The 72,089-nt window shown below is 32.0% G+C and overlaps 2 protein-coding genes across 2 annotated transcripts; one reads left to right on the plus strand and one right to left on the minus strand.

Annotated features, from left to right (window-relative positions):
• The first annotated feature begins 2,148 nt into the window (after nt 1-2,148).
• LOC108915679 (transmembrane protein 135-like) lies at nt 2,149-36,085 on the plus strand. Its single transcript, XM_018721777.2, has 8 exons — nt 2,149-2,500; nt 21,939-22,069; nt 24,664-24,960; nt 27,011-27,278; nt 27,367-27,534; nt 27,587-27,727; nt 32,905-33,071; nt 34,971-36,085. Exons 1-8 carry the CDS (start codon nt 2,339-2,341, stop codon nt 35,077-35,079), a joined length of 1,443 nt encoding a protein of 480 aa, XP_018577293.1. The 5' UTR covers nt 2,149-2,338; the 3' UTR covers nt 35,080-36,085.
• A 3,859-nt stretch (nt 36,086-39,944) lies between these two features.
• LOC108915678 lies at nt 39,945-47,346 on the minus strand. Its single transcript, XM_018721776.2, has 7 exons — nt 47,195-47,346; nt 46,928-47,140; nt 46,239-46,768; nt 45,704-45,930; nt 43,339-43,520; nt 43,029-43,270; nt 39,945-40,057 (listed from the first exon to the last, which is right to left on the minus strand). Exons 1-7 carry the CDS (start codon nt 47,245-47,247, stop codon nt 39,978-39,980), a joined length of 1,527 nt encoding a protein of 508 aa, XP_018577292.1. The 5' UTR covers nt 47,248-47,346; the 3' UTR covers nt 39,945-39,977.
• Nucleotides 47,347-72,089: the final 24,743 nt, after the last annotated feature.

A 72,089-nucleotide genomic window follows, 5' to 3' on the forward strand; every position in this document is an offset into this window, starting at 1 on the left:
AATCACACGCGAGCTGTTAGTTTGTACCAGCACAAAATCAAAAAGGTTTTAATTCGCTCCGCCAGTCGTTTTATTGACTCGATTCTACAAAAAACTACTCTATCAATGTGATTGGTCGGTTGAACACACCAAGAACTGCAAGTCATTCCAGACGAGCAGTTCGCCTTCCAACCCAATCACTCCACTGAACTCCAAATCCTTCGCCTTACCGAGCACTTCACGGTGGCCTTCAACAGGGGACAGTACACTGGTGCTGTCTTCCTGGACGTCGCAAAGGCCTTCGATACGGTTTTGCATGAAAGCCTACTGATGAAAATGCTCACCAACCAATATCCCATATCCTTTACCAAACTCATAAAATCCTACATACACCACCGAAAATTCCGCATCCAAATCCAAGATTCCCTTTCCACCACCCTTCCTATGGAGGCCGGTGTCCCCCAGGGCACCGTCCTGTCCCCACACCTATACACCATTTACAACTCCGACATCCCACATCCCCCCAACACCAACATATACTTATACGCCGACGACCTGACAATCACATCCCAATCCGTAGATCCTAGATATTCCGTCTCCCTCCTCCAAAACTCCTTAGACCAACTTGAAACCTGGTGCAACAGGTGGAAAGTCAAAATTAATCCCAACAAAAGTTCGGCTATCCTTTTTACCAAACGAAAAATCCCACAAAACCTCGACAGACTGACACTATCCCAGGAACCCATCTCCTGGAATCGACAAACACGATACCTGGGCGTGACGATGGACCAGCGTCTCACGTGGAAACCGCACATCGTGGAGACGGTGGCGCGAGCGAAGACCACCAGGGCTAGGCTCTATCCCTTACTCAAAGGTGGAAACACCCTCAGTTTAAGGAATAAGCGAACGCTTATCAAGGTGGTACTTCAACCGCAGCTAACCTACGCCTCCACGGCGTGGGGTCACGCGGCAAAAAGCCACTTAAAGTCATTACAGGCTGTGGAAAACATAGCCCTCCGCACGGCCACCGACGCGCCCTGGTACGTAAGAAACACTGACATATTACGAGACTTACAATACACAAACGCTACACAGACAATAAGACAAAACGCGGAGAAACGATTTGACGTAGCCGCTAGACATGACAATCCCCTCCTCAGGCAAGCCGTTGACTACGTACCCGACGTGACCGACAAACACAAAAGACCTAGACACCAACTTTTTGACCCTGGGTGACCACCCCAATGACCCCCCCCCTGCCCGCTAACCTTTTCTGTTTCAGAGACAGCCAGGATCAAGAAACGAAGACAACGACACACACACACACACACACACACCCCCCATACCCTCCTTAACCCTCCCCTCCCGCGCTAGCCTAAGGGCCACCTTAGCAAAGCGCATCCCAGGCTGCATAGCCGCACTACCCTACCCAACCATACCACACATAAACATGACACTACCCCCGGGGTTTACACAGACGAGCCGGCGAAGCAAGAAGAGCGCCAGAAGAAAGGGCCCTAGCCGGCGGGGCCCAGCCAGGACAAAAGGAGGTCCCACAAAGCGCCTACACCGGCCGCATTTGCGGTCGGGGTAGACGACGGATGGGGCCCACCTACGAAGGCTGTCCAGGCCTACACGAGATGAGGCAGGATAAAGAGGGATAATCCCCCTCGATCCCAAATCATTGAGGCCAATTTCTAGCCATAGAATAATGGCGCGGTTCCGAACCGTTTGAAATGTTTGGCCAACTAAGTTCTAGATGTGTCTTCGGTGATTATATCGCAAGAATTAGTTGGATGCACATTTCGAACGGTTCGGAACCAATTCCTGACTCCTGTTGGATCAGACCTTATGTATGTTTAAAAGAAAACTGGCCGGCACGCCTCTGTCGCTGGCGCTAGTAAATTGCAGTAAACGCTCCAAAAAAATACCTCTTCTTTTGTCGCTGAGGAACAGTTAGCTCCAGTGACAACTGCGTAAAAGCGCAATAACAAACAATACACACCAATCAAAACTGACTTTGTTTTCGTTACAATGAATATTGTAAAACTAAAAAGGTTATTTTGATTTCTCTATGATTTCATGACATACAGCGCCACCTCTTGATTTCATTTTCAATTGAATCCGTTGAAAAATGAAAACGGCTTTTAATCAGGCCAGCTGATTGTTACCAGTCTGTCAGTTGTTTTAACAGAAGTTTATTTTTATCAACAAAAACTTTAGTTTGTGAAAGTCGACTGTTCTTTAAACCTTCACTTTAAAAACTAGTTTCACATAACGTTTTAGTTATAACCAACATGTGTATTTTTTAAGTAATCTATTAATTGTGCGGGTTATATTTATATAAATTTTTGTGAAAATGTCTCAAACTTTTAGTAAAATAATTCCAGTTACTTCAAGTATTCCCACTAGTTGTATGGATTATGTTCATCCTTGGACAGATAGTTGTCTGCAAGCAATTTGTGGTTTATATCTTTATTGCATGTTCGATTCCTTGAGGGTATATGGAACTGTATATGTGGTTTGTATTTACATATATGTTTTAAGATTTTCTAAGTTACTTAACTATGAACCTTGAACCCTGTTCAGATTATATGTATGAACTTAAGTCCTTAAAACTTTATCTTGACTTGTTTTGGTGATAGGTTGTCTATGAAATTTAGTGTTTTATCAAAGAATAATTTAAAAAATGTAGAAAATCGTATTTGTCACGAATTAGGAATATATTACAATTAGAAAAATTAAATTACCTACCTAGGTGGAGACCTTAGATTAAATTGAAAAATATTATTAATTTATCTCAGCTCACCGAAATTAACCATTTCCTATTTTTGTGAATTGATTAGACGACAAATTCAGATTTTTAAGTATGCAATGAATTAATTTTTATCTTCTAGAGCTGAGGTATTAATATTTTTTAATAGTATGTAAAACCGCCCCCCACCCCCTAAATTTTACGAGTTCATGGAATTTTTATGTTAAAATAGAGGGTAATCCGAGGGGTAATCCCGATTTTTTAAGTAAAAAATGAATCGAATCTAATTTTCTTCACCAGAGGTAGGTATTTGTATTTTCTAATAGGGGGAGGGCAAAACCACCCACAAATCCAAGAAATTAGTGTTTGTTGGATTAAAAGACAATCCTGATTTTTAATTAAAAAACTAACCTGTTCGTATTTTTTTAAGCCGATAAATTATTTTTTAATAGGGGTTGGTAAAACACCCTCCCCCGATTTTGCTGATCTATAAAACTAGGAAAAATTACCCGATTCGATTAATATTTTTCAATGGAGACTGTTAAAACTGTCTTCCTAGATGTACCTGAAGTTCTGAATGTTTGTTTGAACGAAAATGAAAACCCATAATATCACGTTTAATCGTACAAATATTGATTTTACCAACTAAATTCTGACTTCTGTAAATGAAAACAATATTTCCCCATCATAACCCCATATTAACCACCCTTAAAACTTAGTTACATGTATTTTAGAAAATTAGCCCCGTACCACCCTATATTTGACATAGGTTGTTAACATTACTTTTATATTGATTTTTAAGCAACATTCGGACCTTTTGTCACTATCGGAAGACACCCTGTCAACAACCCTTAAAACTGTCATTACTTATATCTCCAATCAAGCTTAAAAAGCCACGTTAAATTTGATTTAAAAAGTTTATGTTTCATTTATATCCATTTACAAAAACTATTGCCGCCCTTTGTTGCCACCTGAAACTACCCTTGGAAAGGTCAAGTATTCTGTTCCAAATATCAAGTGTGCTATCACATTAAATCTGTCTTAAAATGTTACGATAACTTCTATATTGACTTATAAATGCTATTACTGCCCTTCGTTGCCATCAGAACCCACCTCGTCAAGTACCCTTAAACAGGTAATATCTTATATCCCTTGTATAATCCTGAAAGCCATAATAAATTTTAAGTAAATTGTTAAAATTATATTTGTATTGACATAACAACTATCAACACCAATTGTTGCCACCGGAATCCACCCCATCAACAACCCTTAAATCAGTTGTTTATTATTTCCCCGTTATCAAGCTTAAAGCCATAATAGATTTTAAGTAAATTGTTAAAATTATATTTATATTGACTTATGACAACTATTAATACCCTTTGTTGCCACCGGAATCCATCCCATCAACTACCCTTAAATCAGTTGTGCATTATACAGGGTGTCCGGTAAGTACCTCCTAATCTCTCGGGAGTGTATAGGGGAGGTCAAAATAAAACTAGTCCTTCCTATAATTTTTTTTCCTATTGTGCCCCCTAACGGAGTTATGGGGGGTCAAAGGGGTACCTAGAAATTAACATTTAGGGTTATAACTTTGAAACCACCCTGTATATTTTAATAAAATTTTCGTACGTTGTATTACACATGGAGCTCTACGATTTGATGCTAAAATCAACTTTTTGCTATTATCAGGTGTCCAGAAACGGACTGGCCCTATCACAATTTTTCTCAAAATTTTGACAGAAGTAATTTTATCAAACTGAAAATATTATTATTAGATACTCTGAAGGTTTTTCTTTAAAAATGGTACTCTTTATTTATTTCGAAAAAATGAACGGTTTGCGAGATAAATCGGTTTTGAAAAAAATTGGTAACAAATACAACAACAATTAAAATTTATTTTTTTACAATAAAATCATTCCCGCTAGTGCCAGCCTACAGATTCACCATAAACATTTACTGGTGGTGAATTAAGGGAATGAATAATGCCGTTTCTTGTAAAATCAACATCTATGACCAAAATACATCTACAAATTATTATTGCTCTTGTCTCCATGGAGTTCTTTTCTATTGTTTTCGTTGTTAGACCCTGTTGATTTTAAAGTACTTGTCAAAGGCGCGTGACAGAATAAAAATTCAATTTTATTGTGGTATTCGTTTTAAGCCGTTAGAAATAACATTTAAAAATGGAAGAATATTCCTGTGCAGAATATGCTGATATGCACCTAATTTATGGGGAAGCATTATGCAACTCCGTGGAGGCAAGAAGACTTTATGAGGAAAGGTTTCCGGGTCGACATTTGCCGAGTCCAAAAACTTTTGAAAGAGTTGATCGTAGTTTAAGAGAAACAGGTAAAAAAAAATAGTGAAAAACGTTAGTGAAACTAATTTCTTCCGAATCCTTTATTTAGGAAGCTTTTTGCCACGCCGTGGTGGAGCAGGAGCCCCGAGGAGAGTACGAGACCCTCATGTAGAGGAACAAATATTGGAAGACGTTGCTAATAATCCTTCAAATAGCATAAGGAAGCTTGCGGCGCAAAACAATGTTACAAAATGGGCTGTACATGAAACTCTGAAAGAACAATTGCTTTACCCGTACCACATCCAAAAAGTACATGCTATGTCTCCAGATGATTATCCAAAAAGACTTCAATACGCCAATTGGTTTTTACAGCATCATATTCGGAATCATAATTTTGGTACATCTATTTTGTTCACCGATGAAGCAGGTTTTACAAGAGACGGCATAATTAATTCGCATAATCTACATGTCTGGGATGAAGAAAACCCTCACGCTTTAGTTCAAACTCGCTACCAACAAAGGTTTATGGTGAATGTGTGGGCTGGCATTATCGGGAATCATTTGATTGGTCCATTTATTCTGGAGCAAAGACTTAATGGTGCTCTTTATTTGCAATTTTTAGAGGAAAATCTAAATATTTTGTTAGAAGAAGTGCCCCTTCAAATAAGAACTGAAATGTGGTACATGCATGACGGTGCACCACCCCACTTTGATCGTTTAGTACGTCAACATCTGACGAATGTTTTTGGTGATCGATGGATAGGTCGAGGCGGACCTGTATTATGGCCACCTAGGTCGCCCGACCTAAACCCATTAGACTTTTTTCTGTGGGGTCATTTAAAAAATAACGTTTATTCAACACCCGTAAATAGTAGAGAGGAACTTCTGCTGAGGCTAACACAGAACTGTGACCATCTCCGCAATAATCACGGAATATTATTTCAAGTGCACCGGGAAAACATTCGTAGGATTAGAAAGTGCATTGAAGTACGGGGTGCTCATTTTGAACATCTACCGAAGTAACATTTAGGTACCTTTGTTCATTGTTGAATGTTCTTTGTTGCATGTCTTGTAAGTAAGTTATTTTTCAAATGTTATTTTTAATTGGTCACTACTTGCTCATAAAGTATAGCCAACCCGTTCAAAGATTTCTGGACTTGATAAAGTTAAAGAAATTAAATGCATGAAATAATATGTAAAAAAAATAAATTTTAATTGTTGTTGTATTTGTTACCAATTTTTTTCAAAACCGATTTATCTCGCAAACCGTTCATTTTTTCGAAATAAATAAAGAGTACCATTTTTAAAGAAAAACCTTCAGAGTATCTAATAATAATATTTTCAGTTTGATAAAATTACTTCTGTCAAAATTTTGAGAAAAATTGTGATAGGGCCAGTCCGTTTCTGGACACCTGATAATAGCAAAAAGTTGATTTTAGCATCAAATCGTAGAGCTCCATGTGTAATACAACGTACGAAAATTTTATTAAAATATACAGGGTGGTTTCAAAGTTATAACCCTAAACGTTAATTTCTAGGTACCCCTTTGACCCCCCATAACTCCGTTAGGGGGCACATTAGGAAAAAAAATTATAGGAAGGACTAGTTTTATTTTGACCTCCCCTATACACTCCCGAGAGATTAGGAGGTACTTACCGGACACCCTGTATATGTTGTATAGTTATTATAAAACAGTATAAGTTAATTCACTTAAAATCTGCTATGGTTTTAAACTTGATATCGTGTACGTAATACACAACTGATTTAGGGGTAGTTGATGGGGTGGATTCCGGTGGCAGTAAAGTGTATCAATAGTTGTTATAAGTCAATATAAATATAATTTTAACAATTCACTTAAAATCCATTATTGCCACTGGAATCCACCCCATCAATAACCCTTAAATCAATTAATTATTTATTATTAGCCCGTTATCAAGCTTAAAGCCATAATAGATTTTAAATAAATTGTTAAAATTGTATTTATATTGACTTATGACAATTATTAATACCCTTTGTTGCCACCGGAATCCACCCCGTCAACAACCCTTAAATCAGTTGTTTATTAGTTCCTCGTTATCGAGCTTATGGTAGCTTATAATAGATTTTAAGTAAATTGTTAAAATTATATTTATATTGACTTATAACAACTATTGATACACTTTGTTGTCACCGGAATCCACCCCGTCAACTACCCTTAAATCAGTTGTTTATTATCTCTTCGATATCAAGCTTAAAGCCATAATGGATTTTAAGTAAATTGTTAAAATTATAATTATATTGACTTATAACAACTATTGATGCACTTTACTGCCACCGCAATCCACCCCGTCAACAACCCTTAAATCATGCAGTTGTGTATTATTTCTCCGGTATCAAGTTTAAAGCCATAACAGATTTTAAGTAAATTGTTAAAATTATATTTATATTGACTTACAACAACTATCAACACCAATTGTTGCCACCGGAATCCACCCCATCAACAACCCTTAAATCAGTTATTGTTTATTATTTCCCCGTTATCAAGCTTACAGCCATAATAGATTTTAAGTAAATTGTTAAAATTATATTTGTATTGACTTACAACAACTATCAACACCAATTGTTGCCACCGGAATCCATCCTATCAACAACCCTTAAATCAATTGTTTATTATTTCCCCGTTATCAAGCTTAAAGCCATAACAGATTTTAAGTAAATTGTTAAAATTATATTTATATTGACTTATGGCTTTAAGCTTGATACCGGGGGTACAATACACAACTAATTTAAGGGTAGTTAACGGGGTGAATTCCGGTAGCAATAAAGTGTATCAATAGTTATCATAAGTTAATATAAATATAATTTTAACAATTTACTTAAAATCTATTATGGCTGTAAACTTGATAACGGGGAAATAATAAACAACTGATTTAAGGGTTGTTGATGGGGTGGATTCCGGTGGCAACAAAGGGTATTAACAGTTGTCATAAGTCAATATAAATATAATTTTAACAATTTACTTAAAATCTATTATGGCTTTAACCTTGATAGCGGTGAAATAATAAACAACTGATTTAAGGGTTGTTGGTGGGGTGGATTCCGGTGGCAACAAAGGCTATTAATAGTTGTCATGGGTCAATATAAATATAATTTTAACAACTTACTTAAAATCTGTTATGGCTTTAAACTTGATAACGGGGAAATAATAAACAACTGATTTAAGGGTTGTTGATGGGGTGGATTCCGGTGGCAACAAAGGGTATTAATAGTTGTTGAAAGTCAATACAAATATAATTTTATCAATTTACTTGAAATTTATTATGGCCTTCAACCTTATACAGGGGATATAAGATATTACCTGTTTAAGGGTAGTTGACGGGGAGGGTTCTGATGGCAACAAAGGGCAGTAATAGTATTTATAAATCAATATAGATGTTATCGTAAAACTTTGAGACAGATTTAATGTGATAGCAGGCTTGATATTTGAAATAGAGTACTTGACCTTTCCAAGGGTAGCTCATAGTGATAGGGTAGTTTCCGGTGGCAACAAAGGGCGGCAATAGGCTTTGTAAATGAATATAAATGAAATGTAAACTTTTTAACGTGGCTTTTTAAGCTTGATTAGAGATATAAGTAATGACAGTTTTAAGGGTTGTTGACAGGGTGTCTTCCGATAGTGACAAAAGGTCCGAATGTTTCTTAAAAATCAGTATAAAAGTAATGTTAACAACGCATGCCAAATATAGGGTGGTACGGGGCTAATTTTCTAAAATACATGTAACTAAGTTTTAAGGGTGGATAATATGGGGGGTGGCTTCCGATGACGAGGAAGCATTGTTTTCGTTTACAGAAGTCAGAATTTAGTTGGTAAAATAATTTTAAGTACGATTAAACGTGATATTACGAGTTTTCATTTTCGTTCAAACGAACATTCGGAACTTCAGGTACATTATTCTAGGTAGGTATTTAAAACAAAAATAGGTATGGTTAGTTATTCTCAATGAAATTGTACTGTATAAAATTTTGTCAAACAGAAATCTGATTTGAATGCTTATAATCCGCAGTAGGTATACACATTTTCAGAAAAAATGGTATCTAGTTTTTGTCGCCAATTTCACACTAATTGGCATTAGTATTTCTCAAAATTACAGCCTATATAGTTGGTGCGTGAATATTTTCAATTAAATACTTAATAATTATTTTAAGTATACCTGATGGACTTGGAGGCCTTGGCCGGTGTACTTTGGAGTTTGTAACTTGTAACATACACTGCCAAGTACATTTGTAATATAGGTGCATATACCTACTCGTGTTATTATTGTTTGTTGTTAACATTACTTTTATTTCAATTTTTGCCCTTAAAAACATTAATAGTAACCAGCGCCGGACTGGGAGAAAAAAGCAGCCCGGGAATTTTTCAAACTAGCGGCCCTAAAAAATTCTAAACTGACTAGGATTGCCGTAGTAAAAAGTAAACGGGTTTTTCTAGTGTACAGTTTTGAAATAATCGTTATTTATGTCGAGTTTTCCAAAGTTGAGAAGATTGAAAATTTTTAAATGTATTATTTATTTTATCCATCAATTAGTTTATGATTTCTTTTATTTTTTTTAGTAGATAATTTTACCTTGCATTCGACTACTTTTAAGCGCTTTACTTGGTAACTTTTTACTAGAGACTTTTCTAGATCCATCAAGCTTGAACCATAGAATACGATTTTGTATAAAATAAGACATGAAAATATGAGAGCTGTAATCTAAGAACTTAATTCTCGAACAAACCACAATTATTTGTAAGAAAATAAAACCAAGAAAAGCGTATTGTTAAATCATATGTATTAACCTGATAGTATACAAAAGAATAACATACATGTGGAACTTAATTTTAATAATTTCAGCAATTTCGATTAAAATGCATCTGACAAATGTGAAAATAATATTATAGTAAAAGCTTATTCCTAAAACTTGGATGTTTTGAAGTTAGTAAGCAATTACTGCGTCAATCGTGATCTTGTTTAAAATATATTTTTTCAGAATTCATAAGTATGAAAATAAAGGCTTCTAATTTTTCTTGTCCGATGGAATTTCGCAACCGATTTTTGATCAATTTTAAAATACTAAACGATCGCTCACAAGCTATCTGCGTAAGACAAAGAGTTGTGAGATATTTGTATGCTAAACTAAGCGTTGGATAAGTGCCCGTCAGAAGATTATACTTGTTTAAAATTCTATAGCAGCACACAACACAGTGTTTGCAACATTTTTTTTCTTTTACTGACATTGTCTTTAACATTCGAAGTAATTTCATCATCATTTATGTCACCATTCTGACTAACATCGTCATCATTGTTAAATTACCGGTTAAAAGTTCAATATCGCCATTATCCACGTCGTAATTTTGTTCGTATTCGTCCAAAGGTGACGATTTAATTTTTCGACAATTATTTGTTAAATGTAGCATTTCTTAGAGAAGAAAGAAGAAAAGCAAGCTTTTTCGGCAAAAGTATCTGGATTAAAAAATTGCAATTTTTTGCAGCGTTTTTCAAAGGCGGGTGATTTTAAACCTTTATTTTTTATATCGTCAAAGCTTCGAGGATCTAAGAGCTCAATGTCAGCATAAAATTTATTATTAACTGTCAAAACGATTTTTTAGCGCAGACATGCATGTATCTACAATAACATTAAAGGTATCAATTCGGGATAATTTAACTGGATCTTCACTTATTATATCATTTGAGATTTCACCTGGCAGTAGCTTCTTCTTTTTAGATATTTTTACAAGTCTCTTAAATAAGCTGCCCCAAAAAAAAAACATAAAGTTTAAAAAGCGACTAAATTAAAAATTTTTTTTTTTGCTTTCCATTCTAAAAAAAATTTCAAATTTTTGAAATATATCTAAATAAATGTTGGGTCAAGCGAGGCCCATCGGGAGTTTTCCCTTTTTTTCCCTATGGCCAATCCGGCGCTGATAGTAACAAATCTTATACCTAACCATTTTACCAAACATTGCTTCTAGACCAAAGTAAAAAAGTACCATAGTTAATTTAGAATTCCTAGACATCTTCCCATAAAAATTATTTTAAATATTTTAATCAACTTATTTCTATTTAAATACCAATATTTATTTCTCAATAGACGCTGACCGTTAAATAGAAGTAAATTGGTCTAAATCGTAAAAAATAATTAATTTAACTATAAATATGACGAAAAAAGTTTAATTACACCCGCAAATACCAGATTGAAATTTCCTTTCCTTCCTTTCAAGGAAGGAAAGGAAATACCTACCGTTACTACTTTTAGAGATATTTACAATTTTCTATTTTTTGGACAGTTTTTCTCGTATCAGACCTATTGTCAAATTGGCCATGACCAGAAACACTCCAAAAACAATTGAAATAACATGACATTTGTCAAATTAGTTGTTAAATTATTGTTGTGTCTGAATAGTTTTTGGCGAAAAAATGTTTGGGGATCGTTTAAATTATACTAATGAAGATTATTTTAATTTGTTATTTATGGACAATGTAACAAAGTACCTAGTTTCAGGAACATATAGAGAATCTTCTGCTTTTTTCTACTTGACTTGGTAACTTGATCTTAATAAATTTCATTTCACTCAAAAAAGCTTTCTTTGGTGTATTACGGTTGAGACTCTAAGGATACCTTGTTTAATAAAATGACACACAGTATACAGGGTATCCCACGGTGACGAAACAGTAGATATATTTCAAAGACTACTGCGATTTTAATTTTGAAAATTCGGGCAATAGGGTTTTCTGGCATGCTAAAAGTTCGATCATCACAATGGATTGGCAAATAATATCCACGTCCCAAGAAAGCACGTGCGATTTTTTCTTATTTCCGAAATTAAAATCATAGCTAAAGGGCGCTGTTGGGATTTTCATTATTCTGCAAATTATGTATACACTGGATTTTAATACTTCTTAACTAAGATTAGTCACAGAAATTCAAATTTTCCAGAATAGGACATAAGTATCTGATGCGGATGTAATTATTGATGTATTTTTTTTATATTGAATTATGTGTTGTTATTAAAAGTACAGAGCTTTATTTAACTTTTTCTGTTAAGTAAATTATTATTTTTTATTAGAATTGTAATGAAAATTTGCAAATTATGATTTTATTTTTTGTATTTTCAATCCAAAACCAAAAAGAGTAGACATTTTAAACTTAAACATTAAGTTAACGACATTGAACTTATTTTCTTAATGAACATTATTTGGTATTTTTGTATTTTTTATGTAGCTCATTTTTCTTATTACGATAATAGGATAATATGTCGTATGTTATGATTTTCTCTTTTGTTTTCGTCTAAATACCAAATTATTAGCTTTAACAAATATTGTTTTGTGCTGTGGAAACAAACATCTAACTACTATAACGCCAACTACATTTTGAGAGTTCAGTTAAATTTTCTTTGACAACGTGATAGTTCAAAACTAGAAAAACCGAGGGGTAAACCACTTGACGAAAATGTGTACACCACATTTAACATTTACAAATATTTACCATTATTTATAAATATTTACGAATATTTACAAATATTTACTAGTATTTACTAGTATTTACTAATATTTACTAATATTTATGAATATTTACTAATATTTATGAATATTTACAAATATTTACTAATATTTACTAGCATTTACTAATATTTACGAATATTTACAAATAATTACGAATATTTATGAACATTTACTGATTGCCCCTCGTGATTTATTATAGAGACAGATTAATAATTAGAAAATAAAGACACTATTTAAAATACATATAACTTTTATTCATTTCATAACCATAAATCATACTCGGCGTTTTAACATTTTGTAAGATTTTACTATTTTGGCCCGATCACTTTCACTAATAGTCATTCTTCCCGACCCTAGCATTTGTATAGGTCCAAAAAAAATATATTCAGATTTGACATTGACATTGACATTTTCGTTTTTCTTCTCGTGGCAACGATTCTATATTTTCATTACTTTTCAGCCAGTCAGTGATTAATTTAGACACCACTTTATTATGTTCTGATAAATTTAGAACCCGATTTTGTGAACCTGCATTTTTTGTTTTCGAATTAACGGCTGTCTTCCCGATCCCAGTTGTTTGTTGTCGAATACAGTCTTCACTTGCATTATGTTGAGTATTACTGACATGTTCACTAATTGCAAGCAAAATTTTTTTATGTCCAAGTAAGAATTTAAACTTCTTAGGATTTCTTTTGTACAATATACCAAAATAATTTTCAAATTCAGTCTCGTCAACAAGTTCAGCTAAGTCATTCCTTACAAAATTTTCCAATTCTGCTAAATCATCCTGAGTTAAATTTTGAAAAGATACTGAATTGTCTAACCCATTAACCATTAATATATTTTTAATGAACAAAGGGATTTCAATTTTCAACTCATTACTGATTCTCTCAAAAAACTCTGCCGATTGATTTTTAAAATTTCCCTCGCAGTCTTCCATTTCTAGTACTATTCCCCATACTCTCCCCAGAGCATCAGGCTAAACTGATTTAAAAAATTTCGGATGAAAATGAGCGGTAAAAATTTGAATGTATGTTAACCAATAGGAACACTTTCGGACCTTCATATCGTCGGAATTCGGATGCATGAGACACCGGCCTTACCTCCCCACCTCGGCACGGCTCATGCGCAAGCCCTTTCGCGGGTCGAGTAGTAAGCATGTTGGCATAGTCGAAAAAGATTAATAATCTAATAAGAAATTATTTTATTACTTCGGTATTGGCAATTTTCTTCATTAAAAGAAAGATGTCATGTGTACATCTCAGTACTTATCAATCTTATCATTAATATTTGAAGTGATATATTTTTTGTTCATCTTAAATTTAACAACAAATATTTGGTATTTTTTTCTTCTACGAAATACTATCTCTATAAAACGTGATCTTTTCTTATGAAGTTTATGGCTATGAGTGCAATCCAGGTACATTTATTACCGTAATTTAGGTATACTCGGATTTACGTTTATTCCAAAATGTAATTTCGATTCACTATGTTGTTATAGTCGAGGTTATAGTAGTAGGATCGCATCGCAATAGTCCGCTTGCCGTATTGAAATGGAATTATGTACCTACCTAAATAGTGGTAATTATTCCTAAATATTGGATTGGTAAATATTTAGTAAGTAAATGTAAAAAATATTTAGTAAGTAAATGTAGAAAATATTTAGTAAATGTGAAATTCGAGCTGTAGGTACTTTTTTGTTGAGTGATTTTTAACCTTACTTTAATCGGAACCCTGAAATAAAAAACAAATTTGCTGTGGAATCATAACTGATGTACTCGGATGTAGAAAATAAATTACGAAGTTTTTGTTTAAAATAAGAGAAATCGTCTAAACAGTAATGATTTTTACTCGGATTTTTAATACTGAACAACATCAGACACTCTTTACCTCCCTTATGGAAAACTGTAAATAAAAAATTTGGAAAGAAGCAAAGAATAATAGTTTTCAACGTACCTACCTATCAATTATTAAAATATTTTGATTACAAACTATATAATAGTGGTTAGCTAAATTTTCTCGGTCCATTTTTCAGTTTCTTTCTTTCACTAAATTATTTTAAACATGAATTGCTGGCAATAGTATTGAACTGAGTATTTTGAGGACTACTTATTTAGTATTAATTTTGTTTATACTTACATATTGCGAAATGAAAAATGTTGGGAATGTTTAACATTTTAATTGCTATTTTATTCGACTTGTGATTTGTGTATTTTTCGAAAAATTTATTTGCCAAAAATATGCAATTTGTTTTTTTACCAACAATTTTCCAGAATTTTACCATTATTTATCAATATTTACCCGAATATTGACGAATATTTACTAAAATTTTCAAATATTTACTAATATTTTCTAATATTTACGAATATTTACTAATATTTACAAATATTTACTAATATTTAGAAATATTTACTAGTATTTACTAATATTTACTAATATTTACTAATATTTACGAATATTTACAAATATTTACGATATTTACATCACTTGTACACCATATTTACTAAGTGGTTTACCCCTCGAGAAAAACAGTTTTCACATGAAGAAACAAACTTATTATTCAACCAAACTTATTAGTTAATTAATTTTAATATGTAGCAGTAAAATTGCGATTTTTTCTCTAAATGGACTAAAAAGAGAAATCAAAAATAAACCTAATACCACGGACCTTGTATCTCTTAAGATAACCGAGATCCCAAAAGTTTGATTCGGAAAACGGACACATTATAAGCATTCTACTTTTAATATGCTGTACAGGGTGATTCACTATATTTTCCCCATTAACTTTTTTGTTTTTAAAGTTATAAAAAAATGTGAAATACAAAAATTGCACGTTTTTATGAAGTTTTCGAAAATTAGTCCAAACAAAATGGCAGCGGCATGTTAACTTTGTTAATTTAAATGGAACACCTTGTATATATCAATTACAAGATATCATTTTTTTTAATAAAAAAAACCTTTTCGTTTTTTAATAGTATCTCGCTTATTGTTAGAGATGGACCCAACAAACCCTATATGACTATGCTCCACAGGGAACGTTCTATCCAAATATGTAAAAATATACAGGGTGTTCCATTTAAATTAACAAAGTTTTGTGTGGACTTCATTTGCTTTTCTACTGTCAGTTTCGAAAACTTTTAAAATATCGTGCAACTTTTGTCAAGACTTTTGTATTTCGCACTTTTTTATAACTCTAAAAACAAAAAAGTTAATGGGGGGGTCAAAATATACTGAATCATAATGAAATTGAGCTTAATCACGGACGTCCGTAAAAAAATTATGAGAAGGCACAGCTAAGGAGAGTCCATAAAACCAATAAAATTATGTTTTTTATCTATAGGAAGAAAATTGCGAGGGGAGATAAGGGTATTTACCTCAGCTATGAAAGCTATAAAAAATAGATAATACAAACTAATTAAAAAATGATTAAACTTTGTGAATTATTGGTAAGTTTGTGCTTTGAGTAAAAAAATAGGGAGTCATGCAACGAAAAAGGAAATTTTGAATTAAATATTTCTTCAACCCAAAAAAATCCTTATGCACTAGGCACAAAAATTAAGGGATATTAAAAAAAATCCCAAAATTTTGGGTGATTTTCAAAGAGCTGTAACTTGTAGGGAAATGGTCGTATAGAGAACAAAAAAAGGAAATTGAAGCTTCAGTGAAGAGTCTAGTTTTCAGATCTGCAGTTTTTGAGTAATAAGAAATTCATCGAAAAAAAAACTTTTTTAAAAAGGCCTATGGACTTGTGAAGCTTGTGGATATGTTAAAGGTTTCCATTTTTTTTTTTTAGAATCGTGAACGTTTTTTGATGAAGAAAATATGGGATTATTGCTGAAAAACATTTTTAACTCAAAAAAAAAAATAATAAAAAGTGAAAAATTACTTATTACATTGATTTTCAGCAAAACGACAAATTTAAACATTCCGGGCACTAGGAAAAAAAATCGCAGCATTTTGAAATTATCAGTTTCTTTAGGACACTTTGAGGTTGAAAAGTTACAGTCGATATCCTTAGTTTATCTATTTGCAAAGTTATGCCAAGTTATTCAAATATCCCTAATTATGCAATGTTTTATCTTTTTCTAACCAACATTTTCACTTTGAAATTTTTTTTATCAAAAACCCATAATTACGACTTGCAGAGAATACTTTGCAGTTTCCAAAACCCTGCTTGGATTTTCTGTACGACCATTATTTCCCGATTGCCAAAGTCAAAAATGATTTATTTGCTTTGATCGACAATTAGTCCATAGGCCTTTTTAAAATAAGCATAAATTTACAATTTTTTTCCGATGAATTTCTTATGATTACTCAAAATCTGCTGACGCTAAAAAATTTTAAACTGCAGATCTGAAAACTAGACACCTGAAGCTTCGATTTCCTTTTTTTCGATTCTCTCTACGACCATTTCCCTCCAAGTTACAGTTCTTTGAAAATCACCCAAATTTTTTTTTAATATCCCTTAATTTCTCTGCTTAGTGTACTAGTAAAAACTTCATTTCAAAATCTCTTTGCTTGAACAGTATCATCTTTTGTTTGCATACATGACGCTGATATTAAACACGATATCTTTATACCAAAATATGTTTTGATTAAATCCATATCCGACCTGTACAAGCGTTATTTTCTTCGTATAAACAAGTGAAGTAGGGGGGTGACACTTAATCCTGGTACTGTATAATAAATAACCACTAAATACAAATCCGTCGAAGTTAACAGCAGCAACAAACCAATTTACGGGCAAAGTGCGATGGGAATTCGTTTAAGGCGACTCATCATATTTATCTAATGATTGGTAGTAGATAAATTCTAGCATTGATAAAGGATAGTACTGATCGTATCTTAGTGCATTCAGTGGAAGTGTGTGTATTTGATACAGTGTTAACAGATAAGGTGAAAATCGATATGCAGGTGCAAAGTAAAATACAAATAACAGACTGTATTTATATGGGCTGTCAGGAGTTTCACTATTTTTCTGATGGTTGTCTCGACTTTAGTATGCGTCTATTAGTGAGTGCTATTATTGCGTCTTCTGCGCTCTATATTAAGTTGAATGTGGTTAGTACAGACAACCAAATATTAGGTAGTTATAAATTGAGTCTTATTATAAAGAAAAAAATATATAAGTTTAGTGGTCGTTCTCATATAAATATTTGTGTAAACTATGCTTCAGTTGGATAATGTATCTGTGTAAACTATGTTTCAGTTGCATAATGTAGTTAGTAGTTAAAAAATTAAGGAAAACATAAAAGTACGGCCATAAACCTTTACTTTCTAATTTTCTAATAAGTATAGATATTGTGTGATGATTTTAATAAACAGGCAGCTTTAAGCAACTGAATAAAGTTCAATATAACACGTTTTGTATGTTGGATGTTCCAAAATTTTTTTTATGTTTGATACCAATTTTTTATCTTTTAAGACAGGTCAATAATAATTAGTTATTTTTTAGATTTTTAGATCGTTTAGATTGGTTACATTGTTTAAATTGTGTTAGATTGATAGATGAGAGACATTAAAAAGAAAATGTTAAATTTATACTGTCCAATCAATTTTAATCGACTTGCAAAATTCGTTTTCAAAACTCTGAATATGTGGCTCGTCTCTACATGTGTAAATGTTTACAGCGGTGGTCATGGTTAGCTTCACGCAGCAGTGAAAGACAGAGTGGGAGTGGCGCATTTTTACTATGCAGATTGGGCTCTGTTTAGTCCGACTGTAACCAAATAATAGCTGTTCACCGCTCTTTTCTCTTAATAAACATAATTTGTTCATGTTTACTGTAAAATTTTGTTACTTACACATAGTTTCATTTGTAAAAACTTAAATTGATTGTAGTTTATTTCGGACAAAAGCAGAAGAATTGACTTTCACTATAAAAATAATGTTGAGTACATTTTCCCTATATTTTAATAGCACTTAAAATAAAACTAGGTACCCAATTATATTTGATTTTTTTTCAATACTTACCTAAATTTTTCCGCCTTCCCGGGTATGGAAGTCAATAGTCACTGTAACACACAGACATTTTTTTCAGTCATAACTATCGTCCAATTATCGTAAAGAGATGTTTTATGTTGACAATGGTAACTGATGTTTTATATGGAGTTTCTTCTGAAAATGTCTGAAGCTATCCTCTAACCTGTATCATAAATCACTAATAAAGTGAGGAATTAAAATGTTTACTATAATTTATATAGCCTACACTTAGATATTTTTTCGTTTGACCTTAGCCTATTTATATTACATTTAATGGTTTAGTTTATTGGACATACTTATATAAAACATTTAGCAATTTTTTTAACTATGTTCATAGTAGGTACACAATAATAGAAATCCTTATAAACAAAAAATGAAAAGCACACATCGGGTTGCAAGTATTCTTCAGTTCTATTTTTGGAAGTACAATTTTCTTGTTAATACAGTAGACCAACAATTTGTTTTTTATTTTAGAGAAAATTGTATGGTTTTATAATTGTATTGCAAATTGTGCTGCGGTGTTGTAAAAATTAATAATAATTCGGGTACAGATTAAAAGTTAATCGTTTATTATTACATTTTTATCCACAAAAACAATTGTAATTCAAAATGTAATATCTTTTTGATAAATATACGTAAATGATAATGATAAAATAATGCTTGTTGCTAAATAATAATTAATAAACATTAAACGTATTCTCAAGAGTTGTATTTTAAATTATTTGTAAGTCCTATTATAAAGTGGTTCAAACAAGGCCGTTACTTGCACTGCTCTGAAAACTAGTATTAATTTTCCACAGGAACATCACTTGAATTAGCACTATAGGCGGGGTAATAACCCCTTAAAATATGTTAAATTATATTTTATTCATACAAATATTTAGAAGCACATTTTTTTTAAATAAAGTGTTATTAAAAAGATAATGATAGTTAATGAACAATATTTATGGACATACACTAACGTCATAAAATGTTCTCTATTGTATAAAATAACAATACCTAACATTTATTTATTAAAAATTATATACCTATGAAATAAAGGAAATTACATTTGCATTAAAAGTGTATAAAATACTAGCTGTTAACAGTGTAATAGTTACTTATTGTATAAGTGTTTTTATCCACGCAAGAATGTAAAGGGTTAGATATGTGGGAAAGGCGAGAACGTAGTTCGAGCGTTTAATATTCTTAAGTGGATAAAAGGCAATTAAAACACGAACGCAATACACAACGTTTTATCCACAATCACATCACAATCATATTTGTGGAGTTAGAATAATTGGAATTTAATAAAAAAATATTCGCACGACTTGATATTTTTTACTAGTACTCGATGAAACGTGGTAGATTTTGTTATACCTACTAACCTACTGGTTGCTGTAGTACGTTGTTTACTATCAATTATTTAATAAACAGTTCCATCTGAATTTGGAAAAAATGCAATAAAGTAATGATTGTGTTCCTGTGGCTGTTTTTGAAGAAACTCAAGAAACAATTTTCCATTTATTGCCAGCGAATTCCAGGGAACATTACGAAAAAGTGTTCGCCGCATTTAACGAATGGAGGGAAAAAAGGAAAGTAATGACAATAAATGAGGGGTATATGCAAAACTCACATTATCCATAATTTGGCACTATCTTGATCATCGTGTTAAATTGTGGAATCTGTGAATTCTTTCAAAAGTCACATTCTCCTACGATCTGATGTTGCCAAAACTATAAAAAAATGTGAGCAACGTGAAGAGCTTGCAGCTTTTGTTATCTAAGAATATCGGATATTAGGACTTTTTACTGTCAACATTTTTTGTACTTTGCAATTTTAGGATGAACTACCATATTGCATAACATTTTTATTGATATACCATTGAGTTTGTGTCCAAGTTCCTTTTCTTAGCTTAACTTCATGAATTTTAGTGAAAAAAATAATATTATGTAGAATAATTTGGAGCAAAACTACCATTATCCAAAAAGTTGTATCAAAACTCACATTAGCCAAACATTAATTCACTTTCTTGGAGTCAAATATTGTTGTGCTGTCATTTCACCAATTAAGAAGCAAATTTAAAGTACTATTACAAGCAGCAGAGCTTCAAATGAAGAAGTCATGCTATCGTATTTTTTTAATTTGAAGAAAAAATATGTAATTTCATTTTTGTGGTCGGAGTATTCGATGTTGAAGGCTACTATAAAGGTCTACAAAATATAGATATTGGAAAATATAACAAGCTTACTGCTTATTTGAAGAGTGAATCGAGAGGAACAAAGCAAAAAAGCTGTAGTATTGGAAAGAGCACATATTGAAGAATTTTTTACTGGGGCTTCCGATAAAGAATATTTAATGATTAAGATAATATCTCTTTACCTTTTATATGTTGTTAGGTACCTATGTAGTGAACATTGAATTATTTTAGATTGCATCATAGACCTTAAAAACTAGTTTACTAGGTCAAAGGATTGCACTAATAAGGGGGGTTTCTTTTGCCTGACGAATTTGGAAATTAGCGACGTACAGGACGTTGGCAGTTACCTACTTGTTTCAATATCTTATACCTTCAAGATGGGCTTTTGAAGAAAATTTACAATTATAGAAGAAGGATTTTGCGTGAATGTTGTTGAAAAATGCAGAAAATATATTTCTCTGCGCCCAATCCGCCTAACTCAAGACATATTCTTTTTGAGATACATCAATGAAAAATGTACTCTCAGCGTATTGGATTCAACACATTAGCGAAGGTACCCTTAATAGTTGCTTCATTCCTGAATATCGCAAATCAGAAGCATATACTAGCCATTGTATGAGGCGCACTTCAATATAGGAAAATATCGCTGTTCCTTACAAGAAGAGACATCCGTAACTTGTTCAAAAACTTCGGCAAATGTTATACATTCGGAATATGATGGCAACAATGCTACAAGGGTTGTTATTAACGGAAAGGAAGTTAAATGTGATAAAACAAAAAACGAAATGTCTTTTACTGTAAATGCAAATGTTAATGTTAATAAATAAATTAAATTTGATTTATTATAGGTTTATTATTTTTTTATTATTCTACTACTGAAATAAAGTTACTTTATTCCACTAATGGATAAAGTATCACTTTAGACGGTTCATATGTGTGGATAGAAGTCCCATTATAAGGTGATTGTGGCTAAAAATAAATTTATTACTTTTGTTATCTTTTTCAACATTACTCCAATTATAATAACCATTAGTATTGCTATTAACATCATCATAGTAATCTTTTTTATACATTCATCATCAAATCAGCAGTAAAAACTCTTCTAGAAAAATATGTTAGGTACTATTAAATTTATTACAAAAATTAAAATTTTTGACTAGTGAAATGAAGTTACAAAAAGTATATGTATTTTCTTGAAATATTTTGTATATTTTGTTTCAGTTAACACTGTTAATGAAAGGTAGGATTCCAACAAAGGATGATATTAAAAAGACTCTTTATGGTATTGTACAATCTACAGCGTTTCTTAGTGGAACGGGATTTGGATATTCACTATTTTTGTGCACTTTGAGGTAAGCAAATTTCCCCTTATTAACATCTCGAAACGTCACCGAATTCAAACATAATTAACTTACACTAGCACAAGTACAAAAAATAGAAGAGTCGTATTAAACATTTGTTTTTCTCTACTTTTAAAATCAAATTTTTTATTTATCAAAAACTTAATCAGGAAACAATTAACATGTTTTGTAATTTTTAATAAATATATTTGTTGGTTTTTGAAAAATTTTAAGCATAAGTATTTTATATTCACAATAATAATTTTTTAGCATGAATATTAAAACATTTATATGATTTGTCAATTGTAGTGCCTCTCATATTGGTGATGTGTAAGTTAAATCTTTTTTGCTTGATATCAAATAATGACTTATTGTTGAAAATTCGTGTAAAATAAGTTAACGAATTTGTACTGACATTTTTACTTTTCATTGTTTTCCCTGTGATTTATGGTACGTTTTTGTGAAACATCCTGTATACATTTTATAATTTCCGTCATAAAATTGCTGGAATAAATAGCTGGAATCGAATTTTAAACACGATTACCCATCCAATGTTAAATAAATAAACCAAAAGGTGCCTATCACTTTATTTATAAATTTTATTGCTCCTTGCAAACTAATAATAATAAACCAACGAGATTTAAATTCTCGGTAAACAATGATTAATTTTTTTACACCCAGTTATAATATAATTACTAAGCAACTTTTGTACGTTGATAGAGAGATGCAGATTGTGAATTTAGGGAAATAAAACAAAACGTTGAACCATGTAGTCTCATCTTTATGTCCTCAATTTTAATATGTATAACAAAGAAATAAATATTTGTCACGTGTCTGCTAGTTCTAGTGATGACTGATGATTAAGTAATATGAAACATATTATTTATGATTTTAAGTAACATGCTAGTAATCTTTTATCAAAATCTTTATCTTGCGAAAGTTGACATATTTATTATGTGGTGCCTGCTTATCATAACTTTACACAATGTTTGTTTCCGCTAAATTTTCGGGAATTTACCAAAACATTGCCGCACCCAAAGTATACGAGGGGAGATTCAAATATCAACAGTCGTAGTGCAATGTGTATAAACTTACTGCTAAGTATATGCCTACATGTTATAAACATAATATGAATGCAGTCAAATAAGTAGGAAGGATGAACAAAACTTTAATTTTGACTTTTCAATAAGTACAACTAGATGATAAGTATGTACCTATACTGTATATAAATATATTTTTAATTTATCCTTACAATTGTTAGATATATCAAAAATAAAAACCAGTATGATCTGGTTGGTACTTTTAATAAAAATTATCACTTTTCCTTAGGCAATCCCAATGAAAAATGAGTCATTTGTAAAAATCCTGATAAAATAGTTTTCATGTTTGTATTATGATGTTAATCTACCAATGTCCTTATATGATAACAGAAAGAAGATAGGTGAATGTTATAAGTATACCTAAGTTTTTTATATTGACAAACTGGTATCATTATTGATATAAAGTTATACTTTTATGTAGAAATTAGGAATTTCCGGTTTATTTATACAGCCTGTTACTAACTAATAGGTCAAGTCGTTCACCACAGATTATTTGAGCGAAAATAAAGGGCTTTCCTTTAATTTAGCACAACTTTTTCAAGATAAGCAGTTAAAATTAAAATTAAAGAATTTTTTTTTATTATTAACTAATTTTATTGAAGAGGGTAATAGTGGCCCCCTACTCCAAGATTTTCCAGTGCACGCCTATGGTTCAAAAGTATCAGACTGGTGGTTTTTTTCCAAGATTTCATTTTTAAATGCATTTTTTGAAAAAAATAGATGAAAATTATTAGTTTTTTTTCTCAATTTTCCAAAAAGGAAACGAAAATTTCTCGATGATTAGGTACCATTTTTGAATTTTTTTTTCTTATAAAAAACTGACATTTTTTATAAATCCTCAAATTTTTTCGGTGGTGTTTTTTCGTTTTCTATTTTTTTATTGATTAAAAAAATCGACCACTTTTAACCCTGACCCTTTTCGATTTGGCTGAAACTTTTTTATTGTTTTCTACCCCATTGAAAATCTACCTGAGAATTTTTTCAATTTCAATTTTTTCACCCAACTCAAAATAAAATGAATTTTTGAAAAAAAAAAAAAAAATTTTTAAATAATCATAACTTTTTCAAAAATTGAGTTATTGGGACGTTTTTTTCAAAATTTTTGTTTTTAAATATACTTTTTGAAAAAATAGATCAAAATTATACTTTTTTTTCCAATTTTCGAAAAAGAAACGAATTTTTTCAGTGGTTTTTTTGAGGATTTATAAAAAATGTCAGTTTATTATATATAAAAAAAATCAAAAATGGTAATCATCGACAAATTTTCGTTTTTTTTTTTCGAAAATTGAAAAAATATATATAAAGATAGTTCCAAATAATTTTGATCTATTTTTTTTAAATGTACATTTAAAAATAAAAATTTTGAAAAAAAAACGTCCTGATAACTTAATTTTTGAAAATGTTATGGTTATTTTAAAGTTATTTAAAACAATAAAAAAGACGTATTTTGAATATTTTGATTTTGAATATAAATGTTTCCACTAATCCTTTGTCCTGTCATTTTAGGCGACTATTAGGACATTTCAATATCTTAACAGTTTCAGCGATGCCGGCATTTCTGGCTAGTGTCTTTTCGATTCTAATAGAAAGGCCAAGCCGAAGAACGTTGTTGTGCTTATATGTTAGCAATGTAGCTACAGAAACTGTATGGAATATGGCTAGGTCGAGGAATTGGGTGCATAACGTAAAATATGGAGATGTAGCAATCTATAGTATTAGTATGGCTCTGCTTTTAACCTATTTTAAAGGCGGATACCACAAGAAATCTGACAGTAAATCGGATTCAATGTTTCGGGTATTAAGGTAAATTAAATATTATAAAAGTTGGTCCATATTAGTCCAGACTATCTGTTTCAAAGAGTTCATATTTGGGTGAATCGTATATCCACGGAGATTTTTGGCTTTTTGGCTTTAAAATATCATAAAAATGAAAATTTTTCTTTCTATGCGCATAAAGAAAAACGTGGGCTTAACTTTTGGTGGCACAATAAGTTAAAAAAAATCGGAAAATATATTTTTCTTCCTATTTAATTATGTATCTTTTCAAGAGTTGATTTTAGGTGAAAATGGAAGAGGAAAAAAATGTTTGTAATTATATTTTACAAAATATGACTAGTTACAAATCGAATGAATCATAATTATTATTGTAAAAATCGAAAAAATCGTGAAAAATGGAGTTAAAAACATTCCTTCTTAGGGATTTTTTTTGGGGTCTTTAAGTTTTTAAGGGTATATGACCTTCATAACTTGGATCAAGAAAAGTTCATGTTATGTAGAATCATCACACCAAATTTCATCGGTTATATTTTAAACAGTAATTAATATTTGAATTATACTTTAATCACAAAAGAAATGAGGATTAATTAATTAATTACTAATTTTCGACAAATTTTGAAAATAATTGTTGTTTAAACAATTTTAGAATATTTAAATAAATTTGTTTTTGATCTGTAATAAACAGTATATAAGTTTATCCACTTACCTTTGATACAATAAAAAAATAAAGTTAATAATGAAAGGAAGTTTAAAGATAAATAATTATCAGGCTGTTGAAAGACCAATAATTTATTAACGATAGGCATTTGAAAATACGATAATTGTTTTTTTTCAATCGCGAGACATCGATTTAAAAAAAATCATCAAAATCGGACCTCTAGAAGCTGAGATATTAAAAATTTTAAAGCGCGTCGCGGTTTTGAACTCGCCGATTCAATTTCGAGCAGGCCGAAGCGGCCGCGCTCTCTGCTTCCCCCACCACCACCACTCGTACAATTTTCTTGAATTTCTCGCTTGCATAAATAACTTTAAACGCGTTTTAAAGTAGATTGCCAATGAAGAAAAGTACTGCAGACATAGATCTGGTAAGTACTCGGAATACCAAAGGTATTTTTCGAAAAATTAGCCCGGATGTCCCAGTATATTTAGTGTAAATGACGGTTAACTTTGATCGGCTATAACTACGTAACTAATTGACCAATCGATCTGTTTTTTTTTTAAAGAAGCGTCTTTTCAATAACTTTTAAAACCTGTTTTAAAAAATTTGATTTGATTGAATATTCACAAAGTTATTCTAATTGTTTATGAGTACAAAAATTCGACCAATGTTTAAACAAGCGCCAGAGCTCTCCTAATTGACGAAATTTTTTTTCAAAAGCTAGATTGCAAAATTATGCAAAATCTATCTCACCGATTTTGATGAAATTTGGTGTGATGATTCTATAGAACATGAACTTTTCTTGAGCCAAGTATGAAGGTCCTATATCTAATTTAAAGACCCCAAAAAAATTCCCTGAAAAGTAACGTTTTGTAACCCCATTTTTGGCGATTTTTTCGATTTTTACAATAATAATCATGATTCATTCGATTTGTAACTAGTCATATTTTGTAAAATTTAATTACAAACATTTTTTTCCTCTTCCATTTTCACCTAAAATCAACTCTTGAAAAGATACATAATTTAGGAAGAAAAATATGACATTTTTCGAATTTTTTTAACATATTGTGCCGCCAAAAATTAAGCCCACTTTTTTTTATGCGCATAGAAAAATTTTCATTTCTAGTGATATTTGAAAGCCAAAAATACCGCCTAGTCTATATGTTGAAAACAACTGATGAAGTTTCCATTCTTTTTTTTTAACCATATTTTTGACTAAATCCCAATAAAAAGCTATTTATTCATTTTTTTTAATTTCACCATTCATTAAAAATGCTCAGAAAACACACCGTAATAGTTTTTGAATTTTATTTCTGACCTACAAAACTTGATTTACTAAAAAAACTTATAAATAATGTCATAGATAGACAATATTGATATTATTGCAATGAAGGTGTTTTGTATTTCTTGCATCTTTAGGTTTGTTGTGGGTCCTTACGAAGAAAAAGACTATAGCACGAGATCCAGTCAAGTGAACAGTTTTTATAGGCAACAAGTACAAAACAATCCCAATGATGGATCAAGAAATAGGTCTGGTAGTTGGCAGACAAGAAACCAAAAAAATGTAGTCCTCCATTTAGTTAACCAAATGTTGCGTGTTTATAAGAAAATTGTATATAAAATAAAGTGCTGTGATAGACATATTGCCTGCCCACATCCTTTCAGCTGTTTATATTATACCATGGAAGTAAGCATCTAATTAATCTACCGAATTAAATGAAATATCAAATTTTTTAATCTTTCAAGTCTCATTATATCTAGAAAAAATATTTCAGGGCGCTGGCAAAATGTTTAGTATAGGATTAGGGATCCAGATATCTCTTAAGCTAGTCCTTAACATGAAGAGGATATTTCAGTCTCCAAGAAACTTAAAGGGAATTCTTTTTAAAAAGGAAATATTAAATTTGGCCTCGTTTTTAGGGGTGTACTCAGGAATATTTAGGGTAAAATCTTGTCTACCGCGATTTACCTTTAAATAAATTTTAGACATTTTAGGCTTCGCTGTGTATTCTAAGGCGGCTGAGAGGCAAGGATAGTCCGTCCCATGCGCTGCCTGCTGGATTAGTAGCGGGGTTGGCTTTTACAAGGTATCCAGACACGACTGTGGCTTTATATGTTATGTGGAAAGCCGCACAGGTAAGAAATATTTTATTTTGTTAAGAAATGAATTCTATAGGGTCCCACGTCTCTTCCCATAAAATTATTTTCGCACAAAACTATACACAAATTTAAAAAGGAAATTGAAAATAATTTGAATTTGAGAAAAAATAAAAACTATAAGAAACATACTTTCTTTAGGGAGTGATAGATACTTTTAAATTTTTTTACTCTATTTTAAACATATTAAGTTAATTCAAATTCAAAACCTCTAATAAGCCTCTTCCAAATCGGAAGGGGTTCAGTTGAGTGGCCTGCTATGTCGCCTGACCTCACACCTTTAGACTTTTTTTTTTAGAGTGTCTTTAAAACTAAAGTATACGTAACCACTCCTAATTCTGTTGATGGACTTGGACAATCAGTTCGGCGAGAAATTAAGAAAATTAAGTCTAATACGTTGGAAAATGCTATAGTCCACAGGCCCTCCCCTGGAAAGTTGATTACCACATACTTTATACTCGTGAGGAGCTTCGTTTTGACGAGTCTACCACACTTTTCCTCTGTGACTTTTCTCAATTCCTCCGCTTTACCAGTCGGAAAAGTCCAAAAACATGGCAATTTCCCGGGGTCTTGAAAAGTCAAGACCACATCTTCTTTTTTAGCTTAAGTTCCTGGAAATTTTGCTGCAAATGCCGATTTAAATTTGTCCGACAGAAATTCTTCCGACATTCACGTGTCTACCGGCCGAAACATGCCAAAATGACAGAGTATTGAAAATCAATTACCACTTAGGTAATTTTTAGTAAAATTAATTGTAAATAATTAATTCGGTCGAAAAGTATTGTTGTCCAGCAAATTTCAAGCCGCGTTTTTTCAGTCCGACAGCTGGAAATCGGAATTTTCACGGGGTATGATAAATAGATTACCACATATCTAATTTTCATTTTTTCCACTTTTAAATTTACTGTACAAAATAGTGATATAAGTGTCCGACGATTTAATGTCCGCAAATTATTAAAAAATCAATAAGTCAATAATGGTGATGAAATTTAATTTTTTCACTCCAAAAATTTCATATTTATATTTCATATAAATGGTTATTAATTATTATTATGTATATTATTATTTGTTTCAAATAAATAATTATAATATTGCTTACTTATGTTTAAAAATTTAAAAGTTATAAACAAATGAAGTTATTTTTGAGACGATTAATACATACAAAACTCAACATATTCAAACTATTTTCTCCTATAATACTTTAAAAGTTCCCGCCTCATGTTACTTTCACGAGTAGTAGCAACTATTACAGGTTTAGTGGTAAACCAGTATAGTACAATCATGGGCATCTTAAAGTCACCACCATCAGAGCGATTCTCTTTCTATCGCGCGCTACTACAAATTCTTGGTGCATATTGACATTACAATGCGCTTCGTTAATAAGTTAAAGGAGGATAGATTTACTAGAAAGAGCTAGGTCGTCTATTCTCAGTATTTGCATTATTCGGAACATCCTGAAAATAAATACCTACTTAGGTATGCTATGCGTTTTTTTTCCTTTTTTGCTTAATGCTTGAATAGAAATTATAAATACGTGCACATTTTTTACGAAATTTTTTTCCTTTTTTTGTCGGACTGACGATTTGCGGATATATTTTTGTCGGACATTACAATTTTGCTTGTAAAAAACACTTTTCTATCGTGTCTTATTTTTGTCCGACATGTGGTAATCGATTGATCATACCCCGTGCAAATTCCAATTTCCAGCTGTCGGACTGAAAAAACGCGGCTTGAAATTTGTCGGACAACAATACTTTTTGACTGGATTAATTATTTACAATTAATTTTACTAAGAATTACCTAAGTGGTAATTGATTTTCAATACCCTGTCATTTTGGCATGTTTCGGTCTGTAGACACGTCAATGTCGGAAGAATTTCTCTCGGACATATTTAAATCGGCATTTGCAACCAAATTTCCAGTAACTTAAGCTAAAAAAAAGATGCGGTCTTGACTTTTCAAGACCCCGGGAAATTGCCATATTTTTGGACGTTTCCGAATGGAAAAGCGGAGGAATCGAGAAAAGTCGTAGAGGAAATGTGTGGTAGACTCGTCAAAACGAAGCTCCTCACGAGTTATAAATAAAGTATGTGGTAATCAACTTTCCAGGGGGAGCCTCTACTGTGGGCTATTAGTCATAATATTGTTAAAACAGTTCATTATTGTAGATTATAAGGGCATTTGTTAAAAAATAATTATTGTTTAATTTGTACCTAAAAGTTATTCTTTATCGTCATTTTAAACTATGTAGTTTCTTTTAGCAAAAAAGGTGTATTGATTGTAAAATGGCTATTCCGATAAAGAAATATGACACAACATTTTTTGTGTAGAATTTGAATATTTGTCAAATTTTGTTAAAAAAATACAGTGTTGCCATTTAAAAAAATTTTGTTTTAGAAGCTACTGAAGAAATCTGGCAACATCGGAAAGCATTATTTGTAAATTTTTCTTAGTCAAGTTAATTCTTACAACTTTGCACTTGGAAGTATTAGTCTATCACTTCAAATAAAAAAGCTGGCTTGTCTGGTTTTAAAAAATTACACTGAAAAAAAGGCATTTTTAAAACGTTGAATGTCAAAAACTGTGAGTTAGCTTTAAAATCTTTAAAATAGAGTAAAAAGTGTGGGGGTTAACGTTTTTTAAAGAAATTTTGTAAAATAGGTAATCATTTGTTTAACGCTTTTTGTATTAATTACATTTAGACATCATTTGTGTGTAACTCGGTGCTAGTTCGAGCTAATAATAAAATACATGTTTTTTAACTTAAAATATTTCTGCACATTGATAAAAAAATTCATTTATTACGAATATCTAAAGCTGGAGCCACACATGCAGTATAGGCCGAATGCGGAGCAACGGATGCAAACCAAATTCGTTTGAGCTGTGCGGGTAGGATGCGCAGTGGCAAAGTAGTGGAGTGAAGAATGAAGCCTATATAGGTTACCTGCTGCCTGCATTTCCATCTCATTCTACTTAATGTGCTCTCTTTCTCAAGGGAAATTTGTCCAGTCTAGGTGTTGGTAATTCACAGACATCTGTTACTCATTATTTACTCATTATTTATTATCAGGCGAATAATGCATCTGTGGTGCCAGCTTAAGAAAAGGAACTTGTTCTTTTTTATTAATATTTTTGACATTAGTAGAAATGGCCAGTACAAAACAAAATACATTTCTACAGCATTCATATACAGGGTGTTAATGAACTTATCTCAAATATTTTTGCCATATGTCCGTTATGTCAAAATGAGGTAAATACACGGATTTGTTTTGAGTAAAATGTAATTTTAAAATCTGACTTACCTCAACATTGCAAGGAGTCACCTTTTGAGAACTGCTGATTTTCATAGATGTTCGATGTACCCACCATTTGCTTGTACACAAGCTTCAGCGCGACGTATCCAATTCGCTCGCGCACTTTGCAACATTGCCACGTCCTCTCGAATCGTATTACAAGCCTCGGCAATACGATGACGCAGTTGGTCGATGTCACAAACTTCCATGAAATACACAACATTTTTCACATATCCTCACAAATAGAAGTCTAAAGGGGGGGGGGGGGCATCTAACTAGTCTGCCGCGGCCTATCCAGCGATCGGGAAAAGTAATGTTTAGAAAGTTGCACAGTCTCCGAAAAAAGTGAGCGGGGGCTCCGTCATGCAGTAACCACATATTTTGCCGAACATTTAATGGTACGTCTTCCAATAATTCTGGCAAGCAATTTTGCAAAAACTCTAGATATGAAGCACCGTCTAAGCATCTAGGCAATTCAAAAGGTCCTTTTAAAGTGTTATTAACGATACCGGCCCACAAGTTCACTGAAAACTGTTGCTGAAAGGCACCGCGACGTATTTCACGTGGATTTTCAATAGTCCAGTGGTGTGTTGTGGACGTTACGTACACCATTTCTACTTCAACATGCTTCATCTGTAACAAGTATTTGTGCTGTAAATTGAGGATTTCATACATGTTCTTCAAGCAACTATTCGCAAAAACCTCGACGTAGTGGAAAATTCTCAGGAGTAAGCGCTGGAACACGATGATCATGAAATGGATCAACTGAGCTTCTTGTAATGTCCGTCACACAACAGGATGCGAAATATTTACTTGCTGTGCAATATTTCTGGTGCTACGATGCACATATCTCGATATATAAGATTCTTAGGGTCGCCCTGGGCCGCCGTCGCGACCTCGACGCGGTTGTACTTCACCGGTGTCCAAAACTTTTTCACGTCGTTCAGGATATCTTGCATAGTACACTTGACAAGCTCTGTGAGCATTTTCGTTTGTTTCACCATAAATTATGAGCTTATCATAATATTCGCGATTGCTAAATATTGCATTAAATGTACTCTCAAAAAATAGCACAGCAATCACTACAACAAACTTTCGAACGAAACGACTTTCGAATACCGTCCGGCTTCATAAGAAACCTACAAACTCGTAAAAAGTGTTACAGAATTTTTTGTAAGTACTTGCCGCAATAAAATACATGTATTTCAGCAGTTCCAAAACAGTTTTAACGCATTTTTAATTAGCTTTTTTCTCTATGACCTTAACTTCCGATATAAGTGTATGACATCAGTTAACTCAGTTTTTGCTCCTTTTCCACCCCTTTAAATTTTTTACATAATTTCATTAACACCCTGTATAGAAAGAAGGAAATTAATTTTGGTAAAAACATAATTGGTCACCTACAGAGTGGTATTTAGGTACCTACATTCCATACATAAAGGGATCGATTCTTAAAAACATTTTTAGGATAAAGGTTCTTGTGAACTATCGTCTAAGCTTAGTTTTTGACATGTGGGATGTTAAAATGTGTTTAAAAAATATATCTATGTAAATTTTTTGAAAACTGTGCGATATAGGCTAGTAAACTTAGGACTGAAATAAATAAAGGTAAAAATTCGCAAGAATATTTTTCTTCAAATGATTATTAAAGGACTTAAAGAATCAGCCCCTTTATAACATACCTAAGGACCACACTGTATTTTTTTGTCATGAAAATTGAATAGAATCAGTAATATTTTATCACTTGTTTATTATTATTTATAATGCACATATTGCAATTGGATTAACCAAAAACTAATCTTTATCATACTAATTAAGAATTAAAAAAAGATCAATTTGCTACTTGTTATTTATTATGCTGCAGATTACTTATAATCTGGGAATCGACAAGGGTGTGTTTCCAAAAGTACCTGGTTTTACGGAATTTTTGTACTGCTTTAGTACTGCTATTCTCTTCCATGCTGCTATACTAGAACCAACCAATTTAAGGCCGAGTTATTGGAAATTTTTACATTCCATTTCAGGAGGAAGGTAAGCCCATTAAGATATATTTTATAAAAACCCTTTTTTTAATTAGGGATATTACAATCTTGAAGAACTTAGTGTTGTGTTAAAGGCATTCAAGTTTTATGGTTATTAATGTAATATGTACACTAGACTGGGCCAAAAAAATCGACTATTTTTTTTTTGAAAGATATATCGAGAATATCATTCAGAATGACGAAAAAAAATATCGTGAGAGTTTGAGCCCTTAATATTAGTTTTAAGCGGTCCATCATTGCTAGTTTTGATTTTTTATTCCTGATCCCATTTTTGCGTCAAAACTGCCAAACCATCGAGCTAAAAAAATTTATCTACACGCAGGGTGGGCCATTAGTGTGAGAAAGTAAAATAACTTGCTTGTTACTCATAATACAGAAAAGTTATACAGAATCAAGAAACCTAAACTACAAAATGAATTTGACACATACAGGGTGACGAGTAAAAACGGGACACGCCAAATATTATATTTTTTAAATGGAACACCCTGTATATTTTTAAACATGGATTTTCGAGAAAATTCTATATATGGCAATATAAACACTTTATTTTAGTGTGGAGTTGCCAAGGTATGTAGAAAATTTTTCGAATTTTAAAAAAAACATGACCTCGAAGATATTAACTTTCAGTTACTAACACTTGGAAAAAAATAATTAGACAGATTTATAGGCAAATGTTAGGCTCCTGTATTAGCTAATATCGATATTTTATACTGGGTGATTTTTATAATAAACTTGAATATTTTTTTGAACCATATTGTAAATAAATAATTTTCAATAGTAAAGCTACATAATTGTTATTTTTAAAATTATTTTGAGACGGTAAAACTACGTTTTTGTAGAAAAAATAGCTATTGAGTGAGAACAAATTTGAATATATTACGAATTTTGGATATTTTTGGTGATCATATTGATAGAATAATGATTGTCGATGATGTATAACATCAATTTGTTCCATTGAGTGAAAAAAATTGGGTCCAAAACGAAAAAAACAAAAATTTAATTTTTACTTCAACTTCAATCGTGAATAACTTTTGAAGGAGTAAATGTATGCAAAAATGTTAAGAGACCTTTTTTGTAGGGCATTAAATTTCCTTTGAAAATCTGTATTGTTCTTTTTCAGATATTAATTTGTTCGTTATTTACAAAATTCCAAAGTTAAAAAATCAAATCGAAAAAACATATCAATATTCAAGGCTGGATTACATGAAAACGGCTTGTCTGCCAAAAATTTTAAATCAGACCCTTTTTGTAGGTTGTAGGTTGACAAAAGTTTTCTTTGTTACGCGTTGTGCTGCCCTCTGTTAACGGATGGTATTAACATATCGGAATACCGAAGTCGAAATTGTATAAATAGTGGCATCTATTAAAGAAAAGCCAAACGACGAAAACAAAGATGACTACCGGTCGCTGAATTACAAGTGGAAGTGGATCTTATTTGCGGAAGGGCGAAACAGGCGGTGACTATGAGACGCCTTCATTATAGCCATCCTTCTCTATCGCATGGATTTCTATGACTTACTTTATCACTTTCACATAACGGCCGATGAACCATGGGGACTTTCCGACTGTATGTAGATAATTTTATTTTGGCAGTTTTGACGCAAAAATGGGATCAGGAACAAAAAATCGAAATTAGCGATGATAGACCTCTTAAAACTAATATCGAGGGCTTAAACTCTCACGATATATTTTTTTTCGTCATTCTGAATGATATTCTCGATATATCTTTCAAAAAAAAAAAATTGTCGATTTTTTTGGCCCAGTCTAATGTACACAAGATTTTATAAATAGTGATGAGAGATGTTCACTAAATTTCAAAATACTTGAAAAATTAATATTCTGTGGATTTATAAAAAATTATAATTTTAACAAAATCATTACTTTTCAGAATCGCTTGCATGAGCAGAGCTCCATTAGATATCTGGGGACTTAATACTTCTGAATCCTTAAAAAAAGTGCTAGCCCAAACCAAAACAGTTCCAGTAGTTTATTTTTGATGGTTCTATCTTTGTAGGAGTTTATTTTTTTACACATTTGACTGTTTGTAGCTGAGGGGAACCATGTGATGCAAACATATTAGAGAAATTTAATGTTAAGGTGACTAAATTGGTATGAAATGGATGATTAAATTTAAACAAATTTGAAGTCCATTTAGTATACATTACAAATATTATCCAAGACAAAACATGAGAAAGTTCCATCCGGATCTTCTGTTTGTTACTTTTTTCTATTGAATAATTTTCCACGACATTTGCCGATTCTGTTTTTGTACAAATTTTGGGGTTTTTTATCCCAGGGAGATAGATAAATAGTAATTCTGATGGTATGGGCTCGATTTTCAAGAAAAAATTGATCAGTGAAAACCACATGTTGCCTTCTTGATTCGTTTAAAAAATCCAAGTTATTTTTTATTTCCGGTAATTTTTAAAATTTTTCCTTTGAAATTTTTTTTTTTTGAGAGGCTTATTCAATTATTTTGCAGAATCCGGTAGTATACACAATATTTTTCTATAACTTCTTGTTTTTTCTTTCAAATGATGTCTCATGCATGATATCTGCATATTAATACATTTTTTAAATATTTCTTTGGAATTTAATAGCTCCTGTATACAATAAAGTAGATTGTATCTGACATCGAAGAAAATCTCTGCCACACTAATTGCAATAAATTTTAAAAAAAATGTTCTAAAAAGAAAATACATATTTTTAAAAATAAAGCGGGGCTAAATCGAAAAATATATTGAGTTCTATTTAAAAGAATTTAAGTCTGGTTTATAACTGGGAAACTGAAAAATATCACATACATCACTCGATTCTTTATGAAACATTGAATAAAAACTGACTGCATGAATAGAAAATTTTCAGAAGAAAAAAAAAATTTAACAGCACAGCAAGCAAATGCTACAATGTTTTCAATAAATATTATTATTTTGAAAATGTAGATGGAAATAAAGATGAACATTCACATGTAAACTTTGAACAAATCCCGAACAAATAACAAATGAATAATTTTTGTAATGTACGCCATATTTATTGCAAAATAATATATTTTCATTTCATGTTGGTCTTCAGTTAAATTGTTTTTTATATGTGCATTGTTACTGTTTTATATTTTTTATAGCATATATTGTTTTATAGTACAATAAAGGTTTAGTTATAAGTCTTCTCTTTTACAACACCAAGCCATATTTTTGTATTATCATTTTTTTTTAATGAAACAAAAAGTGAAAATATAGTCTGCAGTAGCGAAGAATAACTTAAGGCTACCTTTAAATCAGTGGCGGCTCGTGATATTGTGAATTGGTGAGGCCCGTGGCTTTTCTACTAGGTGGGCAAGAAAAAAAAAGCGTCGCAGGCAAAAATTTTTAAATTTTCAAGGTCAAACGACTAAATGCATCTGCATTTACAATATTATAGAAAAACTGATGTTCACGAGCAGGATTTTCGTTCAGATTTTATAAAAAATAATACGCAACTATTTTGATATTTTACTAATCCGCTCTCTATAAAACGGGTTTGTTCGTCCGTCTTTTTTTGCAAATTTACTTATAACGTCTTCATAAAATTGAGGATCGGCCACTAAGACTGCAATAGTTCTTTTTCTATCGTCATCACTGATAAGTAGTTTAAGCGCTCTTGTGTTATCGTATTTCTAAGTCTTAATGCGCTTAAGACACAAAAAGTTTCTTTCTACCGAGACACTTGTCGCAGGAATTGTTAAAACTGGGCGAAACAATTTGTATGTTTCTGAAAATACTATTTTAAATTCCTTGCCATAATATTTCTATCATTTTTTGAACTTCTAAATTACGAAATTGTTCGTCTCTGTACAAAATATTAAGTTCATTTTTCAACCTATCTATTTCAAAAATCTTTGGATACATTTATTATATACATTCAAATGATTTTTTGGGAAATTTGTTTGCATATTCGGAAAATTTTGAGGAATCTGTTAAAGCAAAAAAATTTAAATCATGTAAATTCTCAAAACAAGTAGGTACTTGATTAAAGGGAAATACAGTGAAAATCAGTTATAACGATCTTCAAGGGACCGTTTCAGGGTTCATAGTTCAAAAGTAAGAATGAATTCCCTGACTTTTCCAGGTTTTCCCTGACTTTCAAAATAAAATCCAGGTCACTTGTAGTTCATTTTTACATACTAATTGGTGTTTATGCATTAAATTTTTTCTCAACTGGAGCCCATAATCTTTTTATACTCTAAGAACCTCTTATAAAGGTTTCAAAACCACAAATATTTTTCTCTTTCAAGAACCCAGGACCGGCTTTCACAAAATTTCCAGTTGCAAACATCAAATTCCCTGACTTTCATGAATATTTTTAAAATTCCCTGACTATTCCCTGTTTTTTATGAAGAATAACGAATTCCCTGACTTTTCCCGGTTTTCCCGGCCGCTACGAACCCTGCCGTTTATTTACGGTCGTTATAACCATGTATTGCTTTGTATTCAAAAGATCTCGTACGCTTCATTTTCAAAGAATTGTTTTCGAATAGAAACTTTATTTTATTTTTCATCTTCACATTCTTTTTCTTGCTTGCCGTTTTTTAGTCTCTATATTATATGTGATTTTTCTTCTTTATTAAACACTTCTCGAGATTGTGATAGAAAGTGGTAATTAATACATATACAGGGTGTTTGTAAATAAGTGCGAAATATTTTAAGGGGTGGTTAGTTATTTTGTGAAAAAAAGTTTATATAAACGTAAGTCGAATGTTTCGTTTCCAAGATACAGTGTTTAAGTTTTAATTTTTTATTTATTTTTATTAATTATTTCAAGTTTTAAATATATTGACTCGAACTTATATGAATTTTTTTTGCCGGCGGGGCGGTCGGAAGAGCGGCGCATTGGCTGTAAGGCCGTATATCTCTATTGGTCGTTATAACCGATAGATTTTATGGTAACTGTATATACAAACTCGTCGTTAAATCCGAAATGTCGTAAACGGTGTCGTAGTAAACGATATTTTTAGAATGGTATTTCTATAGGATTTAATCGGAACTTCCAAATTCCGTCGTTATATCCAATATGTCGTATAAAGCAATGCTGTTATAACCAATTTTCACTGTATATTATTTTGAAAATATTTCTGTTATGATTCATCGCAACTTTTGTCCCGTTTACTTGGTAGTCCAGTAATATTTTTTGCATGATTAAAAATATTTTACAATTTTTCTACGTTTCGTAATTCAGAAATTCTTTGACTAGTGATTATAATTTGTTTAGAACAGTAGTTTACGTCATTACGTCTTGGAAAAAGGTGTTTCAAGGGATAAAACAATATTGTGATATATTTTCATTATTAGCTATCTATGTATATACAGGGTGACCCATTAAGAATGGAAACACTTGCGTAAAAAAGTTGTTTATGGACCGATTTGAATCGGTTTTTTTTTAAATATAGATCTCTTGCCGTTGTCAGTGAACCTATTCTTTTATAAAAACTGACTAGAACCCAAAGCGAAACAAAATTAAATAACAAATACTGGTTTACTAATTATTAATCAGAATCATAAAAACCAGTATACACAAAATAAACAATTTAATATAAACAACAATTGATAAAAAAAATGATTAAAAAATTACATTTTTAAAAATGAAAAAGGAGTCTATCATATTGATTTAACCACTAATCCTCCGTTTAATTCTATACATTTTTCATAACGTTTTTTTTATATTTTACATTTGTTCATATTATTTTTAAGCAACGTTATTTTCTGAAATATCTCGTAATATTTTTTTCAGAAAACTCTTCACAACGAATTGGATTATGGTTGTAGAATCCAGTGGCTTTTTGAATAAAAAAATTATAAATGTAATTATTTTTGTCTAAGAAGGTAATATTTGTAAGTTTTGGCATAATAACCACGAAATAATAATTATTTGACGAACTTTAATAATGATTAAACCAGTGTTTGTTATTTAATTTTGTTTCCCTTTAAAATAATAGGTTCACCGACAACGGCAAACACTGGTGATGCCGATATTGTCATAACTTTTTTAGGGGCAAACTTTTTTTCACAAAAATTGGTACAAATGCATTTGAGGGGTTCCTAAATCCAGTGGTGTAGTCAGATTTTTTTATAAAAAAATGGCTAACAAAATTTTGCTATTTTTCACTTAAAAAAAAATTCATAGTAGGCCTTGAAAATCAAAATTTCGTCATCAAATTTTGCATCAAGATAGAGCTTTTAGAGATCTATCTTTAAAAAGAAACCCGGTTCAAATCGGTCGATAAACAACTTTTGTACGCGAGTGTTTCCATTCTTAATGGGTCACCCTGTATATCCATAATATAGCAGGTACATATCTATTAAATTACGTTAAATTTAGTCTTACTTTGTTGTATGGAAATTCTTTTAAATTTATTTTAAATTAATAGCTGCCTTATCCTTAACCTTAAAGCCTTTGTACCTATGTATCCCTCACCCTGACATCAGACACTACCCGCGTACTATGCGGCGCGTACATTAACCGCGAACTGAAACGTTATTTTAACCGCCTCGCGTGTTGGGGGAACTGTAGCATATTGTAGGCAAGTAAATTAGTTTACCTAACTGTTTGTTTAGGTTATTAGTAGAATAGTAGTATCAAAATATATCCTGTGAGCCAAATTTTAAAGTGGGGCCTGACCTCAGTTGCTTCATACGACGAGCCGTCACTGCCCTAAATAGAGGATAATGTTTATTACAGACCGCTCCGTACATTAACATCGTAATGTAGCAACTGATTTCTTGCCTAGAAGACTTTTAATCACATCCTTATTTTTTACCGGTTAGAGCAATGCAGTTAAAAATAGTCAGCAATATTACACAAACATTTATTACATATCGACATAAATTAGTAACAACTAAAAGTACAAAAATTATGTGTTTACTTAAATTGCCAGTAAAGGATTTTTAATCCTACTTTGATGTGGCAAGACACCTAAAGGGCAATCCTTAAATATAGTTGTATCTAAAAAAAAATATTTATTAATAATTATGGCGGTAAATAAAGTTACATAATTATTTTTTCAAAAAAATTTCAGGTTTATAAAAATTAATATTTAGTGATATCTGGAGAATCATCCCTAATTACATAGGACTGGTTTAAAATTAAGAAAATAATCATTGGGAAATATTAATCCCGTGAAAAAATTAAAATAAAATGTTTTCTAGATTGTCTATTAGCCTCTCTTAAACTACTTTCAATATTAGCCCCTCAGTCACAACGAAACATTTGAAAGTACTCGATGTGATCAGTTTCAAAGTCATTATGGAATTTATCAGAGGACCATCATTATCTGAGGAGCTGTACCATCCATAATGGACTCGGAATCAGCAAAAGAACCGAAATGAACATCAAGGCAGGCCTAGGGGTTCCGATAGTGGGTTCTCCCCACAGAGCCTAGCCCAAGAACAAGGGCAGGTCAAACATTCCTAGCTAAGGCTAAAGAAGTGCAATGTAAGTCTGTGACCAGCTACATTGGCTACAGCATAACCTGAAAAACCGTCGTATCATAATCGTACTTTAAAACGACAACAGTTCGACACAGCTCAGGTCCAGTTGTACAACATGTTAAATCCAAGGCTGAGTGCTACAAATCACTGATTTTAATCAACTAAGTTTTTAACTAACCAAATTAAAGAACATTTATTATTGATTGAATGATAAGAAAAGCTGTAAAATTTGCGTAAAATTAATTTTTGAAACCATCGGAAGACCATACAACTTTCATAGGAAACCTTTCTCTTGTGCTCAGCATTAAAATAATTACTGAAATTATTATTTATTAAATGCTAATTACTGTGCTGTATTTTATAGAAATTTTACATAACTACTTAAGGGGACATACAGGCTGTTACAAATTTGCTTCTCACTACAGGGATCTCGGAAATGGTAAGAGGTACAAAGTAGCTTAAACAGGGGCAAAGTTGCGTAATCAGGGGACCAACATTATGTCTAAAAAATTAAGACTAACATGATTAGTTTTCGAAATATTTGAAAAAAAAACAAAATTTTGGAAATCCTTTTTTGTTTCATTTCAGTCTTGTTCGAAGTGATACTGAAAAAATAACATTTTCTCATGGCCACCTTTTGCCCTCTATCGAATGGCATAATCAATTTTTATATGTAACATGTCGTCTCTTCAGGACCATCAACAAGTTCATTTTAATAAATACAACCTTAGAAATTTTATTACATTTTTTGCAAGCCTTCATGACCCCCGATACTGTACTGCCTCAGCCCGAACCAGATTCAGACGTTTTGTCTCGAAAAATTCATCTTCAGTATGTATTCATTCCTAATTTATCTAAATTTTTTATTTATATTTCTTCGTTTTTTGAATTATCGTACACTGTAAGTGTCGTTAGGCCCTGTGAAATCCATTTAGTTAGTTAAAATATGTCCCCTGATTATATACTCGTCGACCAGGTGTTTGTAGGAGAATTAACCGTTTTCGGATAAATTTCAGGAAATAGCCGCCCAAGTTTGTTTACCGATTATAGTTGCCCTTTTACCCTGGTTTTTCACATGTCAAAACTTTATATGTGTTTTTCTCGAAACTACATTTCTAAAACTGGTGTACACGATTATGCAAAAACTATTGAACCGATTGAGTTCCCCCTTGGTATAAACGTTGATAACATTGTTATCTTCTATATGACGGAAATTGATTTTGGAAAATTTTGAATAAAAAACTATTTTTATACAAATTCAGAAATTTCACATGAAAATTCGATTTTTATCTTTAAATGCTTGCCGTTTTTTCAAATTTGCATTTTTTCCTTTTTCTCAACGTCACATAGAAACTACACGTTTTAAATTAGAAAAATTTTGTTGCAGATCAAAGAGTGGCCGCAAAAATCGCCCATTTTTTCACAATTTGCAGAGAATTAAAGAAAATAAATAAAAATATGTTTTTTGCTCTCAAATTACTCGTAGTAATCGTAAAAAATTAAGATGAGCATAGCTTTTAGTTTTATGAAAATTTTAAAAAATCACCCCGATTTAGAGGTTGAAAAGACGCCCAAAATGAAGAATTGAATATTACCAATAAATATAAAAACTATTAGCATGTGAATTTTTCTATCGAACGATTCTTAATACAAAGAAAGATTTATTCCCATGACTGAAATAAGCATGTTGAATTAGAGGTGGAATCATCCCCAAAAATAGAGAAAAAAAATTCCAAGAAAATATATTAAGATAATTCACATGCTAATAGTTTTTATATCAATTGATAATATTCAAATGCTTTATTTTTGGCATTTTTTCAACTCCTAAGTAGGGGTGATTTTTAAAATTTTCAAAATACTAAGCTATGCTCATTTCAGTTTTTTACGACAAGTAATTTGCGACCAAAAACATATTTTTATGTATTTTTTTTAATTCTTTTGCGAATTGTGAAAAAATGAGCGAAAATCACAGTTTTTTGCGGTCACTCTTTCAGGGGGAGGTAGGTTGTACACCGTTTTGGAAGTCGTTCCGCAACCTTGCTGTGAGACTCTACCACAACTCCGCCATTTTGACGGTGAATGAAATCAAAAAATTTTTTTTAATATTTGAATATCCTGATGAATGTAGAATAAATATTTTATAGTTTAAAAAATTCCTCAAAATTTGACTCATTTTCCTCCGTCTAATTGTATAAGTCCCTGTAAAAAACAGAACATGATGCAGGAATACTGAGAATCGAGAACCAAAAAGAGACAATCCAAGATAGAAGGATCCGAAAAATATCACAATTGCGGCCGATTCAATGAACCGGTTCAGAAAGACGATCCAGATTCAACGAATCAGATCACGGAACAACTAAACCAATTTGCCTTCCTCTAGTGGTCACCGTGCATGTTTGAACTCGAACAGAATAATTTAACAAGAGTGACATTTCTATAAAATGAAAAATGTATTCATAAAAACATTACAACAATTACAAAAATACCTTTCACAGGCTTCCATCTGGCTCCTTCAACCTCCGTTGCATTGGTATTTCCGTTAACAATGATAGTTTCTTCAGAATCAGCCATGTCAGTATTTCTATTTTTAAGAACATTAATGTTTTCTAAATCATCAACGGTAAATATTTCTCCATCCGTCTTCGGTCCACGAGGCAATAACATTTTTTTCACCAAGGTGACTATGTCACTAATATAGTTCTCCGAGTTTTTATTATATCGTAATACTCTAAAATTTATTGAAAATTTCTTATCAAGTGCCATATTTTAATAAAAATCATTAATTAATAAACTTACTCTTCCAAAAAGTGTAACGTATAACTATTTGGCGTAGCAACTATTTTGTCCTGAAATGTGTTTCCATCACATAAAATACTTGTGGAAGAGAACTGCAAACAGTCTTCGTATTGTGGATATTTTTCTTCTAAGTCTGATTTTATTTTAGAGATGCTTATTTTGTCCAACTGTGCTGGATCGTTCTAAAAAATAAAATAATGGACTTCTTTTTTTAACTAATGATAATTGATAATGAAGGAAATTCTTGGACTAAATCCCAAAGCAGCATAAGTTACTCCTAAAATATCTAATAAATATTAGAATCACCAAACAGAACCCAATTTCAAACTTATTAGTTCTCAAAAGGTACAGTGAAACCTCATTCAACCAACCAACACTCAACTATCTAATTATTTCATGTTTTGTTTTATGTTAATAGGCTCTGTCTTTGAGTAAGGTCTTTAGTTCTTAAGAGGGCTCTATAGCAAATAGGCAGCCAGCAATACATTGATATGGATTTTATTGTCTAAATATTAATTAATGCACAATTACATGCAAATTACAAATTTCTTTACAACAAAAAGTTATTTGAGTTTGAAACTAAGTCCATTTTATAGAAAATCTGCGTTAAAATGAGGGAGTCTGTTAATTGTGCATTAATTCATATTTAGATAAACTGTAATAAAATCTATAAAAATGTATTGCTGCTTGCCTATTTGCTATGGAGCCCTCTTAATTCTGCAGAAGTAGCAGAAATGAAAAGAGAACAGAGAACAAATAAATGTATTAAAAATATAGAATTCAAATATACAGGGTAGGAAAGTACCGATGGTCTATCTGAAGTTACGTGAGAGCGATAAAGTAAGCCATAGAAATCCATACGATAGAGAAGGATGGCTATAATGAAGGCGTTTCATAGTCACCGCCCGTTTCGCCCTTCCACAAATAAGATCCACTTCTTATTTGTGGAATGGCGAAATGGGCGGTGACTATTAGACGCCTTCACTATACCCATCCTTGTCTATCACATGGATTTCTATGGCTTACTTTATCGCTCTCAAGTAACTTCAGATAGACCATCGGTACTTTCCTACCCAGTATTATGAAATAACAAAATAAGAAAATGAAGAAGAAATAAACTAAAACAGTAAAGAAAAAATTGAGAAATATATAGTAAGAAGTGGACTTAAAATGAAAAAGAAAGGGATAGAAAAAACCACAGACCACAAAGACTGCACATATCGGTCTCATATTTATGAATATTGGTCAAGCTGAAATATGAGGAAGCGAAGTGTATGAGGCAAAACCCACTTTAAACTAGTTCGTTCTTACTAAAATTTCACACATTAAACATTAATATCTTACATTATTGAAAATTTAAGTTTAGGAAGTAATTTTTATTGTTTTCTAATCTTTGATTTGTAAATTTGATACAGTAATTATACTCCATATAATTTTACTTACATTAAAGGTTAATTTGTCTTAAATAAATTTATAAAAAAGAGAAATATTTTAAAAATATTGGTAATTTGGTAACTTTGGGACATTTATAATATTATGTGCAATGTACTAGTGTACAGAATATTAGTTGGTGCCCATGTTCATCTCACAATAGAACTAATTTAATGAATAGTAATGATTATTCGAAAATTTTTCCTCCTGACGATACTTCAATAAACATAGAAACCAAAATAAAAGATTTTGATAAATTTGGAACAAATGCATTGAAAATGAATATTTTGGTTGTTTTCAAATATTTCGAAAAATTAATCATGTTAGTCTTAATTTTTTAGAGGCATAATGTTGGTTCCCTAATTACGCAACTTCGCCCCCATTTAAGCTACTTCATATCTCTTACCGTTTCCGAGATCCCTGTAGTGAGAAGCAAATTTGTAACAGCCTGTATATCATAATATATTAGCTTTCATAAATGTTTACAAGTCACAAGACTGCCGACCTTAGGCAACCCAACAATGCGCGACTGGTACTCGTAATGAAAAATCCATAAATCGTGGCATCACCAATATTAATGATTCGTTTACAATGAACAATGACAAACCGTTACATCTACGATCAAATTAATATGGTCGCTGACCGGTTGAATAGTATGTTGTGAAAAATTACACCAATCACAGGCGATGAAACGAAATGTTATTGTTTTAATTTTTAATTTTGCCGAAATTTTATCGCCAGCGTAAAGGAAATAAAATTACTGGTCATGTGGCTTATAATCAGTTATGAAGGCTGTGTACTTCAACAATCTAAATTTTGTAGTAAAAAGGAAGAGACTATTACCTTTTCGATGCTGGTCATGTGGCTTATAATCAGTTATGAAGGCTGTGTACTTCAACAATGTAAATTTTGTAGTAAAATGGAAGAGACTTACATTTTCGATGCTATTTAACTCTTCCCTAACGAGCTGAGCCTTTCGTAAACCAAGTAGTAATTCACTTATCCATAAGGCTGCTGTTTCTCTAATGGCATTTTCAAGTTCGACGGTATTAGTAACATCAATAAGTTTGTTGATGATTAAAGATATAAAATTATTGTCATTTAGCATATTTAACAGGTTGGACCAAATATTTCGAAAATCTTTTGGAATAACACGAGTCCCTTGAAATAACAAAATTAGCTTGAAAGCTCAAGATCCTTGAGTGATAAGTATACAAAAGTACAGCCTTGTGATTTCAATGTTAAATTGCTGTAATTTTTTAAACTTATACTGCTTCTACAATTATGAAATAAAGGTAATTTTATAATCGCTGACGGTTATCTCAACATCTTCCGTTTTAAGGTTGCACTTTTTTATACTTATCGCTCAGTGACTAGACATTTAAAAAGTCAAGTAAAAAGTAATGAATGAAAGAAAATTAATGTTAAAAACATTTTAAAATCTTGAGAATAAAAATTATTAAAAGTACCTTTCGGAGAAGTCTCAGTTTCTATAGAAAGTAGACCATTTATTAGTATTTTTGAAACTTGTTCTTTGTCACCATCACTGATTGGTTTTGTGAAACTTACATTTAAATATTCTTCTAATGCACCAATAATATCTGATATATCAGTGGTTGGCTGAGGGACTTCTTTAAAAATTATACTATCAATTCTTTCTATTATATCTTCATCATATTCGGATATATCTGTATTTTTTGAGAATAATTTTAAATTTAGCTCTACATATATGTCTAATATTTCCACAACTTTTGAATTCCAAAGCGATTCTGTGACAGTATAGTCACGTATTATTTTATTTTGAACTTGCCAATATTTAATTTTTATCCATTCCAAGCACTGATTTAAGCCTAATTCAAGAATTGAAACTGATGGTAGTTTGTGGTCGTGAGCTATATCATGGCGAATATTAATTAACCACTTTGGTAGCTCATTTCTTAAAGCTGTTTTATAAAAAGTGCCTTGTTTTTCATTACTGGTTGCACACAAATTTAAAAACCTGAAGCGAAATAAATATATGTCAATTAATTATATTACGTAATGTTACTAACTTAGGTAAGTATACAAAAAAGATAAACACCTATCTTTACATAATAATAAAATAATAATAAAACATTTAAGACAAGAAGCTATTACAAAATTAACAATTGGAGCATACCTCATTAAGGATATGGCATAAATTTGAGCCAATTGATGTTCTGATAAGGATTTCTTTTCGGTTAAAAGAGCTTCCAATAAAGTTAATGTTCCTTCAACTCCAGCCGACAATAGGGGTGTGCGATTTTTCCATATTTTAAAAATATATAATGCTTGAGTATAATTTTTATCAGACTGTGAACATAATATATTATAAACATGTTTCCATTCCGCTCTAAAATTTTAAATATTAATTTGATATTCTTATAAATTATTTTAATTAACTCACGTATTAAACCAGGGTACAAATACCTTCCCTACATGTTTTTGTGATAAAGACATTTCAATATTTATTAATGTAATTTAAATGGAAAAAAATTCGAACAAATTTGTAGTAACATAGGTTAGGTTCAAATTCAAAACAAGAAATGTTAGGTTAGGGTTAAAATTTGAATCACAGATTAGTAGAGTGGTAGATCGAGGACTGAAGGCAATTTTTTCCGCTCTAATTCTTGAATTCAGAGCTGCTGATTGGTTGAAATTAAATTCTAAGGAACTTTTAAATTCAGCCAATGAGGAATTTTGATTTCAGTAACGAAAGAACTTAGATTGAAGGAATCATGGATCATGGTAAAATAAATAATTAAAAACAATTTCATCTTCTTCTTCCCCTTTAAAATACATAGATAAAAGTGGTTAATTAAATTCTCTGAAATACCACAAAACATTAAATTGCAAATTCACTGGAGCACTCAGAAGATGGCGCTGAAAACCCAAAATATTTCAAAAAATCTTGAAAATAACTTTTATATGTAGTAATAAAATTAAAAGGTTGATTCTCAGGATTATATTTCGTTACAGTTGTCAGTAAAATATATTTTTAATGAAATTATTTTCCAAACCCATGTTTAATTTTATATTAAATTCTACGACGTTGAAATTTGAAATAAAATTCATCATATAATTTGGAATCAGATGTAATAAATTTATTTTGAAAATTTTTTCATAACGAATTTTTTTGGTAAAACAATATAGCTTGCTTTTTATTATTTTCAGTTCAGTAGGCCGCGATCGATGATGCATTTTTTTTGCTCGGCAGGCAAATATTCATATTTGTTTATTGCACAACTGACTGAAAATTTGAAACTGAAAATTAGGAAATAAACGATTCTATACGAAATTAGTTTAAGTACCTATTAATATCGAGTAGAACTTTAGAATAATTACGTATATTGCCTTGAATTTCTGTCAAATTTGTCTGAACACGTCTACCCTTATCAGTTCTTTAAAGAAATATATTTTTCTTATATGGATCTAGCCAGTGGCAATCCAGTGATGTAACAGACATGATATCCTTTTTCAAAAAGACATCGATAATGTAACTGACAGATTATATCCCTTATTTCACAGATCAGCTACAGCAATAAATATAAAAAGTTTGTACTACCTAAGAATGCGTAAAAGTGAACTAAAACTAAAGAAAAAGAATTGTTTCACATATTCTATAACTTCGTTTATCGGGATGATATTATTTTTAATCAAGTTAAATTACAACAGAATCTGTACGACCAGTCAAAAAACTACAGCACACATAAAAACACAGTAAACCTATCACAATAAATAAATGGAAAATAAAAAGGGATTGTTTAAATATAGAACCTATGTAAACTTAATAGGGTGTGATAGTGATCAGTCCAATCATCGTAATATAAGCAAATGAGTATTTAAGAAATCATTAACAGAACAGAAATAATCTGTAAAGGTAGAACATAACTTAAATTGGAATTAAAAAGCGAATAATAGCACATTTTCGTACAATCATTACTCAAGAACCACACAGTAGATGTGTTGCAGGTTTGCTTCAAGCTTATGTAAGGTATTTATTAAACATACGGCAAAAATCAAAGATTCTAAGAATGTTTTGTACTCTGATGATTTTTGAAAAGCCGCTTTGTTCCGAAGATACAGGGCGAGAAGAATTTTCGACAATAACGTTTTATTACCGAAAATTACATGTAAAGCTTCTTAATCTACAAGAACTACCTACTCCAGCTAAAATGCAAAAATCCAATCTTCTCAATTACCTACTGCTGAACTCTTTCAAAAACCCAGGGTCGTTTCTTATTGAGTTACATAAGGCAATTAACCGATTTCTTCCACATTTTCCCCTGGAGTAGTATAAACTAATGACTTAGATGGCCCCATAGGAAATAATCCAGAAGGTTTAAGTCCGGGGATCAAGCAGACCATAAGTGAGATCCACCTCAACCAATCCTGCGATCTCCGTATGTTACTGTTCAAAAATCACGAGCAACCAGACTAAAATACGCTGCTCATTGTGAAAATTCCTTAATGGATTTTTTGAGAAATTTTTTTCATCGGTAAAAAGAATCAGCGTCAGTAGTTGAGGGATTTGAGCCAATGTGTACAAAAGCCTTTGACAGAATACAATAGTGGAGGAAAATCAGCTGGAAGAAGTGCCTGAACGCGTTGTATGTGGTATGGGTACAACAAATAGTCCCTAAGAATATTCCAAATAGTCCTATTACTTACATTCAAGGTATTTGCAATTTTTCGAGTAGATTTACCTACCCCTGTATCATGTCCAGCACATTCTCTTCTACTTCTACCATTCTTACTGTCATTGGCCTTCCTGGTCCTCCGCTTTTCAATGTGCCTGTTTCATGAAGACGTTGATGAATACTTTGGAAGGTTTTTCTATCAGGAACATTACGGTCAGGAAATCGTTCAATGTACAACTGCCAATCTTTTAATGAACTGCCATCAGTAAGTCCGTAAATGAATGTCAGTCATCTCGGCGTTCGTATTCATGATAGAGGACTTCCCTAACAAAAGTTTAACTATTAAAGACAGAAAATACACGTCAAACTGCTAAACGCCAGTCTCAACAAATTCCACACATACAAAATGATTAATCAATTCCACATTCAAACTGCTTTCTTTTCAATACCTGCACTTGCCTCCTTTTTTTCTTAAAAAAAAGTTTATACTCGGTAAAACCAGTGTACTTTTATTTCGACTACATTAATGATTTCAAAAATGTGAAAATCGGTTTTGTCGAAAATATTTCTCTCGCTGTATCTTTGGAACAAAGCGGATTTTCAGAAATCATCAAAGGACAAAATATTCTTAGAATAGTCCAGGGAATAACCTCCTGAAATATTGCAGTATGTTTATTAAACACCCTGTATACTTGAGTGTAGAGAAGATAAAATTTTGTGTGTTACTTTCAATCAATTAAAGATTGTTTGCTAGAAACCGTAAATATCTTTCAATTATTTAATTGAAAAATAAAAATACCTACATTGGTTAAATTATACGCAGGCGCTCCAATTCAGAGCCCTGTGGGACACTCTGATACAGATATTCAAAATCTGGATAAGTATTATTAAAGCAAATAAGTTTTCTATGGTTACTTAGGTAAGATTAGTATCAAATACAATATTATTGTTTACCCGTATACAATTTTGTAAGAGCACTTTGTAATTTGTGTAAAATAACCATAATGGTTATATTCTAATCATTAATTCTACAAGTTTAGTACCGCAAAACTGCATGGAATTCAGTATTAAAGAAACTGAAGTTTAATGACCCATACTTAATATATTTTTTTATTTTTTTAAGTAAATATAAACAGTTCCTTATTCATTGTTGCTTATGCAACAAAAATATGCCAAAAGATGACAATTGATATGATACGTTTTTAAATATAATTGAATTTACCAATGTTCTGAGTGCAATGAACATCATAAACAGGTTTATCCAAAGTTTGTTAATTAATATGGCAGGCGTTTTTGTTTTTGTCAGGCGTTGAATCATATAAAAAAGTGAAAGTTTTATAAATATTAAATTAAAAAAAATATATGTATGTCAAATTGTTCTTCATTGATCATAAGCTGTCAGCAATAGTAGGCACTTAGTTTGATATATACAGGGTATGCCAAGATCTTTTCTTAATAAGTATCAGGAAAATTAACTATAGAATTCTCTGATATGTTTATATAAGATTATAACAAAAATAACTGTCAATTTCCTTATACACTTTATACAGAGAGATCCAAAATGATTGAAGTGTTTGGAGATCGCAGTCTGTGCCTCTCTCTGTCAATGCTACATATTTTTATATGCTAAAGATGGTGTTAGAAACAGGCTGCGTTCCCCAAACGCTTGAATCATTCTGGATCTCTCTGTATATTTAGTTACACTCTGTATACATTTGCAGATTCAAAAAATGCATAATATTTTTGCAAAAAAATACAGCATATCCAGTCTCATATTGAGGACCCTGTATTTGTTTGTTTGTTTTGACATATTTACGATTTTCGTTGGCTATTAAGAATTTTTTATAAACACACTATTAAAGCTAAATGTAAAACAATCAACAATCATTCAAATTCAATGCTTTTAAATATATTTTCACCAGAAAGTACTCATCTTCATATAATGGGTAAGCTTAATAATGTGCCTGAATTAATGTAATTATCTTTGAAAATGATGTAACGAAAGACCTCGGCATACAAATTTTCAGATTTCAATTTGTATTCCTTAACTACATGTTTTTACCCAAAGGTATTCGCGGAGCACCCTGTATGCAGCACTTGCTATTCTTAATAACTTGTATAATAATAATACATCAACATATATAATTAAACTTAACAGACATAGATTGTTACTCTGGTATCAATAACGCAGATATGGCCTCACGCTGGATAATTGGCTTGAAACCACAAATTATGTATATCATTATTCGCCGTTACCAACAATTAAACGGTGATTAACAGTTACCATAAAAAATAACTGTTTCTAATGAAATAAAATGATGGCAGTGTAATTTATCTATACCAAATCACTGTACCGCCACAAGTTATAAATACAAGATTAAATGTTTTTCATCATCATTTCTGTATCTATCTACAGGGTGACCTACGGTGACGAGATATTCGACATATTTTAAAGATTATTTGGATTTTAATTTTGAAAATAGTGTTTTAGGGCATGCCCTTCTCAACTAAAATAATGGCGTCCACCTAACGTCAACTTCTGGTATAACCGGAAACGTTTGGTGGGCGCCATTATTTTAGTTGAGAAGGGCATGCCCGAAAACACAATTGCCCAAGTTTTCAAAATTAAAATCGAAGTAGTCTCTGAAGTATGTCTAATGTCTCGTCACCGTGGGACACCCTATATATATATATATATATATTTATAAGAATTTAGCAGTGGAAATAAACAAACTAACAATATTCATGTCAACACGTTGTTGCTGTAAAAGGTAATGTTATAATTAAGAAATAGTTGAAGATTGCAAAGATATGCAAGTAATTGAAAAATTAAAAAGTGAACTCATTGCCAATATGTAAAGTAAAGAAGGGGGGAGGTCCAAAATTAGATATAGATATACAGGGTGTATCTCAAGTGATGATTTTAATTTCAAGGGGTGATTCCTTGTCATATTTTAAGCAAAACAGTGCATATGAACATCGGTCCGCAAGTGCTTCGTTACCGAAATATAGGGTGTCAAAGTTGGGAAAATAAATCGCATTTTCTTAAATATCTTTCGACTGATTCGAAATAATTTAATGAAATTTCATACACGGGGGTTTTTTGGAATGACAAATTCAAAGCTGTGGTCAATTTAGGTGTATTTTTTTGAGGGCGCCAATAATGAAGTAGCTAGGAGCAACCGTTTCCATGAAAAACGCATTTAAACTTACTTGAGCTGGAAATATCATAAAAATTGAATTAAATCAAATGCTCAAAATGAGAACCGCCACTGTCAATACAAGCATGTAATCTTCTGCTCATCGACTGTCGCACACGTTCCAAAATTCCTGGAGTGTTGCGTATGACATTACAAGAATTTACAATTCTGTTTCTTAAATCATTTTCATCTACAACTGGCGTTGCATAAACAAGCGACTTCAGATGTCCCCAAAAGAAATAGTCCAGAGGATTTAGGTCTGGAGATCGTGCTGGCCACGGCTGAGGTCCTCCCCGACCTATCCATCGCTGAGCAAAAGTGTCATTAAGATGTTGGCGAGCAGCAAGACTGAAATGAGCAGGTGCCCCGTCGTGCATAAACCACATGTCATTTCTGGTTGCTAGTAGTACATCTTCTAACAGACCAGGCAATGTTTCAGCTAGAAACTGTCTGTAAGTCTCACCATTCAGTCGAGGAGGAAGAAAATGCGGTCCGATGACATGATCACCAATAACTCCGGCCCACACATTCACCGAAAACTGCTGCTGAAATCCACGTTCTCCAATAACATGGGGATTTTCATAGTTCCAAAAATGATTATTGTGGAAGTTTATGATGGCATCCCGTGAAAAAGTTGCCTCATCTGTGAACAGAATTTTAGACGTAAAGTTGGGATTCTGCGCAGTTTTTTGGAGAAACCATCGACAATAATCTAACCGTGCAGGAAAATCTCTTGGCAACAGTGGTTGCACGCGTTGAATGTGGTACGGATAAAGTAAATTTGTGTGCAAAACCCTCCAAACACTTTGATGACTTATGTTAAACTGTTCAGATAATCTTCGCGTACTACTTGACGGATTAGCTTCCAATTCTTGTAGGATTGCTTCTTCTAGTTGTGGTGTCATTCTTGTTCTCGGTCTACCAATACATTCAGCGTGAGCATTTAAATATCCAGTTTCGCACAGTCTAGCATGGAGCCTTATGAAAGTTCTTTCTGATGGAAGTGGTCTATTGGGAAATCGTGCCTGGTAAATTCGACGGGCTTGTGCAGCATTTCCATCTGCTAGCCCATAAATGAAATGTATTTAAGTTTGTTCAACGTTATTCATAGTTAACTGCACACTAAAAGATAGTCAACTGACAGTATCTTGTCACATTTAATGCCAAATATCATCGGAATTTTGTTATCACAGGAATTTTTGTATTCAACAAAAAAACATTTCTTTAAAATCTTTTTTAAGCAGATAAGGTAGGAGAATCGATTATTCTAGTCCAAAATGGCATACAGGGTAGCAAAAAAAAGTTGCGATGGATTAAAGAGGCCGAAATCGTTGCCGGTGGCGCCCTCAAAAAAATACACCTAAATTGACCACAGCTTTGAATTTGTCATTCCAAAAAACCCCCGTGTATGAAATTTCATTAAATTATTTCGAATCAGTGGAAAGATATTTAAGAAAATGCGATTTATTTTCCCAACTTTGACACCCTGTATCTCGGTAACGAAGCACTTGCGGACCGATGTTCATATGCACTTTTTTGCTTAAAATATGACAAGGAATCACCCCTTGAAATTATTAAAGTCATCACTTAAGATACATCCTGTATAAAAGTTATATTAAGTATTTGCAATACGTATTTTTAAACAGTTTTTTAGGTTTAACCGACTAAAAGTAAAAGTATAGATTTAAGAAACAGATGTATTTAGGGTGCTTCGTTTTAAAAAAAAAACATTCGTTCTAAACATTGGAAAAAAATTGTCACCAAATTTCAGTTCTTAATTAATTTTAAGTACTCGTTATTTGATTTTAAAATTTTCCTATTCATTTAACACGTAAACATACGTTTTTTTTTTAAATTATCTCAGCTGCATTTCATGTTATTCTATTGTCCGTAGGCGATGATTATAGAGAAATCTTTGTTATTTGAAAGTGTGCATAGTAGGATCTATGTGACTTGAACGGTTTCACTGTTAAAAAATCTTAAAGTAAACTTTTATCGATTTTGGCATTTTTCTCATAAATGACTAGACTTACAACAAAAACACTCATGACATTTTTATAGGAAATTAAATTTCAGGTCCTTAATATCTTAGCTTAAATACTGAGGAACTTTCTTACAGTAAATTTAATTTCCTATGAAAATGTCATGTACGTTTTTGCTGCAACTTTAGTCATTTATCAGAAAAATGCAATAATTGATAAAAATTAACTTCTTTAGCAGTGAAACCGTTCAAGTCGCATAGATCCACTATCGTCACTTTCGTAGGACAAAGATTCCCCTATAATTATCGGTTATGGACAATAAAATAACGTGAAATGCTGCCGAGATATAGACAATTAAAAAATGAATGGGAAAATTTTAAAATCAAATAGCAACTACTTAAAATTAAAACTAAGAGCTGAAATTTGGTAAATTATGGAATATTTCGTCAATGAAGGAAAAAATGTTTTTGTTTCAAACGAAGCATCCCAAATACATACAAGGTGCATTAGGACTTACAAAAACTTTTTTCTGACTAAACCTCTTTATTTTATTGCAGCATGTCGAATGAATGTTTTAGACTGTCAGCCAAGATATCCTTCAGGATCCTTTTAGATACCTTCTACGTCTATAAAATGATTTAATTTCATTGGCAAATAGCCCAGTAAATGAAAAAAAAAATGTAAAAACAATCGTTTCAGATTGAAACTTTGTTTAATCGTTAGTTTAGGCAAAAAGAAATAATATTTTCCAAAATGTATCGGTTTAAAACAACAAGATTATTGTTTCAACAACGATTATAATGTATTAATTACCAAAAATTGAGTTTTATAGCTGTATTAAAAAGCGCCTTCCAACAGGAGTTTGTGCTTTTGTTTATACTTATAGGTTTTTCAAAAAACGCTTCATTTGAGACCTGCTAAATTAAAATCCATCAACAATTTGTTTAAATAATTAATAAGCATTACGAATATCAAAGCGGCTTTAAAAAATATTGATTCTTCGCAAAGTTATTAATGAAAAACCTTATGAACAAATTACACTATTTATTTATACGCCGTTTTGACGAGATTGGCCTATGAAATTACAATTTCCAATTGCATATCTTGAAAATATAAGTCAAGACGAAACAAATAAGCCCTCATAAGGCCCTTTATTATAACGCTGACAACCACATTTTTGCAATTGAAAAAATGCTATTTCTAATAAATAAATGCAAAAACTCGTAAACAAATAAAAATTTTGTTGCCAAATTTTCAGGGTTTCTTAAGTGTAACAAAATACAACTTTTACTGCAGTTGAGAGACGATTTATGCTCTTTTCTTCTATTTACAGTAAATTCAAATTTCGCTGTTTTTTTGCAATTATTTAAACAAATTGTTAATGGATTTTAATTTAGCAGGTCACAAATGAAGCGTTTTTTGAAAACCTATAAGTATAAACAAAATCAAAAACTCCTGTTGGACAGCGCTTTTTAATACAGCTAAAAAACTCCATTTTTGGTAACTTTTACATTATAATCATTGTTTAAACAAAGATCTTGTTGTTTTAAACCTATACTTTTTGGGAAATATTATTTCTTTTTGCCTAAACTAACGATTAAACCAAGTTTCAATCTGAAACGAATTACCTTTTGATTTACATGTATTACAAATTTCATTTACTGGGCTAAAATACATTTTTCTGATAAGGTAGAAGTGCGATTTTTAGTAAAAAAAATTACAATTGTCGATTGATGAGATGACGTATTATCGTGTAACAAATGTCAACTTCCTTCTCCGCGACGTTGTGGCAGAATACGTCGAATGCGATGCACCAAACGCTTCAAAACACCAAGAAGAATTGTGCATTAACGATTTAGCCTGGTGAAACGAACTCTTTGTGGATAATGCCTTTGGAATCGTAGAAGCAAATCAACATCGTCTTAATTTTTGGCTTCTCCAAACGAGATTTTTGGGTTTTGGCTTGTCTGTTGCCTTCCACTCGGCACTTTGGCGCTTAGTTTCTGGATCATATTAAAAACACCACATTTCATAGTCACAATGTTGTGAAAGAAGTTTTTGTCCTTTTTGGCCTCCTTGATGGTGTCCTTAGAATGTAATGTTGAATTCGGAGCAATTTTTGATCGCCAGTCAACTTGTGCGGGACAAATCGTGCCCACACTTTTCGGTAGCTAAATGTTCCATGAAATTCCATGAATTTCAATGAAGATTTTGGCTGAACTTTAATGAATTTACGGACAGTTCTTATGGAATCTACAGTGATCATGGATTTTGGTGGGCCAACATGTTGCTCATTGTTTATGCCCTCACGATAATTTTTAAATGAACTCATGAATTACGTTATATCTAACGAGCGTTCAAATAAAAACGTGGTCAAGTTGGTTCTGAAAATTTGGATGTAGTGCGTAGCGTATAGCAAATGAACTTAAACGTAATCTGTCAAAGCGCTATATCGCCGCTATCAATTTGAATATTTTCGTTTTAAGAAGCTTTTAAAATGGTGTTTTCTCAACAACAAAAAGTGTTTATCATAGAGTCCTACTTTAGAAATGGACGCAAGATTGATGGAATATGGAAGTATTCTATTGAGGAATGTTTCATAGAATTTCAAAGTCAATTTCCCGGCGTTGTTGTAGAGTACAAAATTTTTCAAAGTGCAGTTCAGCGTTGTGTTAATGTTTTTCGTGAAACGGGCAGTGTAACAAGAAAAGAAGGAAGCGGCCGACCTAAAAAGCGGACTGAAGAATTAAAAGAAAATGTCATCAACAAATAATGGAATATGCGCAAAGAACTTCTGTACGAAATGGTGGGAGTATCAGTCGGTACCTGCCACACAGTGTTAAAAAAGATTTGCGTTTGTTCTCCTATCGTTTAACTTGTCAGCAAGAACTTCATGAAGTTGATTTTCCACGACGGGCTGTATTTTGTGAATGGTTTTTAAACAACTACGGTGAACTTCATAATATCACCTTTTTTTCTGATGAAGCCTCTGGTTTCATTTAAGTGGTTACGTAAACTCACAGAATATGAGAATGTGGTCTTCTGAAAAACCAGATAACTTTTTTGTCGAGGGCCCTCTACACGCTCAAAAAATTGGAGTTTGGTGTGCTCTCAATCGAAGGAGGATTTATGGACCTATTTTTTTTAATGGTACTCTTACTGCGCAAAGGTATAGAGAAGAAATTATCGCTCCTTTTGGTAACCAGCTGGAAGAAAACGAAATTACAAACTTTTACTTTCAACAAGATGGCGCAAGGGCACATACGGCAGGCGAGACGATGAATATATTGAGGGAAGTTTTCCAAAATCGACTAATAAGTCTCAATGCTGAACATGAATTTCCACCGAGGTCATGTGATATTTATTGTTATAACAAGGAGGGGGACACTTTCCGCAGCTCCTTTAATTGTTCGTTATTGTTATCACGATTATTCTTTAAAATAAAGTTATATAGTCATTAACGTTATTGGAACTGACAGCTGCTATACAGCTCGTTGAGAAATGAGGTTAAGTTGGTCGCTATAAGCTACTCCCTACGTCCAATGTGTCAGAGCCGACTTCGACCACGTTTTTATTTGAACGCTCGTTATGTAAATGTCATTTTGTTTCATCTGTACTTCGACAATATCCGCAGTATTTACGTTTAAATATTTTGTGTTTCCCAACTATCAGTTGCTTAGATTTGTGTTACCAAAACCATAATCAGGAAACGTTAGGTATTTGAAAAATTTCTAGAAAAAAGAAAGAAAAGGAAGCTCAACAACTGCGAGTTAATAAAATATCAAAAAGACTATGTTTATGATCCAATGTTTATTCATGCATAAATTGGTGTTGAAATACAAAGAACAGTCCTGCGACATATTTCTGAAAAAACTCGTATTGACTGATGAAGATGACATGAAAGTTGAGGAAGAGACGAAACCAACATCAAAGCTATTTTTGTCATGAGTTAAGATATGGCAGAGTGATGACCTCACGAGCGTTTGAATTTAGTCGGTGCAAAACCAATGATGCAACTCTGATCATGTTAATAATGAGAGGAAAAATCTTAGAGGCATCGGCCATGAAACGCTATAGAATGTTGGAGGATGAAGTGAGGAAAACTGTAAGCACTAGACTGGGAAAAAAAAATTTAAAATGTGGTATAATGCTTTGCAAAAACTATCCCATGATAGCAGGATCGCCTGATGGAATCTGTGAAAGTAATATTATTGAAATTAAGTGTACCACGAATATGAAGACTTTTAAAACTTATGTGGAAAAAGGATAACCGACCCAGAAGTTGTATGTGCAGATGACAGCTACAAATGTATTGAACAGGACTTCAAAAAGGCTATTTCGGTGCAGCTGATTGCAACTACAGTACAAATAAAAAAGTCGAAAAAATTAATGTTACATTTGATGACAACTATGTATTAAATTTTTTTAATGTTTTAGTCTCTTCATGGAAAGATAATATGTATCCATTATTATACCAAAGTACAATTAATGAATCTTACAACACAAAGTATTAGCATATTGGCATGTTTATTGTTGACAAACATAAATGTGACGTTATGTAGACGCCATGACACCGGCCACCGTTCATGCATGAGTTTAGACTTAAAAATTAAAATGTCAATATTTTTTTAATAAACCTTTTATTTTCTACAGAAATAAGATATTTTTTGGAAATAGTAAATACTTCCGAACATCATCATAGAACAGTTTTTCGAGCCTGTCATCATGCCTGAAATGGTCTGGTAATAATTTTATCAAGTTTAAAATTGAATTAATATATTTAGAAAAATATATAATATAGTATATAGATACGATTGAGGAAAATGTAGTTCTACTTGAAGCATTCATTATTTATTTTAAAAGAAATAATCCTACCAGGAATGAAATCGATAAATTCAGTATTAATAATAATAATAAACAAAAGTAATTACCTTTTCTCTAAAATATAATTTTGTTAAATTGAGATGTATTAAGAAAGAATTAAAATTGCGAAAAAATAAACGAGCAAATCCGGCACAAAGAAGTGAAATTAAGTAACGTTGACCTCGATTGACCTTAATTATTGACAAAATCTAACATTTTTTTCACATGAATGTCAAAAAATGCATTTAATGCAGCTCGGTATTACTTAGGAAATGTTTTTTCTCCGAAATTTTACGAATAGTGATCATGGATATATGGCTGTTTATTAATCTGTTGGCCATTCATCTGGTTACTGTGTTGCATATTTTCGTAATTGCAATTTTAAAAATTTTTTTATCAAATGTAGAATAATCTAAGGCTTAAAAAGTTCACTTGCTTTTACAGTTAAAAATGTTATGGTGTAAATATAAAAAGCAGCAATTGCAAGAAAAATAAAGTATAAATATTCCTCTTTCCTTCCTACAGTAATTTATTTATAGGTAAGCCATTATTTATTTATTTTTTGTATTTTAATTCACCTGAAATTGGAAATAAGTTCTAGTGATCCATATTTTAAGTTGGTGAAGGACATGGTGTGACAGAGGAGAACATTTTACTTCCGTCGAAGAAAAAGCTAATTATTTTTTCGATAAGTTTTTTTCGATAAACGGAAGTGACCGATAAATAAGTGAATAATTAAAATGTAGATTATAATAAAATTTATTTTTTAAATATGACCGTCAAAGTATAAACCGTGGAGAGGTCATTCATCGATGATGCGTGGATTTTATTGATCAGTGATTTCGTGACATTGCCTTGCAGTGCAGTGAAAGTCATTCAACCTTAAACAATGGCGTAAACTAGAACTTTTATACGTATGCGTCGTGTTCATTCCTTTCTTAATAATCCTTCATTCATATGATTACAGGGCCATCTCGCACGCCTGGGCGTGTAAGGCGTGTGCCGTGCATCACCAATGTCTTGTAGAGAAAACGTTCGAGTCAAGTTATGTGAAAAACAAAAATTACGGTGGAAAACTAAATTAGGTGTACATCATTCTTTATTGCTTTAATCGCATCTACTGCAACGTCATTAAGAATAGAAAAAGGTAGCAACAAGCTTAGTACTTGCATCAGCAAGAAAAACGATAAATTGACAGCAATATTTATTTTTATTAAGCCTATAGGTCGATTTTCCAAACAATGACTAGGCACCGAATGCAGTTGTGTTTCCACTGTGCTTTATTATTTAGCAGATGAGGTGAGAAGTCCAAAATTCTGCTAGTCGTCATTTTCCTTGTATTCAGATGTTCAAAGCTCTCGCATTCATCTAATAAACACATCCCAGAATTTTCATCTCCGTTGCAGATGGGATTCACAACTAATTTCATGTTGCTTCGGTCGACTTGTCCTGCTAAAAATTCCGCGAACTGTCTGAACCTTCATCTTGTTCATACTCTACATTTCATTTATTTTATTTCATGAGGCAACATCTAATGTTCCCTTCATTTGAGACCGCTTTAGTCTAAAGTCACAACACTCTTATTGTTCCTCTGGAGTACTTTTCCTCATAGCCTTCTTTGTAGCACGTAAGAAATGCAAAACGTTGGCTGTGGTTCTAGGAAAACTTGCAACTTTGCAGGCTCATATGCTTTTTCAATTTATTCAATGCTATTATGTCTTGGTATCAACACAGTGTATGTGCGATGGTACTTGCAATTGCGTGCGGTTTCAAACAAGTTTCGAGCACATCTTGTTCCAATATAAGGCCTTTGCAACTGGACTATCGGAAAATATGCAGATAAGCTTCTGTTGCAACAAAGATTTCACTTTAGAATGCTGTATCAGAGGTTCCAAGGTTACAACTTCTTTGACACCTGTACATCAAATCTACTATTCCACCTCCTATTCCTCTCTCTGTTTTGAAGCCATCCATAAACCAACCAGGCTCCAATTTTACAGTGCGTTGAATATGAACCCCTAATCTTCTCGATCCCAGCAGTAGATTTTGGAATATACTTTGTTATGAGGTGCGTTTCAATCATTTTATTCTTGATATAGTAAGCTGCCATTTTTGCTTCTATTTCACAATATAAAGTCATGGCAGATTTAAAATGACTTTCAAAGTAACTATTGGCGTCGACATTCATTCTATACTATATTAATACAGGTCAATCTCTGAGATTTATTCAATTTTTCTGGTGCAGTGGTCTATTTGACTTTAAGGCGCCAAACCACTGCACCTAAAGAAGCTTAGGTTTCACTATAGAAGTGTATAACTAATATAATCGCACATAGTACTGATCTCGTCTTGTCTATTACATTTTGCAGATGCGCATTCCAATTAAGCCTTGTATCTAGTGTCAACCTGATATACTTGATGGGTTTCCCACCTATTGTGAGCACTCACATCCCATCCAGATAGCTTCCGTTGGTATCATTTGTCCGGATTAATCAACAATGTTTTCCTCATCAGATTCATTTACTACATTCTTAGTCCTTCTCTCTCCTCTCCACAACTTGCTCCGTTGTAAATACTCGCGATTTTTTCGGTACATATCCCTCATTTTGTTTCTTGAGAAAAGCACGTAACTTTGAATATTGGCTTATATCAATCCCCTTCTTTATATCCAACGTTGACCGCAACATTGAATATTGTGACCAAAGCGTTGACGGCTTCATTTTATTTGCTAAGTTTGAGAAATACACCATCAATACATCTTCTGAATACAACTTCATGTTATTTTTCTTTGCACCAATCCATAAGACATTGGTAGACACATTCATAAATTTCTCGAGATTTCTTGCACAATGCTGTTGTAATTCCTGACTACTGGGATAACCAGATCGTCTGCATAGTCTTGGCAATGCAAAATTGACTGACTATTCATTGCATTATTCTACAACTAAGCTTCACAGTAAAAGTAACAGAATCTCCCGCAGATAACCACTACTGTGTTATATCCAAAGTTGCAGCCTTTACTACCTCTTTACCATTCAGCATTAAGAAACTGTATCGACAGATTTGCTAGTTTGGTGGGCATCGATGCAGAAGATTCGCCACCAAAATTTCACTCCTTATATCCGCTATTCTTCCAATGTATTCAGGATAAAAGATATTAGAGTTATCGAACAAAATGTCTTTATGGGAGCCTATTATCTCTATGATAGAGAGATGCTTTTGAAAATACTACTTAAAGCAGGATGCAAAGATTTTATAACTTCTGCAGCAATATCGAGAGTACAGCAAAGCTTCTGGAAAATGGATTTAATATGCTTACTGTCTAGTTTACCACTGATCATCCCAAGCTCCAGTAGCTAAAATTTTCACTTTCTTTTGTAAGAGATGACTCACGAGAGCATAGACTTAGAAGCAACTACAGAGTTTTCAACCCGCCAGCGTCATTTATATAAATCACTATTTAAGTTAATCTATATGCTAATATTACTAACCTGTGATCAATTCGTAAAAAATGTCTTTGTTCCTGTTTCTTTATTTCCAATCTTGAAACAACTTGCATTTATTATAGCCCAATTAACGTACAAACATAGAACACCTGGGTACCGTTTGTTTTCGATAAAATATTGCTTTAGCAAAAACTATTTACTACATACCTAAGTATTTACATACTTTTATTAAAAAGTTTAAAACTGTCTCACTATATACGGAAAATATACATGCAGTCCCAATCCATTGCTGTTAGTTACCTGACATCTAAAAGCCCTATATGAGATACCTGACAAACCTCATGCAAAATACAATTTAATTGTAATTTGCAACCTTTCTCGTCTGATTGAAATTTATTTGCACTCTTGCTAAAATCTTTTATGACTAATTTACAATGAGCTCCACAATGCAAAGTCAAAAATTTAAGCTAATTAACCCTGCTCATTATGTTACAATCCGTGTAGCAGAACTTATGAGGTAATTAGTTATTAATTACTATTAAATCGGGATTAGCAAGGTCATCGGCATCTGCCTGTTGATGTTTAATTAACATTTGTTTCATATCGTCGCATTTATTTTTTACACGTTTTCTGCTTATCATCATTGCGTATTCACACTACGACTAAAAATCTTTTTTAAAATATGTACTGAGTGTTACAGAACTGATGGTTGGCCGCCATTACAAGAATTAATTTTTAAATTTTAATTAAATATAATGAAAACCTAAGTAGAGTTTTTGTCAGTGGCGGCCCCTAAAGGAGATACATTCCCTTGCAGGGGTAACTCAGGAAACAATTTTTATTTCATAACTTCAAAACGGTTTAATATTAAATCGCGAAATTTTGGGGTTATATTATTGTTTATATGCTGAATAATTGGTATAATATACGAATCAAAATTTGCTACAGGGGCCTAAGAAAATGCAGGATCACGGGGCAAATTTTATAATTTTTTTTTGTACCCAATTTTTTATACTTCCTGACCCGAAAATATGAAAATTTATCATATTTTGCATAAAAAAGGTATTCTTGTCAGATTTTAATAGCATCAGCCGTTTTCTAGTAAAATCCATTCCAATACTTCATTACTTGCTCAAAAATTCCTACTGCAAAATAAATGTATCAAATTGTGCCATGAGAAAATTACTATTTTTATTTAATTTTGTACTTATCTATTATCGTTATTGTAACTGTTACTAAATTAGGGTTTAATATCACAGTTAAGTAGATAGTTTTGTATTAAACAGTAACATAAATAATTTTGAATAATAAAATGTTATTACTATTATTATTTTTAACAAAAACTGATGCAAAATTAACAAAAATTACAAATAAAATAAATTAACATAATAAACGTGTCACAATAAGTGTTCAAAATTGCCGCCATTCTCATGAATTCATAATTCATTCCTTTTTCTAACAAAAGTTCGGTATCAGTTGCCCGTAATAAAACATTTCGAGGAATAGATGCACAGCTCCCATAAATTTTTTGCACAAGTCAGTCAAGTCCTCAATTTCTGTTTGGTAAATTAGGTTCTTTAGGTAACCCACAAGAAAAATTCGAGTGGGGTTAAATCAGGGGTGCGGGCAAGCCACCTTATTGGACCATTGCACAGTGGTCGGAAATCCGAAAAAGCTGGACAAAAGTCCAAAAAGACTTGCATCATCACCAAAAGTGGGGACTTTATGTTTTTCAGGTCGCTAAAGCCGAATTTGCAGTCAAAAATCTCAAATTCAAGATGGCTGATACAAAATGGCCGATATATCACGTTAATTTATTGAATCTAATTGAAATTTCGAGTGCCTCTGGTATTGAGGTCGCGTAAAACGTATGTAAGATCGAAGTTTGAGGTTTTTGAGGTAATTAATTATTATTAAGAAAGTACGAAAGACTAATTCGTCATGTCGAACGAAATAATTTCTAAATACTATTAAAGCTTTTTCTTGTTATAAAGCTTATTCTAATTATTTAGCTAATTCTAATACACATAAGTCATTCGCATCGTCATCACCTGTCACATAACCGTCAGAGCATGAAAATATTATCCATAGCTTCGGTTGAAAAGCTTTTCTCATTTTCATCTATCTTGCACCTTTTTAAAAAGGTTGATCTAAAATGATGATTTGCGTTTCTAAATTCTCTTGGAATTTTCCTTTCAAAAATCGAAAAATTTATTTTTTCATTCACGTAATTTTACTGGTGCCTGATCTTGTCGAAAATGATAAATTATGAATTAAAAGATCATAGATAATAAGTTCATCTATAATTTTCTTCATTTTATTTTCGTATTCTTCTCAGCAAATCCTTTCATTTGATACCCATGTCATGGGGGTGCACAAAAAATAACTGGTCCGCCATTTTTGGGAGTCCGCCATATTGGGTTTAAAATGACGTCACTTAGCTAACCATGCATTGTCATCCAAACTAAACGTGTATGCAAAATATGACCCATACTAACAAGGCAAGTTAAATAAAAGTTTGTAAAAATATGATAAATGGCACACGAAAAAGGTGCATGTTCATAAAAAAAAACAATTTGAATTAGAAACGCTCGTTTAGAACGCGAAGAGACACTAAAACGCTAGCTATTGTATAACTAAGGCCTCTTACAATAGTAAATCGGCCGTACATGGAGGCACAAAAAATGACTCAGAACCCCAATCCGGAAAAATCCGATGGTTTTCTCTTTTGATATATGAAATTGACACTACTGTCTGCATTTTCCAACTTTCAATAGTGCAGGATCTCTTGGGATCACAACTATTTCGATAATTTACGATTGATGTGATTTGAAATCGATGGAAATTGCAAGACGTTTTTGTTAAAACAATAAAAACATGCAATTTTCGAAAAATGAGGTTCTAAATGAGCAAATGTATTCTACTTAACTCCAGGAACACCCTCTCTATTGCACACAACGATTCGTACTATAGTAAAAATTTGCACGTATTTTCAATTCACCGCTTTTCGAAGGGTCAGTGGCAAGTGAAATATGCTAATGTGTCGCAGCATACTTCCGATAGTTGCTGTGGTCTATACACATAAGCCAGCTCTCTGTCACTTTAAGGAATTACGCAATGACTCCTTCTCTAGCATATTCTGAAGTATTAACACAAACCAACGACTTTGAAATTTCGACTTTTGTCCAGCTTTTTCGGAATTCCGACCACTGTGCATTGGTGCCTATCCATCGCCCCTGAAAATATTCATGAAGAAAATTTTGCACCCTCCTTTCGTTATGAGCTGGTGTCCCGTCTTGTTGGAACCAGATACTTTGTCTCATAACTAAAGGAACTTCTTCCAAAAGAACATTTAGTTGGGTCTGAAGGAATAATTGTAGATAATTGCGACCGTTCAAATGTTCCTCATATAAATGGGGTCCAATTAATATGCCATTAATAATACCACACCATACATTTATAGAAAACGTGGTTTGGAAATGTCTGTCTTTGGTCCATCTAGGGTTACTGTCATGCCAGAAATGGCTATTCTGTCTATTCAAAATCCCAATTTTTGTAAATCGACTCTCGTCAGTCCATATAATGTTATTTAAAAACTGGTCGTTTTCTTGTGCCTTTATTTCCATTTCTGCAATAAAATTTAGTCTTCGTAGCATATCACTAGGACGTAAATTATGTAAAAGACGTACTTTGTAAGGATGATACATATTTCGCTTCAAGATATTATGGACCGATGTTCCAAAAATCCCCGTTTCTTGCTGTATAGCTCGCACCGAGGTATGTGGATAGTTTCAACCTTACCTAATACCACGGCAGTGTTTCTATCATTTGTAACAGTATTTGTACAATGCTTCTATTTGTTAAAAGAACCACAATGAAGCAAATTCGTCTATAAAGACAAAAAGGTTTTATGATCGGGATGTCGACGGTTTGGGTAACGTACCTAATAAAGTCTTTCTGCTTCTCTGGAATTTCTACGGCATTCACCGAATATTAAAATTATGTCGAGCTTTTCTTCATTCGTGTACTGGACCATACTGAATAAATGTTAAATGTGTCAATGTTGAAGGTGTAGACTTGTAGTTATGGTAATAGTAATATGTAATCAACTTTGACACTTCAAGAAAACAAAAGAAGGTTCAAGAAAACGACCAGTTTTTAAATAACATTATATGGACTGACAATGGATATTATTTGTAATTTTTGTTAATTTTGCATCAGTTTTTGTTATATAAATATTACTTTATCTTGATCGAAAAACTATGATTTGATTACGCAAATTCTTGTTTACCAAGAATTGAAGTAATTTCCTGATTAATTTATCACTGATTTATTCAAACCAATTTAATATGACGAAAATCTGCAGTAGTTATGCCTGGAAAAAAATTACCTCAAATCCAAGTATCTCGGAAACTAGTGGCTTTTCGAAAATTGTTTTTATTACAAAAGTTGCTTATAATTTAGAGATCTTTCATGTGCGCCGCTTTTCAAAACTGCTGTCAACAAAATATGTTTTCGGATTGCAGCGACATCTATACCTGCACTGAGAGGAACGGGATTTGTACCCATTTATTGAAGCTATACAGTGGATTTTTCAGAAATCATTTATCTTTTTCCGTTTTCGAGATATCCAGCTGGGGAGTTTTAAACGGGACACCCTGTATATTTCCGAAGGATTTAGGTGCGCTGAATCCGAATCTGGCAGCAGAATTGCTCTATCACGTCAGGTTTTTGAAATAGCCTAACCTAAAACACTGTTGACCTGTGTTATTAAGCATATAAATAGTAACACAACCCCAAAATTTCGCGATTTAATATTAAACCGTTTTGAAGTTATGCAAAAAAAACTGTTTCCTGAGTAACCCCTTAGGGGCCGCCACTGACAAAAACACTACTAAGGTTTTCATCATATTTCGACATGTTTTACATACTCTCAATTTTGAGTACTTATTTCGTTAGCACCTTGTATATATTTTTTCCAGTGATGTGGCATTTCTTTATTGGGCCTTATTTACTTCATGGAATTATATTTTTATATTAGTGTTATTGTTAAAATGTTAATGTATCTACTACTAAATATTTTCAAACTGTTTTTATACCACTCTGCATAAATGTTTTTTTTTTCAACTCGTTCAACCATTCGAATTTAAAACAGTTTTTTTTACTATCATAATAAAAGGGCCATCGACAAGTTTTGAAGTTTGTAACATTTCAACTGTCGGAAATATTAATGACGCTTATTTAATAATTTCGTAGCAATTCTCGAAGCTTCAACGTGGACTTCAATACTACGGATCATTAAAAAAAAATCAATCTTCAATGGCTATTCCATATTTTCAAGTACAAAACGACGTTCGACATCATTACTGCAAGAAGCGGACTGTAAATAGAAATAAAGGTCGAGATTTTTATTATTTCAGGTCTTCCTCTAAATATTATTTTATTTTCTATGAAACAGATTATTAAACGTTTAACACTTGATCCTAATGTTTTTATATTGTTTCCAAGGCGACGTCGCGGTCAAGTGACGTCATAATTGCGATGAAGATGATCGTCGTTTCATAATTGTTTATTCATTTAAAAGATGGTTTAAGGTAACGCCGCATTTTTTTTGCATAAACCGCTGCAGTTCTCCCATTTTTCAAAATAACAATACCAAATATTATATCGTTGGAAAGCATCAAAAATGACATTTTTTCTAGCTCATAGCTAACTATAGTTTACATTTAAAAAAACTTTAAGTTTATGTTATAACTTGAAAACGAAAGTGTACAGGAACAATTTAATCACACTGTCTTATTAACACTGCAAAAAACCGAAAATTTGTAATTTAATTTTTTTTTGTAAAATAAATAGCAACGGAACTACGCGCATCTGAAAGAATTTGCCAAATTCGGATTTTTCCAAATATCAAGTCAGCCATGACGTTTTTTTAAAAATAAAAGTAACATTTAATAAGGATCATAAAACTGCACATTTTTCCTCATTTAAGCTTTTTTGTATCTCTGCTACTTTCCCAGATCCCTACACTAAACATCGAAAAAAACTCACCTTGTATATATATCTTGCAATTTAGGCAATTTAGGCATAAAAAACTAGATTATCATATCGCGATAGCGCACGCCATTAACTGTTAACAGCCTATAATCTGCACCAAACAAACGTTGTGGATGTACCTATTTGTTTCTCAACACTAGTGGATTTTCTAAACCATAAATGCGACAATTTTGTCTATTATCGAAGCCATCAAAACGAAAATGAGTCTCATTGTAGAAGATAATTTTGTTGGAAAGATCAGCATCCATTTGTTGATACCCTGTCAACCATTCAACGAATTCTCTTCGCTTTGCGAGGTCAGTAGACTTCAATTCTTGAGTCTGTTGAACTTAGTAAGCATAGAGACGTTAATCTATTGTGAGAATACGCTGCAGAGAGATTTTCGAAATGTCTATGGTGCCGAATTAATGTTACTGGACTTTCAGTAACACTCTCACGCAGAGGATAATCTAAGGAATTTTAAGAACTACCCAAAATCAATCACCCTATGCTAGCTCAAAGAAAGCGCTCGAAAAATTGGATTTGTGCAAATAACAGACACGCATTTTTTTATACAAACAAATAAAAAAGGAGGTTCTTCTAATAATCAAATTTTGCAACTGCCCTTTTTAACTTTTAGAATTAACTTTTTTTTTTTCAAGAACTACCTTTTCGGTTAGAACTAACCCTTAGATTATGCGCTGCTCTCACGAACTGCTTCAATGTTTTGTTTTCAACGACTTGTTGAAGGACGGCCAGACTGTTTAAGATCTCTAATTGATCCAGACTCCCTGAATTTTTCAATTAATCTATTCATAGTTGGTGAAGTTAAATCATTATTCCGACCATATTTTGTACGAAAATTGCGAAATGTAGCTGCCACATCTTCATTATTTTAAAAATATTGCTCAACAATGAAAACGCGTTGTTCTTTCGTATACTGCTTCATTTTTAATAATCCTGAACTGTCAGCTGTCACGTTGTCTTATTCTCGTTGGTAATACTCTACTTATAATTCAAATCTTACGTAAATTTTTGGACATTCATTATATGCAATTTTAAATTATATTGCAATTGTACAACCGACACAAATAAGTTTGCTTTTCTGACTCAGACGGAGCCGAGAGAGATGGAGAAAGAACGCATTCGCCTAGAAGAAATAAAACATAGGCGCCACGATTTGGGGTAGTAGAAGGTGCGTTTTGTTGGATTGATAACGGAATTGAATTATGCAGAATAGGCGTTTTATTGCAAGGATATTCTGAATCCGGTTGCAACTTTTGCTTCTGTGGTTTGGGACTGAATTATTAGAATTAGGTGGTGGGGAGATCAAATTTGTGAGGTTTCTAGCTGGTGTAGCATTGGCCCGTTGATATTTGGCGTCTGTCTAATATCAGATTTGATTCGAATCGTTTTATTGATAAATGTCATTGTAAAGAATCCAATAAATCCGGGATTGATCCAACAAAACGCACCTAGAGTTTCCCTTAACTTGTCCAATGCACATTTGTGGAAGGAGTTTTCTCAGACGCAAACTTATTTGTGTAGGTCTAGTTTAAATCGTAATTGTACAGAGTGTATCAAACTCGATAGTATGGGCCTACTGTGAGGATACAAAAAATTTAAATAAAATTTGGAACACGTGGTGTTAAATGGGATGAGGTAAGCTCCATTTCCAATTGAAAGTATTATCTTTAGGATTTGACAGAAACGACTAATGATGTCATCATTTTTTTTTTCCAGAAACATACCCAATTTTTTTCCCTGTTAAAAAGCTCTCTTTTTTCTGATAAAGTTTTATTAGAGAAATTTTTCTTTAGGACGATATTATTTATAACTTATAAACGGGAAGTAATACAGAAAAATTTCTCTAATAAAAGTCTATTAGAGAAAAGAGAGCTTTTTAACAGGAAAAAAGATTGGGTACGTTTCTGGAAGGAAAAAATATTATTGATGACGTCATTATTAGTTTCGGTCAAATCCCAAAGATAATACTTTAGATTGAAAATGGAGCTTACCTCATCCCATTTAACACCACGTGTCCCAAATTTTATTTAAATTTTTTGTATCCTCACAGTAGGCCCATATTATCGAGCTTAAGATACCCTGTACAGCTATTAAGGTCTAAGCAGCATTAGTCTATGTAATATTACATATTTATAATCTGTTACATTTATATCTGTAATATAATACATAAAATTTGCAGATGTAGTTTAAATTATTATTATTTTTATTTGTAATGTAATAAATGAAACCGTTGCATTTTAATTCGTTATAATTGCAATTTTACAGTTATTAAAGTATGTTTTACTCTAAATATTGTACTTATGATCTGTGACTATTTTTTTGTGTATTGTAATAAATAAAATTTGCAGATGCAGTTTAAACCGTTATCTTAAACTTTTACAACTGTTATATCTTGATTTGTCATTATGTAATTTATAATTAATGCAATTTATATCGTTTCCTTTGTGATTTTTCAGTGTATGTAAATTTAGAGATATAATAGTAATATAAAATATATCGCTATTTTTGTATGTAATATAATCTTGTATGTAATTCTGAAAAAAAATTTTTTTTCATATTTTTCAACTATTTTCTAGAGAATGTAATCCATAAATTTCTTAGATAAGCAAATTAAAATGGATCAATGAACTCATTAAACGATTAACGCGCTTATTTGCAGAAGGTAATTGGTGAAAATATACTTGAAACATTAAGACAAAAAATTGATTGATTATATTTCCCTTTGACAAACGTGACTTAAAACTTTACTACCTACTATTTCAGTAGAGGAGAGGGTATAAATATGGGCCACTATTTGGTTTATTTGACATATCTGACATATTTTTGGTGTATATCACATTTTTTATTTTTTTGCCGAACAAGTAGAACCTAACAAAGGTTATACTGACAGTTATTTGAATTTCACGGAAGTCTTTTTTTTTTGTTTGAATAAAAATAACATCATAGCAATCAATGAGAAAGTGTTACAAATATGGGCTACTACAGAAAATTCCTACAAATATTAATTCAAGCGTTTTATTCAAGTGCAACATTTAAAAAAAAACAAAACACTTAACCAAAATAACACAATATTATTCAATCCGACAAAAGTCACAGACATAGTCGTCT

Source organism: Anoplophora glabripennis, unplaced genomic scaffold (assembly GCF_000390285.2).
Source record: "Anoplophora glabripennis isolate ALB-LARVAE unplaced genomic scaffold, Agla_2.0 scaffold1340, whole genome shotgun sequence".
NCBI classification, from domain to species: domain Eukaryota; kingdom Metazoa; phylum Arthropoda; class Insecta; order Coleoptera; family Cerambycidae; genus Anoplophora; species Anoplophora glabripennis.

Coding starts and splice junctions, on each gene's coding strand:
- LOC108915679 (XM_018721777.2), top strand. CDS start 2,339: ATGTCTCAAACTTTTAGTAAAATAATTCCAGTTACTTCAAGTATTCCC. Junction 27,728..32,904: donor TTATGTGGAAAGCCGCACAG/GTAAGAAATATT, acceptor ATTATGCTGCAG/ATTACTTATAATCTGGGAAT. Junction 33,072..34,970: donor CATTCCATTTCAGGAGGAAG/GTAAGCCCATTA, acceptor ATTACTTTTCAG/AATCGCTTGCATGAGCAGAG.
- LOC108915678 (XM_018721776.2), bottom strand. CDS start 47,247: ATGTCTTTATCACAAAAACATGTAGGGAAGGTATTTGTACCCTGGTTT. Junction 46,769..46,927: donor TATGCCATATCCTTAATGAG/GTATGCTCCAAT, acceptor ATTTCGCTTCAG/GTTTTTAAATTTGTGTGCAA. Junction 43,521..45,703: donor AGTTAAATAGCATCGAAAAT/GTAAGTCTCTTC, acceptor TTTATTTTTTAG/AACGATCCAGCACAGTTGGA.